Source organism: Pelodiscus sinensis, chromosome 26, assembly GCF_052426305.1.
Source record: "Pelodiscus sinensis isolate ZL-2025 chromosome 26, ASM5242630v1, whole genome shotgun sequence".
NCBI classification, from domain to species: domain Eukaryota; kingdom Metazoa; phylum Chordata; order Testudines; family Trionychidae; genus Pelodiscus; species Pelodiscus sinensis.
In genome coordinates, this window is record NC_143077.1 from 11,442,985 (window position 1) to 11,512,665 (window position 69,681).

General features: G+C 52.3%; 2 protein-coding genes and 2 long non-coding RNA genes across 9 annotated transcripts; 3 read left to right on the forward strand and 1 right to left on the reverse strand.

Annotated features, from left to right (window-relative positions):
• The first annotated feature begins 21,062 nt into the window (after positions 1–21,062).
• Positions 21,063–28,564, forward strand: MANEAL (mannosidase endo-alpha like). 3 transcript variants are annotated; one of them, XM_025190237.3, is made up of 5 exons: positions 21,063–22,356; positions 24,805–24,914; positions 25,716–25,792; positions 26,963–27,553; positions 28,369–28,564. In XM_025190237.3, the coding sequence occupies exons 1-5, from the start codon at positions 21,873–21,875 to the stop codon at positions 28,403–28,405; spliced, it is 1,299 nt and encodes a 432-aa protein (XP_025046022.3). In that variant the 5' UTR covers positions 21,063–21,872; the 3' UTR covers positions 28,406–28,564. The 3 variants fall into 3 exon arrangements, 2 of the variants coding, with proteins under 2 accessions (XP_025046022.3, XP_006134310.3); XR_012897559.2 differs by having other exon boundaries at positions 21,065–22,356; positions 26,963–27,869; XM_006134248.5 differs by having other exon boundaries at positions 21,065–22,356; positions 26,963–28,564.
• A 4,649-nt stretch (positions 28,565–33,213) lies between these two features.
• On the reverse strand, positions 33,214–39,844 carry YRDC (yrdC N6-threonylcarbamoyltransferase domain containing). 3 transcript variants are annotated; one of them, XM_089773425.1, is made up of 7 exons: positions 39,648–39,813; positions 39,005–39,043; positions 37,769–37,964; positions 36,944–37,058; positions 35,160–35,279; positions 34,538–34,680; positions 33,214–33,784 (listed from the first exon to the last, which is right to left on the reverse strand). In XM_089773425.1, exons 1-7 carry the CDS (start codon positions 39,811–39,813, stop codon positions 33,715–33,717), a joined length of 849 nt encoding a protein of 282 aa, XP_089629551.1. In that variant the 3' UTR covers positions 33,214–33,714. The 3 variants fall into 3 exon arrangements, with proteins under 3 accessions (XP_089629551.1, XP_089629552.1, XP_075764654.2); XM_089773426.1 differs by lacking the exon at positions 39,005–39,043 and having other exon boundaries at positions 39,807–39,844; XM_075908539.2 differs by lacking the exon at positions 39,005–39,043.
• A 3,905-nt stretch (positions 39,845–43,749) lies between these two features.
• Positions 43,750–48,432, forward strand: LOC142819926 (uncharacterized). 2 transcript variants are annotated; one of them, XR_012897609.2, is made up of 3 exons: positions 43,750–43,866; positions 43,992–44,086; positions 44,458–48,432. It is a non-coding gene; the product is annotated as an uncharacterized LOC142819926 (long non-coding RNA). The 2 variants fall into 2 exon arrangements; XR_012897610.2 differs by having other exon boundaries at positions 45,013–48,432.
• Positions 48,433–61,427: 12,995 nt separating this feature from the next.
• Positions 61,428–64,192, forward strand: LOC142819941 (uncharacterized). The gene is made up of 4 exons (XR_012897624.2): positions 61,428–61,619; positions 61,910–62,095; positions 62,846–62,965; positions 63,927–64,192. It is a non-coding gene; the product is annotated as an uncharacterized LOC142819941 (long non-coding RNA).
• Positions 64,193–69,681: the final 5,489 nt, after the last annotated feature.

Below are 69,681 nucleotides of genomic sequence, written 5' to 3' on the forward strand. Positions count from 1 at the left end.
AGTTTACCATGCATCTGCATGTAAGAAATTAAATAAACAGATTAATTAATTTTTCATAAAGAAAACTTTCTTCGGTACATTATAAAGTTGTTAAATGTTTATCAGAACACAGTCAAATTTATTAGTGAGACCCTTGATTCTGTTTCTTGTCAACCAGCAGTTTTATTCTCGGAATAGTTTTTGAAAGAGATACCTGCATTTCATGTTCAGCCTCCAGTTTGTTTCTTGCTTTGGATTTGATTGAGAACAGGACTGAGAATCCAATTCACAGAGATAAGTTGTTATACATGAATTAAAGCCTTGTGAGCACGTTTAGTAAGAATGGGATATGCTTCTCCCAGGGTACACCAAAAATTTTGTAACTTCACTGGCTGGAAATCAGTTCGGAGTTTCTGGTTATTGCAGAGATCAGTTAGCTCTCTCTCCAATCCGCAACTTTTTTCACTAACACTACTACTTTGGGAATATTTCAGTTAGGTAGTTATTTACCAAATATTCCCCGTACTCCCTTGACAAGCTTCTCATACCTCCTGGGGGCATGCGTACCCTAAGTTGGGAACCCCTGTTCTAGGGGATCCATCCCTCCGCCTAGCAGGGGCACTGACCAGTTCAAGCAGCCATGGCAGCATCTTGCTGGCCCCCGCAGTGCCCTCAGATCACCCATGCCATGAGCTCCTCCCATGGAGAGCCTCGTCCATTTGCAGAGATGATCCGCCAGGAGAACAACTAAATCAATCCCTGGCCCGTCTCACCCTGCAAGGAAAAGGCTATTTCTCTAGGGGTAGGTCCACACTACGCAGCTTTTAGCGACAGGGCCGTGCCGACAGGCACGTAAACGCTGTTTGTGGGCACTTCTGCAGACAAAACTTCCACCCCCTGCGAGCAGTGTTTGCTTTGTCAGCACGAGCGCTCTCCTGCCGACAAAGCACTATTTTTACGCTAGTACTTGCCCAGCGAAGCTTTTGTGATTTGGGAGCGGGGAGGGGATTAAGCACCTGTGAATGACAAAAGCTTTGTGGCTCAATAGCTAGTGTAGACAAAGCCTCTAACTCCCATGGATCTAATCCAACTCCCGCTGCAAAAATCCCTCTGGACTGGCTCCAGCTCTAGGTCTCAGTTCCATGTTAATTAACGGCGTGGTCAGCAGATTTCAGAGGCAAGGAGAGACAATGCCTCCCCTGGGCCTTAGTGCTCAACCTCTCCCCTCGTCCTGTCTTTAAACCACGGCTACTCAACTTTGGAAACCCTGGGAGCCACAATGATACTCACAGCACATGCCGAGGGCCACAACTTAAGTGTGGTTGCATGTATATGCAAATATATGCAAACAGCTTCTTTCACACGGATAGGCGTGAATACAAATTGTAAGGCAAGACTATACAACACACAGGTCCCATTTAAGTCAGTTCTGCTGATATTAATAAAATGCAATAGTTACCTGATTTCTACCCATATGACAAGCACTTTTAATGAGCAATGACAGTGCAGGAATGTCACTACTAAAACGCATCTCAACAGAAGACTATTCTATTGATGACTTTTTTGTTTTGGCTCCCACCTGCAGACCACATGTTGAGCCCCACATAAACCCAAACTGCACCACGGGCCACAAATAAACGGGCCACGTGTGGAGTAGCATTGCTCTAAACCGATCATTCCTGGTGGCTTGCACACACGTGACTCTTCCCCAGAAGTGGATCTGTTAACTTAAAAGTGAAAAGCCTTCCAGCTCACCAGACCTATTAGCATAACCCTGACCCTGCGAAGAGGCATTCAGGGGCATGTGCCACCCTATTTGCTGACAAAACCAGCTGTGCATTACTATGTCTACAGGGCCTTAGTTTAAATATTGCATTAGTTTGTTGCTGAAGATTATATAATCACATCTCTTAAAAAAAATCCATGCCTAGATATTTAGATGCACAATCTGAGTATTCAGCTTTAACCTTAAACACTTGGATCTTCAGACATAAGTTTTTAAAATAAATTCTTCAAAAAAATACCCTTATCTAAAATACACATTTTAATTGCTATAATACAAATACTTGCTTCCAAAATCTTCCTATCCTTTCTATCCGTTCCTACTCTCCTTTCACACACACACACACACACACACACACCCCTACTTTCTTTTCACACACACTGCCCCTGTTGAAACACACACACACACACACACACACACACACACCTACTTTCTTTTCACACACACTGCCCCTGTTGAAAAGAGTCCTTAAAGGACAAATGAATTTCCCTTTTACTTCTATTTGATTAACTAGTTTTGAGAGACCCTGTCCCAAAATCAGTACTTTCCTAAGATATTAAATCCTTTGATATGCCTAAATTTTTTAACCTATATTAAGATAAACAAATAACGAAATGTCACAAACATGTCTTGTTATGAAAATCACAGAAACTAAATTAGTGTTCCCTTTTTCTAAAAGCAATTAATTTCATTATGAATATGCTGAACTGCTCTGATTAATTTAAAATAATATCTTTGTTCCAGTGAGTTTAAATATCTAGTAATCTGGAATGATTGCTTTACAAAGGCTGAAAAATACATTTAAAATATAAAATCAGCTTGAAAATACTGGTGAAGAGCCCTGCTCACCAAAAAAAACCAGCCCCTTCTTAATTAGGCCTTAAAAATAAATATTTTAGATTAAAAAATGACACATTAACATGGTGCTTCTTTGTCTGATTGGTGGCAGCTTTCACTCTGCACATTTTTCATTCATTACTGACCTTTTATTATCGCTGTTGTTGTTGTTCAAAGACAATTGTTGCAATTATGAAAAGTTCCTCCTAGGATTAAAGGTTAACAGGAATAAAACACACCCGGTTTGAACTCTGCTGGATCAGAACCCTGGGGATTTCAGACAACAGCTCCTCCCTGGGCTTCAGACCATGAATTACCAGTCATGGCCTGAAGCAGGGTCGAAAAATGATCCCTGCCTTTTCCCCTGCTGTCACCCACTAGCATTGCCTGGCAGCAAGAACTAAGGGTTAGAGCAGCAGACTGCACCTCGGAGCACCTGGTTCTAGGCCCAGTTCTGCTTATCTGCACTGTGACTACGGGCAAGCTACTTTAAGTCCTGAGCTAATGTAGGCTCATGGTGCTGACATAGGGCTGGAGTTATCTGTCCCCTCCTGGGGGTGCGATGGCCAAAGCAACAATACTGGCCTGAGGCCTGTCTCTGCAGCCGTGCTGCACAGAGCCCCATGCACAGAGCTGGATGATAAAAGCAGCGGGAAACTGCCCGGCTAGGAGCCAGCAGCCGGGCAGAACAGCCAAGCAGCCATGTTGGAAGCTCTTTGGACTCTGAGCTGTGAGCTGGAGCCAGCTTCTACTGGGGATCGGGGGGATTGGGGTGCAAAGATCCCGCTGGCAGCTTGTCACAGAGTGTGTGAGAGTCGCCAGGCCCTGCACCCCCATCCGCAGCCAGCTGGTAGAACAGAAGGTTTATTGGTTCACAGGGACATGGCGTTGCCCAGATTTGTAGTTACAGGAACCAGGAGCATTCAGTACAATCCATCTTGGGGGAAGGGAGGCCCAGCTCTGAGCCCTTGCCCTGGCCCCCCAGGCCAGCGAGGCTCCCTTCTCCCCCAGCCAGCCAAAACTAACACACACCTAGCAACTGCTCACAGCCCCGCAGGCAGCCCTGCCTCCTGCTTTGTCCTGCTTCCAGGCCCAAGGTGTTATTTGCTGTCACCTGGTCCTCAGGACGTGAGAGACTGACATACCTCCACAGTGAGACATGCCCAGCCTCCCCCTCCTCATCCAGATAGTGCTGCAGTGCCCAGGGAAACTGAGGCACGCACACACACAGAGTTACTCCAGAACAGCACAGAACTGTGGAATCACATACAACTCCACATGGCAAACAGAGTGAATAGAGAGGCAAATAGAATTAATACACTCCCTGCTACGTCACACAGGTGCGTGCAAAATGTTACAAGAATCACGGTTGGATGGGGTTCGAGAAGTTGGCAAGACACTGCAGCTGATTGATAACTCTGCTTGCTAATGAGTCATGCTAGTTAAAACCTTTAATCATTCCCCTTCCTCCATGTTGCTGAGCAGGAGTTGCCTTGCCTGGTCTGAGTTTACACATTTTAGGGAGAGAGGTTTGTCATGGAGACGGCTCTTAACCGATCTGTCTTTACTGAGTCTGCACTAGACCTGACTTTGACCGAGTCTGCACTAGTCCTCTTAAGGTATGCAATTCCAGCTATGTAGAATACGTAGCCTGAGTCGGCTTACCTTAAGCCGAACTTGGCGGCATCCCCACAGAGGGATCTGCTTCCCTCACAACTGCAAGGAGAACAGGTGCTGGCCGGAGCTGCCCTCAGCATCCGATTTAGCGGGTCTACACTAGACCCGCTAAATCGACTGCCAGAACATCAATCTCCAGCACAGCAAGTGAAGCTGTGTCCTTAGTGTGTTACTTATTGTACATCTTTATGGCTCCAAAGTAACCAGGAAAAAAAATCCTCTTGGGAACAGGCCTGTGGAACCACGTTTAACGCTGACACAATTATTCAGCCGCTCACATCAGTAGGAAATCGCTGGAACGTTGGTCAGCGGGGAGAGCTCTTCCTTGCAGATATAATACCTGAGCCCTCAGGGGAGTGCCTCCTCGAGGCACTGACAGTGACTGACTCCCCAGCATGCGCTTGATTGAAACGTGAGCCCCAAGTGCATCATGGTGAAGGCTACAGCCGCCAGAAGACACCTGAAAGCTGAAGTACAGACGTAATTTAGAGTGACCACTTTTCCCTCAGGGGAGCAAGGTCACCAGCCGTCCTACCAGAGGCCTGACATGCAGCTTGTCCTCTTGACTCTGGTTTAACAAATAAAGCTGCCGCTGCGGGAGCACAAAGCACCAGCAGCTTAAAAGGCCTCGATGCTAAACAAGCCAGCTAACATGCCCCGGCCTCTTGCCCAGAAGGCCCCCGAAGGGCTGCTCAGAGACACGAGGCCTGGGCCAGAGACACAAGGGTCACTTGGGCTAGCAGAGACGTGTGCAGTGGGCAGAACCAGCATACATCCTTCAAAGACGGCCCCTCGATCGCATAACTTAACTGCTCTGTGGGGCTGGGACTGATGTCCCATCCAGCCAGCCTGGCTCGTCTCAGCCTAAGGACCCTGCTAGGAAGAGCGTGTGAGGGAAAGCAGGTGCAGGATTCAACAGTGCCCTCTTTGGCGGGGGTCGCTGGGTTTTGTCCCTGGTGAGGGGCTGCTGTTTTCTTCTAGTTAAACAGCAATCTGCAGGTCTCAGGACCTTGAGGTCTCTCTCCATTGTTCTCCTTGCAGCTGCCAAGCTGGGATCCTGTCCCCTCAGGTTCTCTGCAAGGAACTGGGAAGCGCCTTACTCCAGAGCTCTCCTGCCTCCCCTCCCGGACAGCTGCCAGTCTTGCAGCTCCTCAGTCAGACTGACCAAGCCTCAGGTTGCTGACTGTCAAAGCCGCCTTCAAGGACATGACCTCAGTGTAGCCCCCGAGGCTGGGGAGGGCTTTTCGGTCGGTCCTGTGCCAGGGGCCCAGCACTGGGCAGTCGTTCACAAAAGCTCTCAAAAATCCATGGAACAAATGGAACTCGGCCGCTGCCGAGGATGCTGCTCTGCCAGCCCTTGCGTTGCTTATTTCGAGTTGATTTCAAAATAGCTTATTTCAAAATAACCCGCTATTCCGAAACGTCCCTTCCTCCTCGCGGAATGAGGCTTTTAGGGATGCCGGACTAGCGAGCCCGTCATATTTTGAAATAAAGGGCGCGCTCAAAAGACACGGAATAGCTATTTCGGGATCCCAAAATAGCGCTGCAGTGTAGGTGTAGCCTCTGTGTCCCTGGATCTTAGTACAAAGGAGGTGGGGATGAGGCTGCCAGAAAACCAAGCATGTCCCCAAAGAATCAGTGACTGACAGCGATTCCCATGGACAGACTTTACGTGTCCTATACAGTGGGAGGAACTGCCATCAGCAGGTGCTTTACACATAGAGAGAGGAAGTCACTGTAGGGTCATCCTTGTGTATCTTACATAGTCCATTAGCAATGACCAAAACAGCTGCTGGCTGGTGATACAGAAACATAAAACTTCCCTGACACTCAGGAGCTGGGAACAGGCGCTAATTTCCCATCTTCGCTGTGGCGAGTGTTGCGCACAGTCAGAACCCAGACTCCTTCTCTCTCCTAGCACCTGGAAACCTCTCTACACCCCAGAAACAAGAGGCCCTGAGTCCAAGCTGCTCCTGACACCCCCTCTTCCCCAGCAGCTCCCCTCCCCCGGAGAAGACAAGACTGCAGCACCCTTAAAAAGCAAAGGTGCTTTTCTTGACTTGTACACACCTAATCCACAGCTGGATCCTGCACACTCTGCAGCACAGGTACTGCTGTCGCATGGTAACTCTTAAACGCAGTAGGGACATACCCTTTGTCCTACAGCCAGCCTCGTCAGGGACCCTCCCTACAGTCACCTAGTGCCATCTCGTGGTGGGAACCCACCCGCTACATTCCACATCCTAGTGACATAAAAACCCAAGCACTGGGGACTTGAGTACTTAGTACCCACCAGGGCCGGCTTTAGGCCAATTCGCCCAATTCCCCCGAATCGGGCCCGGCACCTAAGAGGGCCCTGTGCCCTAAAGCCAGAAGCATGCTGGCATGCCGGGCGTGCTGCGGGAGGGGGTGTCAGCCCTGGAGGAGGAGCACGGCGGCTTCCCTGCGCCGCAGGAGGGGTGAGTCGAGCACAGGAGTTTCCCTGCGCCGCGGGAGGGGGAGTTGGCCCCAGGGTTTGGCAGGAAGTCGGGACTCTGCCCTGTACCTGTAGCTGGCGACTTAAAGGGGCTGTGACTCTTTTTCTGTGTGCTGGGTTTTTTGGTTTTGGGGGGTTTTTTTGCTCTACAAAAAGACCTGGCTGCCAGGGTCCCATGGAAACTGTTCAAATTGGGCCCCGCACTTCCTAAAGCTGGCCCTGGTACCCACACTCTATCCGCTTCATTTAGCATGGACACTCTAATTGACAATGTTTTCCCCCTTTTTGCCTTCTTTTTCCTTCTCTTCCCTCTCCCCCCCAACCCTCTCTCTTTCTCTGCTATTGTTTTGGCACCTGGACTCCTTTAACTCCATTCATCTGAAGAACTGGGTTGTGCCCACAAAAGCTCAGTTGGAGTCTTGTGTCCAGTTCTGGGCACCACATTTCAAGAAAGAGGTGGAGAAATTGGAGAGGGTCCAGAGAAGAGCAACAAGAATGATTAAAGGTCTAGAGAACATGACCTATGAAGGAAGGCTGAAAGAACTGGGTTTGTTTAGTTTAGAAAAGAGGAGACTGAGGGGAGACATGGTAGCAGTTTTCAGGTATCTAAAAGGGTGTCATAAGGAGGAGGAAGAAAACTTGTTCATCTTGGCCTCTGAGGATAGAACAAGAAGCAATGGGCTTAAACTGCAGCAAGGGAGGTTTAGGTTGGACATTAGGAAAAAGTTCCTAACAGGGTGGTTAAACACTGGAATAAATTGCCCAGGGAGGTTGTGGAATCTCCATCTCTGGAGATATTATAGGGTGTGTCTAGACTACATGCCTCCTTCGACGGAGGCATGTAGATTAGCCAGATTGGAAGAGGGAAACCAGGTTTACCTGTGCCGATGAAGAAAGGCTTCTTTGTCGGCGCATCGCGTCCAGACTGCCCCGATCTGCCGACAAACAGCTGATCGGCAGATCGGGGCAGCCATTTAAATTTAAATGAAGCCGCGATTATTTTAATCGCGGCTTCATTTCCCTCTTCCGATCTGGCTAATCTACATGCCTCCGTCGAAGTAGGCATGTAGTCTAGACACACCCTAAGAGTAGGTTAGATAAATGTCTATCAGGAATGGTCTAGACAGTACTTGGTCCTGCCATGAGGGCAGGGGACTGGACTCGATGACCTCTCAAGGTCCCTTCCAGTCCTCATATTCTATGATTCTGTACAGATTTTGTTAGTCTCTAAGGTGCTGCAAAGCTATTTGTTGTTTTTTACGTTTTTTCATCCTCACCATGGCTTTGAAGGCCAGGAAGGGTTTAAGACTGGTGGGGAGTACAAACAAAACATGGTTCAGGGGTTTGCAGTGATCATGGGCCCATGTGGACTGATCTATCCAACAAACACGGCCTGGAAGATGATCTAGCTCTGAAGACATCTCAGGTGGCAGCCGGCTCTGCTGGTGACGGATGCCCCAATTTCAAATCAAGACAGGATCCCAATAATGAAACTGATTCATCACGCGAGGCCCCGGACATACGGAATTTGCACAGGAAACGATGCCGTGCTATCTGGCAACCCCACCACGTCTGCCCCATTAGAACGCATCATTCGACATCCATGATGCCTATCAGCATTTCACATTCCTGATGACTCTCCCATCTGATCATTACTCTCAGAATATTTTGCATGTAAATGGTTCCACTCTTTGCTTTCGCCTCCTGCACCAGCAATTTACGTTGCCAAGTCATCAGTTACATGTCACTGCTGGTATCCAAAGGAACTGAACTCACGCAGGCAGGGTAGGCTGACAGCAAATTCATTGGACTGTAGATTGCCCTCTTCTGCCCTTTTCCGGGGCACCAGCCGTAGACAACCAAAAGCTTTTCCCCACCTCCCCGGAGCCCTCTATCCTCTGCAGTTTGACCTCTCCGAGTGGCCTGCCGAGAGCTGTTTGAAAAGCAGTGGAAGAGCCTGCTCGTGGGATAGCAGTGCTGAACCATGCAATTTAACACTGTCCATCGAAAAGCAGGGATCTCTAGTCCCTCGGGCCGCAGCGCCCCATCTGGTGCTTGGTGGCTGCGATGTGCTGGAATGCAGGGAGCCGCCGATTGGAAAGCCGCTCTCCTCGCAGTACGCTCTGCACGCGGGAAGACACGAGATCTCCAAGAAACATCCAAACTCAGTCGCTGCACTGAGCCAATCGGCCCAGAGCGGGACACTCACTGCAGCAGGGTGGGACGGCAGGATGGAAATTAGATTAAAATTAGATTGCAAATCACTGCAAGCTGGGCAGGGAGGGGGAATCCACATAACACACAGAGGCCTTAACGGAGCCTGATGAATAAATGTAACCTTGGGTGGGCTAGACTTCACTTCATTACCCTTCTCCAGGGCTTTAAAAAAACCAACTCCCACAGAAAAGTAGCTGGGGACTAGGGATAAAAAAAGTTAACTGGTTAATCAGTAAGCATTGGTCTTACCAGCATGCTTACCAGGTAACTGGTTATGGAGGGCAGGGCTGCGGCCAGCCTGGCAGGACCTTGGCCGGCTGGAGCAGTCCCCCACTTGCAGTGTGGAGGTACCCCAGCCACATGGTTAGTCAGTTAACCAATTACATTATTTAACCAGTTAACTTTTTTACTGCCTGTTTACATCCCTGCTGGGGACCCAGAGTTGAGTCTCTAGGGATTTTCAGCAAGGATCGCATGAGGTCAGGCTCCCCACAGTCAAGTCCCAAGAGGAACAAAAGAAATGCATTTAAATAAGTAACTTTATGAAATCTTATGATGAAGAAACAAATAATGGACTGATTGGTACAACATAACATAGCTACTTTATAACATAACATAGCTAGGGTTGCCAGATGGTTGAAACAAATATACCGAATACCCCTACCCCCCCTCAAAAAAAAACACTGGGAAAAAATTCTGTTGAAGGGGGGACACCAAAGAAGGGGGGGGACACCAAAGTTGTTGAGCAAAAAAAAAAAAGGACTCCAAGGACTTATTAAGCCAAAAAAATTTTTTAAATAAAACAGCATTAAAACAGCATGTCCCCTTTAAGAGTGAGTGCAGGGCTAGAAACAGGGGAATGGTTGAGCACTAAGACCCAGGGGAAACATTGCTTCCCCTTGGTCTTTTTTGCCTGTAGCCATTTTATGCCGGCAGCCTTGGGGAACCAGGTAAGCATGGGAGCTGAGGTCGGGGGGCTGCAGGTGTTGGGGGCCAGTGAGGAGCTTGGGGAGGCCGGGCGCTGAGTGTTTATAGGGTTGCCAGGTGCCCGGCATTTTCGCCTCCTGGCCAGGGAAAATTCAGAAAATACCGGACAGCTCAGGTGTCCAGTATTCTCTGAATTGTTTTACCGGACAGGAAGTGAAAATACCAGACTGTCCGGGTGAATACTGGACACCTGGCAACCCTAAACATAGGTACCCCACAGACGTTATCTTCATGGTTACAATAAACATAAAGAGAAAATCAGAATTAAAATGAGAACAGTTCGGTCCGCCCAGATCACAGGAAGAAGAAACGCAGAGACCTCGAAAGCTTAGCTTCACCCAAGTCTCAGGCTAGGTCTACACTACAGAGTTTTTGTGGAAAAACAGATGTTTTTGCGCAAAAACTCATGGAGCGTCCACACCTCAAGTGTGTTTTTGCACAAGTAAAATGAAAGAACAGAGGGGGTTTTCCGGTGTAGGTATTCCTCCTCCTATGAAGAATAACTCCTTTTTGCGCAAGAGTTCTTGTGCAAAAAGGTGCGTGTGGACGGTGAGCAGGGGGGTTTTGTGCAAAAAGAGGCAATCGCAAAAAGCACAGGTGCCCTGTTGGCCATTCTGTAAATAGCAATCAGAGTTTCCTTTCCAGAGAGCGTCCATGCAGTCTGGACACTCTCTTGCGCAAAAGTGCATCGCTTTTTCGATGCGCTTTTGCAGTGTGGATGCGCTCTTGTGCAAGACATTTTTGTGGACAATCTCTTCCGCAAAAAGCTTCTTGAGCAAGAAGCCTGCAGAGCAGACCTAGCCTCAGTGTCTTTGATCACCAAGTCTGCACAATTTGCTGAGTCTGAACCATCTTCCCTCCACTTGCTTGTAGGAATCCTCCATTGGAATCCAGACAGACTCTTCCCCTGCAGTGGTTCACTGCTAGCGAGCCAGGTAATTGATTAACCAGTGACTCAGTTAAGTCACAAGGATACAGACTTAAGGAAAATCCTGCTGCAATGTGCTTTGCAGTGAGGGACACCAGCCTGCTTTCTGCTCCTGGTTCCGCCTCTCCCAGCTTGCACGGGGCTCATGGCCCTTAGAAAAGCAGCTGCCCTGCCTGCTTGCTCATGGAGTCTGATCCCAGCAACAGAGTAGAGCAGACCCAGAACTACCACACCCAACTCCAAAAGCTTCTGGCTGTGGGGTGCTAAATCTGCCTAGCAACATTGACCCAGACACAACTCACTCCTACCTCCTGCATGGGTCTCTTACGCTATGTCTACTCTGCAATGCTATTTCGGGATACCGGAGTATCCCAAAATAGCTATCCTGTGTCTTCACAGCAAGTCCGGTATTTTGGGCTCACTATTCCGACATCCCTGTAAACCTCATTCCACAAGGATTAAGGGACGTTTCGGAATAGCAGTTTATTTCGAAACTTGGTGCTGTGTAGAAAGTTCCAAATTACGAAATAAGCTGTTTCGAAATACACTCGAAAGAAGTGACGCAATTTGCATAGCTCAAATTGTGTCGCTTATTTCGAGCTAAGGGTGCAGTGTTGTTAGAACAATGGCGAGCCCAGAAGGAGGCCAAGGCAGAAGAGGTATGGAATTCAGCTTCTGGATAGCTTACAGTCCCACCCACCCACCCCCCCTCTTATTTCCTCACAGCTATATGATAAGATAAAAATGTGGTCTAGCTTGCACATTCCTGCCTGACGGGAAGCCATAAACCGTTATTGTCAGGAAGAGGGGGTGGGTTTTGCAAGACAAGCCACCTATTGCACTGTATATAGGACGCTTGCTATGTGCATTCGGTGTGCCTCTCCCTCTGGCATGAGTCAAGGGGAGCACCCGCTCAGCTGACCGACAAATAAAGGGCTTGGCATCTGTCCTCTTGTCTTCCGTGCCTCCTTGGGGTAATTGGGTAGCTCCAGGGGGAAACGAGCCCGTTTGGCTAACAGTGTAGATGAACCCTTAAAGATATTTCTCCCTATTAGGTACATGAATTACATAAACATGCAGCATTGCCAACCCCAATCATTCAAAAACGATGAGGCAGGTCCCCAAAATCATGAGCTTGACATCAAAATAAAGAGACCCGGGTGAAAGGTCTTTTGGTTTGCTTTCTGGTTTCCGAGGGCGAGGGTACCCTCGGGTCAGATTTTCAAGCTTTTCTTTCTCTGCAACCATGACAGCTAGGCACTTACTTTTTTAAAACATTAAAGCTAAGATTCTCTTCAACTCACATGACTTCAGAAGCTGGAGCTTTCAGAAAAGCCCCAGACGCTGAAGTGCTACCAGACCATTTGCTGTTTTTATTTTTTATAAAATCACTGACACCACTGAATACGGCTTGCTCTCCTTTATTTCTCTCCTTCCCGTGAAAGAGAAATGCTGCCTTTTGACGCTCACCAAACTCTTCTCTGGAACTTGCACTGAGATCCGTGGGTAAGGAGACCGGCTGGGCCCATATCTGCTCCCACTGCAGGCAGCACACACATGAATGTGCGCAAAGCGTGTAAGGACGTCCGGGGCACGAACAGAGCAGTTTGCTGACTAAAAGCTCTGGCGGACAAAGGCCTCACTGCTCGAAAGCACTGAGAGGCAAAGTCCAGTGGATATGCTCATGCCACTCTTGTTTCAATGAATGTGAATCTCTGCTTTAAAAATTGCTCTTTAGATGTTTCCCCTGCGGCTCTTCGGTTTGTGTGCAGGACATGGAATTCGCTCCTGTGCTGCAGGGCCAGTGATAGGCCGGGTAAGTCCCACGTCAGCCCTACATGGCCAGCGCATTACCCAAGTTCCATGTAATCATAAGAACATAAGAACGGCCGTACTGGGTCAGACCAAAGGTCCATCTAGCCCAGTATCCTGTCTGCCGACAGTGGCCAGCACCAGGTGCCCCAGAGAGGGTGGACCAAAGACAATGATCAAGCGATTTGTCTCCTGCCATCCCTCTCCAGCCTCTGACAAACAGAGGCCAAGGTCACCATTTTATCCCCTGGCTAATAGCCTTTTATGGACCTAACCTCCATGAAATTATCTAGCTTCTCTTTAAACTCTATTATAGTCCTAGCCTTCACAGCCTCCTCTGGCAAGGAGTTCCACAGGTTGACTACATGCTGTGTGAAGAAGAACTTTCTTTTATTAATCCCTTAGGGCCGAAGTGGATCTCAAGTGCCTCATAGGCTTTGGGCTGATCCCTGGTCTAGGTGAAGTTCACTTATTGCGCATTGCATTTGGCACACAGGCATGCTGCATTTAGCTCAGCAGCTGTCAATAGCTTGCAAGGACAAAATGCATCCTTCCGACAGAGAGAGAGAGAGAGAAATAAAAAAGATAGCAACTTCACAGTGCTGGGTACAACACCACTCAGCTCTAACATGGGAAACTGGGCAGGGCTGGAGTTTCTGCACCTGTCTGGCTTTCCCAGCCTGCCCCTTTCCAGCAGGCAATCAATGATTTTTTTCCTTCTTCTTATACACACAAGCCTGCCAGAGATTCCTCTTAGACCTGCCCCAACTCCCGTCTTTTCTTGTATAGTTTTGAGCGTCACTTGCTCTCGGATCCTACATTCACTCCAAGGGCACAGCAGCTAAAAGATCAGTCCCGTGTTCCACCTGTGTAACTGATTTAGTCAAGAAGGTGGGTTCATGCTCTGCCTCTGAAATCGACTCTCTGGGGCTCTTTTTAGCAATTGTTCGTCATGAGGCAGGAAGGTCAGCAGAGACTAGGGATCAGAATATGGATTTGGACCCTGGAGAGTCGAAACATCCAATTGGATGAGAGCAAGGGCCTCCCTTTGGCAGAGAAAAGACCTGGGTTTTGATGGGCTCCAACATCTTCATCTCTTGGGGCCAAATTCTGCACCACCGCCTTCAGGGGTGGCCAGGGATGTTAAATTGCGATTAATCAGCTAGTCGAGTAGTTGATGGAATTTTCATCGATTAATCAATAACGGGAGGGGGGAGCGCTTGCTACCCCCACTGCAGCTCTGCAGTTTAAATGTAGTAGGAGCCAGACGTGCAGCAGCCCGGCTCCTACTACATTTAAACTGCAGAGCCGCAGCAGGGTTAGTTCCCGGGGTGGCGTGAGCAGGGACTAAGCATTCCCCGCTTGCGCTGGCCGTGGGAGCTAACCCTGCTTGAGGTTTGAGTCGAACAACAGGGCCCCACGTTACCTGTACGGTGCAGAGGAGTGACGAGATGGCTCCCTACACTCCCTCGGGGGAAAAGGTGACAATAAGAACGTGGTTCTGGGCAAAAGTCCCTCTCACTAATAATCTGCTTCTTCAAGACAGACCCAGCAAGGAAAATAACAGAACGTCACTGGATATCAGCTACAGCCCCCAGCTCAAACCCCTCCATTGACAATCGACAACCTGTGCTAGAAAACAATCCCTCACTCTCACAGGCCTTGGGGGACAGGCCAATCCTCGCCTACAGACAACCCCCCAACCTAAAGCAAAATTCTTTCCAGCAGACACACAAAACACTTCAGACACACTCACCCAGGAACCTACCCCTGCAATAAACCCTGTTGTCCTCTCTGTCCACACATCTATACAAGCAACACCATCACATCAGCCACCACATCAGAGCTTATACAACCGCACATTCTCTGATGTGATCTAAGCCACCAAGTGCCAGCAACGCCCCTTGGCCATGGATATTGGCGAAACTGGACAGTTTATACAACGAAGAATTAATGGACGCAAGTCAGATATCAGAAATGGTAACACACAAACCTGAAGGGGAACATTTTAACCTGCCTGAGCACTCATTAATGGATTTAAAAGTAGCCATTCTTCTACAAAGGCATTTTGCCAGCCAATTACAGAGAAAGAGAGGGAGAAATTGACATGCATCTGCAAATTTGACACTCTTTATCTGGGCTTGAACAAAGACATTAATTGGGTGTTGCATTATAAAGCCAGTCTCCCCTGCATTTAACACCTCATTTACATCAAAAGCTAAGTAGGGGACACTTCCAGCCCACTCAATTAGCCTCATTAGCACTGATCCTACAATTGACAGGTCCCTTTTTTTCCTCTCCCCCTTCTTCTTCTGTTATAAATTCTGGATTCCTGTTATTTCCACTCCAGCTCATTTGATGAAGTGGGTTTTGCCCATGAAAGTGCATATTATATATATTTTTGGTAGTCTCGAAGGTGCCACAGGATTTCTCATTGTTTTTAAAGTTATAGACTAACATGGCTACCGCTCTAAGACTTTCTCGCTAATGAAGAAGATTTCAGAGAGGCAGCCATGCTAGTCTGTATCAGCAAAAATGGCTCTACAACTCTCTTCCTCAGATGTGGAAGGAAGGAAGGAAGGAAAGAGAGATACGGAGATTGGAGTGTTACAACAGTGCTAATTAATTATTAATTAACTGTTGTCACACTCCCATCTCTGTGTCCTTTTTTTCCTCTTTCTGTCTTTCTTTTCCTCTTCAGCATCTGAGGCAGAGAGCTGTAGCTCACAAAAGCTTATGCACTAATACCCTAATAAATATGTTAGTCTTTAAAGTACCACCAGACTCCTTGTTGTTTTTACCAATGTACAAAGTGCCGTGACAATGCAAAATATTACTACCGACTCGACAGTGTGCTATGGCTTGTTCCAGGCCCAGTGGGCCATGCAAAGCTGTGGGTGTAATTTTAGAGGCCGGACTGAGTCTCCTTTGAAATTTGGCTTTGAATGGTGAGGGCCAATGCAGGTAACAATTGCTGCCACATTCCGGCTGGAAGGGATGTTTAAATTACAACTGCCTATGAATGAAAAAGTGTCTGATACCAAAGAGTTGTCTGAGTACCCTTGGATGGGGCAAGGAAGGAGGGAGCGGTGCTCTGTGGGACCCACAGGCTATATCTGAGAGTGTGTCCATTTGGTGCCCAAGCTGCTTCTGATTATGATTATTTATGGAAAGGACTCTGTGCCAGCCTCTTGATAGCTTTGTAAAGACTTCTTGCCCTTGGCTTCTCTATACACTGCACCCCTCTAGCACTTTGGTGAAGAGCTTCTTCTGTGGGCATAGGTACTCCTCCCCCAGAGGCAGTAACTAGACTGAGCGGAGAAACCCTTCTGCCATCAAAGTGTTGTCTGCTGTGTCGCTCAGGGGTGTGGCTTTTCCATACGTTGCTAGTGTAGACCACACCTCAGGGGATGCCCAGCACTTGCTCATCATGGACGGCAAATGGTTTTATAATACAGAGGCCCAAAGCTCTGACTCAAGGTTGAAAGTTATATTCTAACCCGAGCAGAGAGGATGCTGATTAGATTCTAAACCAATCAGCTCTCTCAAAGGCAAGCTGACACACTCCTTGCTGGTACTCCAGCTTGCTCACACTTAGCCAAACTCTTAATAAAGAATGTCATTCTGCATGAACGGATTTTGTGAGCAAACCTCAGCCAGAAACGTCCATCACTGTGGAGAAAGTGTCAGCCTCAATTAAGCAAAGTAATGTCATTGGCAGCACCAAACCTACTGGGAACCTATGAAACACCAGCGCCTGATTTGCAAGCGATTTGTTCCCTTGACAGGTTTATCTCATTACCCAGTTTCCATTTAGCAGGAGTTTTATCGTCTGTAACATTTGTGCATAATGGAGTCACCCAATTAAAATGTTATTCCCACTAATGGCTCCGATAGTCACATTTCAATGTTTGCTAGAGCATGTTTTCCTTTCTTGAATAAGTTTCATCTTTTATCAGCTGTTTATTTAGAATTGTTTCACTTGAGACTTTAGTGCAAGCTTCATTCTCCACACCTGGACCTCCCTCTGTCCCCAATGCCATTCAAGGACACAAAGCCCTTAGTCAACAAGATGCTGATTATCATTCAAAGCTACAAGCTTCAAGCTTGCTCCAGCAAAGAGATAAGCATCTTCAGTGCCCAGTTAGCTCAGCACCCACAGAATCAGCTCTTTCATGCAAATACATTCCCCTAGGTAAGTATTAACAACAAGGAGCCTGATGGCAACTTAAAGACTAATAATTCATAGAATCATAGAACCATAGAGCTGGAAGAGACCTTAGAAGGTCATCAAGTCCAGCCCCCTGCTCTAGGCAGGACCAATCCCAACTAAATCAATCCAGCCAGGGCTTTGTCAAGCCAAGACTTAAACACCTCTAAGAATACACCCACAATTGTATTATGGCATCAGCTTTCATGAGTTGCAACTCACTTCATCAGATGCATGAAATGAAAGACAAAGGAAACTGAAAGGAAACAGAGACAGGAGTGTTATATCAGAGCTCATGCACTCAGGGTGGATGTGGATAAGGTGAGGATACCTAAAGGGGAAAATTACTTATTGTAAAGAGCGAGCCATTCCCGGGCCCCTATTCAGACAGTGTCAAATTTGCATAAGAATTCCAGCTCCACCGTTTCATGTGGTAGCATGTTTTTGAAAGGGGCTTGTTTTGTTTTGTTTTGAGGATGGCAACTTTTAAGTCTGTAGCTGTGTGTCAAAAACAGGCTGCAGGATGAAATTCATATGCAGATTGGACACCATCAGAATGGGTCTGAATAAGGATTGGGAATGGTTCTCTCATTACAAGAAGTAATTTTCCACTCCATTACAATAAGTAACTCCCCCTTCTTATCCACGTCCACCCTGGTTGAATTAGCTCTGATGTAACCTCCCTTCTCTATATGCCTACTGATTCCTTTCTCTTTCATTTCATTCATTTGATGCAGTGAGTTGCAGCTCATGAAAGTTTTTGCCATAATAAAATTGTTTGTCTTTTTCAGCAAAAATAACAAGAAATCGGGTGGCACCTTAAAGACTAACACAGCCACTTCTGAAACTTATATAGGTATTGTTAGGGAGCCAGTCACCAGGGTATATATCACCAAACAAACTTCGCTTTCCTCCTACTGAGAATTGTTCTGTACCTGGCACTGCCCATGAGGGTCCCAGTGCTCAGACAAAATAGGGGCAAGTATCCCCTTGAAATTAGACCTTGCTTGATTTTAAATTCCCCTCAATAGCTTCTCTTAACTGAATACCAGCAAATTACTTAGAATATATTCAAAGTTTATCAGATATTTAATTTCAGAATCATATTCTTTACACAATTGACACACACACTCTCTCCATATGCATGCATTGACCATAGGTACACACACACACATGCACACACACTTCACAATCAAACAACTCTCCCAGAATTACCTAGCATTGCTGGCAGCCATCCCTATTAGAATGCACACGTGAAGCAAAGACAGCTATGGTCTGTGTTTAGATCAGAGACCTCCAAGGAATGCTTCAGTGTTCCAGGAACTGGTCTTATGGGATCATTACATGGCCCTCTTCGCGTGGAGTCAGTACTCACCTAGTAGATCCACTTAGGGCCAGGCTATGGCTGTGTCTACACTGCAACGGTTTGGCAACAAAAGTGCTGTCGACATTCCAAAGTCGCCAAAAGTGAAAACCAGTCAAACTGGTTTTCCTGCCTCCCACTGTCACTGTTTCATGGCTACGTTGCTAGCGCCCTCTCGACAGATAGAGCAAAGCATTGTGGGTAAACATCTCACAGTGCAGAGTTGTGGGAAGGCCAAGCTGATCCCTGCACTTCTTGGGATTACCTCGTAGCTCTGTGAGCTCTCTGTGCTGAGGAATGTCAAAGCAGCACAGCAGTCTCTCCAGCCCTCCCCCTGCAGCTGCAGCCTGCCAGCCACTGTGCTCCTAGAGCAGGGTAGAACAGGAGCATCCCAATGATTTGTTCTCCAAATGGAACAGCTCACTCAGCTGTCAGATACTTCCTGGAGCTTTGAAAGGGGAGGGGCATATGTCTGCAGGGCCACAGAGATCACAAAACACTAAGGCTGTGTCTACACTGGCATGAATTTCCAGAACTGCTTAAAACGGAATACTATTCCGTTTTCAGTTTTTCCGGAAAAGGAGCGTCTATATTGGCAGGCTGCTTTTCCGGAAAAGCCCTTTTTCCGGAAAAGCGTCTGTGGCCAATGTAGACGCACTTTTCCGGAAAAGAGCCCCGATCGCCATTTTCGCGATCGGGGCTTTTTTCCGGAAAAGACTACTGGGCTGTTTGCACTGGCCCTTTTCCAGAACAGTGTTCCGGAATAAGGACTTATGCCCGAGCGGGAGCAGAATAGTTTTTCCAGAATAGCGGCTGATTTTGTACAGTAGAGCATCGTTGCTGGAAATTCAAGGGCCAGTGTAGACAGCTCGCAGCTTATTCGGAAAAGCAGCTGATTTTCCGGAATAAGTGGCCCAGTGTAGACACAGCCCATGTGCAGACTTCGTAGGATACATGCTAAAGTAAGTTCTCTTGACAAAACAAACAGCAGAGTTCACAGTGGCTCTTCGTTGAAACTAAAGGGAAGGGAAAAGACAAAAGTCTCTCAGAGGGGTGGACGTTTTTTGTTGCCAAAACTGGGCATTTCTTCCGACAAAAGTCGCATTACAGTGTAAATGCTCTCACTGTTTTGTCACCAAAAGGCAGTTTTTGGTGACAAAACATGCCATGTAGACAAGGCCTTAGTGTTGTGGGGCTCTGGGTAGGGATTAGGGATGTTAAATATTGGTTAATTGAACAGTTGATTAACCTCATGAATTCTTATCAGTTACTTGACTATTGTATAGTACCCAGGGGTGGGGCCAGCAGCCAGTGCCACTCCTGAGGAGCCTCCCGCCACTCTGCACTGCTGCTTCTGTATCAGAGGCAGCAGTGCGGGGTGCCAGGCAGGAGCTGGGACACAAGGGGAGCCAGTTTAAAAACCAGCTCCCCTCACAGACCAGCTGCCTGTCACCCTGCACTACTGCCTCTGATACAGAGGCAGCAGCACGGGGTGGCAGCATCCCCTGTCCAGCGGGGGCTGAACTCCCAGGCCCCATTTGACTCAGAACTGAGGTGGGCTGCCTGCCTGCCTGGCTCCTAATACACTTTAAATGCAGAACTGCAGCAGGGGTAGGTCCCGGATCCAGCATGAGCCAGGACTGAGCTGGGCTGCTGACCAGCCTGCTAAAAAAATATACTGGCAAGGGGGCGTGGAAATGCATATAGTCTATAGCATTAACCTATAATCTTTTGCTAATCGGTTATTTAACTACACTATTACTTCCCTCTTAGGGATGTCAGCAAGTAGACGACTACACGATTAACTGATACTCTTGTTGACTACACACATCCCCCCCTTGCTGCCTCTAATACAGAGGCAGCAAGATGAAGGAGCAGGAACCGGTGCACATGAAGAGCTGGTTTAAAAACTGGCTCCCCACAAGCACTAGATCTGCCTGCCGCACCCCCTCTCTGATAGAGAGGCAGCAGCATGAAGGGTGAGGAGGCAGGCTGGAGCCAATATGCAGGGGAGTTGTCCAGCTCCATGAGCCTGCCTCTCCCTCCCTTATTGTCTCCTACAGAGGTGGGGAGGAGCAAGAAGCCAGTGCTGAGGGAAGCTGACTTAAAAGCCAATTCCCCCCAGCACCAGCTCGCAGGTGCCACTTGCTCCCCCTCCCGTTGCCTCTATCAGAAGCAGCAGCCGGGAGGAGGGGTGCAGCAAAGCAGCCACTGCGGCAGCACTCCCTGTCCGTGGGGGGTCCGAACTCCCTGTGGACAGAGGCTGCGCCGCATCCCACAGAGCAGCCTGTATCTGCGGCCAGCCTGGGCACACAATTGCAGACAGGTGCAACCCATGTAACATCGTCGGGCCATACAGGTAGCACTGGATATGGCCCTCCCAACACATTGCGGGTTGCATACCAGCGCACAATGGCAAACCAGCTGAGAACCACTGCCCTGGCTATAACGGTTGCCAAGAAAGCCTCAGCCACAGGTCAGCTGTGTGACCCGCGTACGCCCAACCATGCCACTGCCTGGTGAAACTGGAACGTGAGCGCCTGGCGCTGCATGACTCCCTGCAAGCCACTGGCCACCCCGTAGCCAAAAGCCGAGCCCAGGGAGCAGCGCCATGGCCTGGGCCCTCCACCTGGGCCCCTGTGTGCTAGCAGGAGGCTGGCCCAGCTCATGACTGGGTCGGGTTTAAAGCCCAGGCCACGCCCCTGCGGGCTGGAATAATGCCCAGCCACGCCCCTCGGCAGCACAATCCCGCCGCGGAGCAATAATGGGAGGCTGCAGCGCGGAAGGAGTTAATTCAGAGCCGGGCCCCAGCTCGTCTATGCGCAGCTGGGACTGTACCATGCAACCGGGGTGGGGGAGAGACACGTCAACCAGTCCTTCTCAGTTCTCCAAAGAGGCCTCTCTAGTCTTCTTCCCCCCAACATGTATGTAGGCTGTTCCAGGGCTCCTCGCTCCCCCATGAATGGGCTGCCCTAGGAGAGTAGATTTTGCGTGAGCAGGGCCTGCCCGCACCGATTCCGGCCGAAGCGCTCTCTCCCTCCGTTGCCGCTGGGAGGACATTTCTGTGGGACACGCTCAAGCTGTGGCAGCGCGGCGCCGCGGGCGGGCGGAGGGCGGCGCCGCAGCTCCGGCGGAAGCCAGTCGGGGTCCCCGCCTCCCCCGCTGCCGGGCTGCAGCGCACAGCGGAGCCGCCGCCCCGCTGGCCGGAGCGTGCAGGGGCCTGGCCCCTCCCCCCACCAGGCCCCCGAGCGACCCCTCCCCCAACCGAGCCCCGGACCGGAGCCGACCCCTCCCCCAACCGGAACCGACCCCTCCCCCAACCGGACCTGACCCGTGATTGACCCTCCCCCCAACCGAACAGGCCCCGTGACCGTCCCCCCAATTAGACCCAACCTCCCCCCCCCGCTGAGCCCCTTCCCCCCCCTCCAATGACCAACTCCTCTTCCCCTGGCTGACCGCCCCCCCAAGTCTTCCTCTGTGCCCAGACCCCGTCCCCCAGCTCAGCTCTGGCCCATCCGCGAGCAGGGGCAGAGTCCGGACACGCTCCACGCTGGCTGCCAGCCCTGCCCTGCCCGCCCCCTCCCCGGCACAGCCCCCCGCGCCATGGCCCGGCTGAGACGCAGAGCCTGCATCGCCCTCTTCCTCTTCACCCTCTTCCTCTTCGGCACCATGATGGGCCTGCGGACGCTGAAACCCTCCGACGGCTTCTCAGACCTGGCCCCGGGGCTGGAGCTGGCGCCCTTCGTGGAGCGAGGGGAGAGGCGCGCTGTCTCCCATGAGGCTGTCTCCCGCCCCCAGGTGGCTACCAGCAGCGATGCCAAGGCACCGACGCCTCCCATGTACTACGACCTACACATCTTCTACTACATGTGGTACGGGAACCCCCACTCCGATGGAAAGTACCTTCACTGGGACCATGTCATGGTGCCGCACTGGGACCCCAAGATATCTGCCAGCTACCCCAAAGGGCGGCACAGCCCCCCAGAAGACATTGGCTCTAGTTTCTACCCTGAGCTGGGCCCTTACAGCTCCAGGGACCCGGAAGTGCTGGAGGAGCACATGAACCAACTGAAAGCCGCAGCAATTGGTAAGGATGCTCTGGCTTGTGTGTCGTCATTATTTCGTCAATACACCCTAACGCTTTCCTAGATGTTAGGTACCAGACGAGGCCCCAGTCCTTCAAGCTGATCTGTACAGCTGAGCTTCTGCACCCTAGTGAAGCCAGTGGTGTTCCAGGCACAGGCCTGCTTGCTGGAGGAGTTTCTGGGTGAACAAGATAAGAATTTTTAACATACTGGGGAAAGGCCAGTTGGTGCCAAGGGGGTTAAGTTAACTAAGATGTAAGCACCAAGAAAAGGAGACACTGAAGAACATAAGAATGGCCAGAGTGGGTCAGACCAAAGATCCATCTAGCCCAGTATCCTGTCTACCAACAGGGTCAATACCAGATGCCCCAGAGGGAGGGAATACAACAGGTAATCATCACGTGATCCCTCTCCTGTCATCCATTTCCACACAGAGCCGGGATGGGTCGGAATTTTGTCCTTAGCCTAATAGCCATTGATGGACCTAACCTCCATGAATCAATCTAGCTCCTTTTTGAATCCTGTTAAAATCCTAGTCTTCACAACACCCTCTGGCAAGGAGTTCTACAGGTTAGCAGTACAAAGCAGGTGCAGTAGCAGTAATAGGAATTAATTAAAGGAAATTGTAGACTGAACAGAAAAGAAAATGTACCGTATAGTGTTTCTCCAAATGTTTACCTGCGTGCTTAATTTTACTTAGGTGAGCACTCACACTGAAGTTAAGGGGGTACTTGCATGACTCAAGTTAAGCAGGATGGGAAACACAGTTATAAACCCCAGGGTGTTAAATGCACCTTTACCTGAGTGCAAGGATTTGAAAGACTGTCATGCTACAAACTGAAGTAAAATGTCTACATGAAGACTACTAGAAAACACTGATTACAACTGGTCGAAAAAGCAGCTTGTAGCAAAGCTACCAATTTTCAAAAGTTGTTTGAATAAACTGCATGCCTTTTGCCTTCACAAAAAGTAAAAAACTTATTTAAGACCCTCAGAAGGCATTGTTGGAATGAAAATAATACTGACAGGTTGGGTACATTCTGTGCTTGCCTTAAAGGCTGTTTGCTTTTCAACTTGCATATTTTGCTGTTGAGCTTGCACAGTGTAGTAGTATACATACAGCAGACCAATTATATACTGTATTAAACAGCCTCATTAGCACTGGTGCCAAAGTGTATTTTATTAAGCAATCGGCCCCTTCAGGTTTGTGTGCTATACATGTTCACATAGGACAAGTGAATTCCAAAATTAAACAAATGCTATAAATTGCCAAATCTGACTCTTGAAAGGGGCAGATGTCCCAGCTCTCACGATATGAAAGGTTTTAGGGAACCTTTGACTCCAAACATTAAGGATCTCTGAGATGTGGCAGCCTACTACCTCCCTAGCATTGGGCTGAATCAGTGGTACATTCACTGTCATCAGCACCTCTTTAGGTAGCATTGGGTGTGTTTGATCTTGGAGATTTCCCATCCAAGTACTGGCCTAACCCAGCCCAGTCTGCTTTCAAGGTCAGGTGGGATCACCTGAGGAAGGTAGCCTGAACCTGATCAAAACAATCAACATTGGCTCTGTTCCAGTGAAAATTGCATACATTTGAGTAAGTTAATGACATCATTATGTGATTGTTAATGAAATAGTGAGCAAGAGGAAGTCAGTTGCACCAGTTCATCCTAATTTGGCCTTGTACTAAAGTGGCTTTGTTTGCCCTGGATTCAGTATAGTTCTCCAGCCATCACCTAAGATGCAAGTAGCTTGCTAGTTTGGGACTGTTAAGTACAGATGAAATTTCAGCACCTCCCTACTATGGACAGCTCCATTATTAAATTACAGTGTTGGTGAACAAAAGCTTCTTTATAGACAGATACTTTTCATTTGAAAGAGGTCATGGTGTTTACCAGCTTTCTGTCAATTAACCCTTTCCTTTTCAAATGCAGTGTCTTTGTGCTATAACAGATTTAAAACAGCCATGCTGCAGATCTTCCACATAACTAAACAGGAACGTATTATTAATCCAGACTAGGGTCTTTCCACCATGCACTTGCTCAGGCACTTGGCACTCCCCCTCTTATAGAACTCTGCCAATGGTGATGCTATTGAGGAGTAGGAATTTTAACTTCATCCTGAGGAATTCTCAAGTTATTACCCTGCTACTAATTATACCTAACAGTGTGACCATCCTGCAAATGCTTGAAGATAATTATTCCCATCTCCCCACACCTGGGTGTCAAGACATAGGCTCTATCCAGCCTGGAGCCTATCACCCTCCTATTTTAAGGGGTTTCCTCAAATCTGAGCTGTAACTCCTTTGACAACTAAACTTAGAGCACACTGTGCAGTTAGACTGACTCGAAACAACGGGAGTTGTGGTGCTGTGGGGGAGAGGCAGAAGGCAGGCAGGGTTTAAATATCATTGCATTTGGTTGGTCCTGACCTGCAACTTGTCGCAGGGGTCCTGGTTTTGTCATGGTACCCTCCTGGCTTGGCAGATGATAACGGGGAGCCATCAGATAGTCTGGTGCCATTTATCTTGGATGCCGCACACAGATACGCCATAAAGGTAAGGTTGCTCTCTCTCTCTCATTGTTTGAAGCTATTAAACTAATTGCTCAAATTAAGCAGGAGTTGCCGCTGTGCTTCTCTGGCAGGAGCCTGCTCTTCTGTCTCAGTGGCTTTGTGTTATTTTTAACTGCTCATTATGGGAGGCAGTGGGGAGTCTTTATTTTGCCACAGCTGAGCACAAACAAGCATCACTTCATGACAGGGCTTAACAGCTTGTTTTCACAAACATTAAAACTAATCTGGACAAGGCTACTATAAAAAGCATTTTTGCACCAGCTTCCAGGACAGGTGACGTGCCCTATTATGATGGAACGAACCCTCAGCTAGTTTGCTGCAAGGGGGCAGGCAAGGTAGCGTCTGTCTAGGGATATAAAATTCCATGTAATTGGGGAACTGGTTAAACATGAAGCAAACTTCACATTTAACCAGTTATCCAATTGGAGTGCCCCTCCCGCCACAATCTGGCTGGAGTGGCCCCTGCTTGCAGCCCCCCAGGTCCTCCGCAGACGGGGCAGCTCCATGTGCCAGGAGCAGCTCCTGTTTGTGATGCACCCATGGAGCTTGAACAGGCTCCTGCCCACAGTGGGCGGAGAGCTGCTCCAGCCCCCACCAGTTAACCGGAACCGGTAAGCATCACCCATGAAAGGTGATGCTTACCAGTTAATCTATCACATTCCTACTATCAGCTTGGGATGGGCATTGTGACTTCTTCAGAGGGCTTGGGATCTGCTGACTTTGCCACCTGAAAAGCATGTGCTGTAAGATCACCGTCACCCCATCTCTGGGATTTATTTTGAAGGTTGCCTTCCACATCCAGCCGTACAAAGGGCGTGATGACCACACTGTGCATGAGAACATTAAATACATCATAGACAGGTAAGTGCTTGGCCTTCAGTAGCTGCCACGAGCGTGCATTTCAGGCCCAACAATGGGGTGGGATACAAAGCAGAGTTTCAGGCTAGCCATGTCTCACTTGCTCTGTGTGTGAACTCAGTGGCTACATCTACACTGGCATGATTTTGCCCAAGAACTCTTTTGCAGAAGAGTTCTTGTGCAAAAACTCTTCCAGAGGAGAACGTCTACACTGGCATGTGCCTTTGCGCAAGGGATGTGCTTTTGCGCAAGAGCATCCATGCCAGTGAAGACGCTCTCTTGCGCAAGAAAGCTCTGATGGCCATTTTAACCATAGGGCTTTCTTGCGCAAGAAATTCATGTTGCCGGTCTACATTGGCCTCTTGCGCAAGAACAGTTGCGCAAGAGGGCTTATTCCTGAGCAAGAGCATCATAGTTCTTGCGCAAGAAGCACTGATTTCATACATTAGAACGTCAGTGTTCTTGCGCAAGAACTCACGGCCAGTGTAGACAGGCAGCAAGTTTTTGTGCAAAATGTAGACACAGCCAGTAAGTTATGCTGCAGGGTGCAGTAGCAGAGAAACTCAACACAACATCATATAATTGTTTATAAATCACCTTTTACACATATGGCCTCCTCAGCAACCCTGAAGAGTATATTAGCCCCAGAGTCTGTAGAAGAAGCCATTGCCAGAAGTCTTAACAAGAAAATCAGATGTAAATGCTGGGGAAGCTTTTCCCCGAGGGTCACTAGCTGGAATGTAGGCGAGCCAGGCAGTACCCCAAAGCTGTTACCAGTTTGTAAATGGGCATGTGTCCGTGCAGCGTTTATTGGCACATCGAGGGCAGTCGTCCCTGCAAGTTGTCTCGAGTGTAAGCTAGTCTGACGGGAGCCTACCAGGAATGCAACAAAGCTTTCCTCTTCCTCCAGGCATTCCCTTGGGGTGATAGAGTGGGTCTGAAATGCTGGTCAGTCCAGTGCAAATCCTCACTTGTGTCTATCCGGGGGCAGTGCAGCCGAACCACTCTGGTAATGGCAACACAGGGTGCATGGGAAGGATGAAAGTGAAGCATGCAACTGAGGTGGGTGCCAGGCTGCACTTGCCTGGTAATGGGAATACCTGCCTGCTAGTCAACATGGGGCTTGCTCCCCGGCTCCCGATCTCTCACGGAAATGCTGTGTGCTCTCTCTAGGTATGGCTCACACGCAGCTTTTTATAAGTACAAGACCAGTACAGGACGGAGCCTCCCATTATTTTACATTTATGATTCTTATCTGACACCTCCCGAATCCTGGGCCAACCTCTTCACCCCGTCGGGCTCTCATTCCCTGCGCAATACCCCGTACGATGCAGTGTTCATAGCACTGCTGGTGGAAGAAGGACACAAGCATGACATCCTCTCCGCAGGATACGATGGCATGTACACGTATTTTGCATCCAATGGCTTCTCTTTCGGATCATCCCACCAGAACTGGAAAACTCTCAAAGCCTTCTGCGACTCAAACAACCTGATGTTCATTCCCAGCGTCGGCCCAGGCTACATTGACACTAGTATCCGCCCATGGAACAACCACAACACTCGTAACCGAGTCAATGGGAAATATTATGAAACAGCTCTGCAGGCGGCACTCATGGTGCGGCCGGAGATTGTCTCCATCACTTCCTTCAATGAGTGGCACGAAGGCACTCAGATTGAGAGAGCCATCCCTAAGAAGACACTGACACGCCTGTATCTGGACTACCTGCCGCATCAGCCGAACATGTATCTGGAGCTGACCCGCAGGTGGGCAGAACACTTCAGCAAGGAGAAGGAGCAATGGCTGATGTGATCATTCTGCATGGGAAGCCTCCATGCTCTACAGCCCGTCCTTGCTCTACGAAAAAGGTCACAGTCAAAAGAATCGGTTGTGAGATGGGTGCTTTAAGAAGCCGTTGGGAAAGCAGCTTATGAGTCACAGTGTCTGATCAGGGCTGGTAGGTTTATCCAGTGTTCTCCATGAACAGCCCGGAGGATGGTTTACAGCACCAACTCAACCACCACAGGTTGAAATGTTAGTGAGTGGAGGAGTCTCTACGCAGCTCTCAGATCTACTGCTGCTGTGAGTTTAGGACAAATGTCCCTTTTAAACTCTTCTAGATCTGAACTGGCCTGTAAGTGACCAGACCAGGGAGTGAATGAGCAAGAGATCAATTTTTCCTCCGGTGCAGATGTTTAGTGTGGTATTTTACGTATAAGCTGGGCTCCTAGCCCTAGCATGTATTTTATCCTTGGCCCCTTCACCAGTTGCCTGCTGATTATATACTCCTCACTCCACTAGCAGCTCTTAAGAGTGTGACTCCCCTTCTTAGTTGATTAAAGAGTTAATTGTTCCTCAAAATTGTTTATCATAGAAGAAACTAAACCATGCAGTTGACGACCCTTTGGTGCGGGGTGGCATCTGTGATCCATTCTACCCAAATAACTAAAAATAATTAGAGCTTGAATGCTGGTGATTTTAAACCTATTGTATGTATTGGCCACCAATGGACTGCAAATGCTCTTTTAGTGTTTCACATGTTCAAAACTTAGCCTTAACTTTGTTTTACTCTCCTCTCTAGAATCAAAAGACGTGCAACCAGTGGCAATAAACTGTAACAGAAAACACTAATGTGTTCTCCCAGAAGGAAGTTACATCACTATAGAATAAATATCCTTTTTAGTAACCATGGTACATGCAGGCCCTTCTAAATCGGTTGTTTTAAGAACTCGTTTGTACTTGTCTTTTTCTTAATAAAGTGAGAAGTGGCAGCTTTAGATCTGAGTGCATGAAACTACCTTTTTACATTAATTATGCTTAATTTATACAGATTTGGACTTGCTGCAGTTAAAGTGCTAGTGGTTTTGTTTTTCTCCATTGAAATTACTGTCATTTGCATTACATCTGGCATATCGCTCCAGGTCAGTAGTTCTCCACGTGTGGTCCACAGACCGTCTTGCAGCCCCCACCAGCTCAGGGCTCACCTCCTCTGCAGCAGGGAGCCTGCACTGGCACTCCAGCAATATCCCCCCTTCCCCCACAAGATTGGAGCACCCGCACTGGTTTCTCTTGGCAGGGGAGGCCTCACAGACCAGGTCCAGCTCACTGAGAAGGAAGTTCTGCCTGCTGCCACTGCCCCTCCCTCCGGCTGGGGGACCAGCAGCACAGAAAACCGCTTGCCTGGAGGCTTTCCCCGTTGCTTCCGTTAGCCAGAATAACGGCCAATGGGGACAGCGGGGAGCAGTGCCTGGGCGTGATGGGAGGCTCAAAGCCAGGTAAAGTGCCCCCCATCCCCATCATGCAACCAGCCTCCAGACCTGCTCACTTGCACCCTCCTTCTCCCCCCACTCTGCTCCTGTACCTCCCTCCCATCCAGACCCCCAACCCCACACTGCTCCTGCATCCTACCCCTCGTGCAAAAAACAGGCATTAAACACCTCATCTACCTTCATGGCAGCTATTAGCTTTCCTTCACGGCTCAGTAGCACTCCTAGAAGCGCTATCTTTCTTTTAAGAACATAAGAATGGCCATACGGGGCGAGCCTCGTGATCTAGTCCCGTATCTTTTCTTCTGACGGTGGCTGGTGCTTTAACAGGAATTAACAAGGCAGTTACTGAGGGATCCATCCTCTGGTCCAGTTCCCATGCCAGGCAATTAGAGCCTTAAGGACACCCACAGCATGGGGTGCATCCCTAATGATTTTGGCTAATCACCAGCAGTGGCCCCGTTCTCCAGGAACTTCTCTCATTCTTTTTTTTGAATCCTTCCAATTCTTTTTTGGCCTGCCTAATTCTACTTTACCACATCATTTGCCAGAGTTTGTGCTGCTTCGTAGTTTCAACAGTAGGATCTGATTTCCAATTTGTAAAAGGGGGGGGGGGGAGGAGGGTGTCTTTGTCTGTCCTCTTTTATTGTGGGGTTTAACCAAGGTGAATTTTTTTTGTCCTTTTTTAAAAATGTGTTGAGGAAATGCATTTGGTCTGAGCCTCTACTTCGGGGGTTCTATTTTCACACAGCTCGCAGGCATTTCACTCTTGTGACTATTCCTGTTTGACTCGCTTCTTCCTTTTGGGGTGGTTCCCCCTTCTGCTATTCTGGCGGGAGTCTGTGAAGTTCAATTTAATTACATTATAGTTGCTAGTAAGCCATTCAGCTATATTCATATCTTGCATCAGCTCTCGCCTCGGACTAAATCACTGTGGGTTCAAGAATCAGTCGTTAATGGTGTCTAGAAATTTTATTTCTGCAGCCCATCCAGAGGTGACATGTAGCCAGTCAAGAGGGGGAGCTGGAGCCCCCTTATTGGTTTTTATTTTTGTAGCCGCTAGTACCAGTCTGCTCAAAGGGCCACTCACGGGTTCGCACTGCTAGACGCCTATTACTCAAGCATGGACTCTCTTGGAATAGAGCTTCGATGGCAGAGTTGGATTAATTTACAATTTTCTGTTTGAATCTCTTTCTTCAACAACCTCCTGTTTGTGTGCACATTGTACCCTGTTCTTACCATGTCCCATGGATTACCATCCATCACATTTCTATACCTACTAGATCAGTCGTATCTACATTGTGACCCAATGTCCTGTTTTTAGAGGGACAGTCCCATATCTAAGCCTTCCTGCAGGTGTATCAACTTTTTCTTAAACTGGCAAATTGTCTCCATCCTGGCAAGCCCTGCTGGGAGCTGGAGCTTTCTTTGCACATCAGCCACTTGCCACCAGCAGTGAGCGCAGGCCCCAATGATTGACCATGGGGCTGGGTGTACAAGGCGGGTGGCTGCTCCCCTGCTGGTGTGTGCCAGCCAGGCCCTGCCCCAGTTCTGAGCTCAGAGCAGGCAGGGGCCAGGTTTGTGTTGGCCTTTTTCATGCTTGTCCTCTCCTTGCTTTGTGCCTTTTCTCCCTCCTCCCTATCCTCCCCACAGGGCATATCCTGCACCCAGCCCCTGGTGGAGAACCAGCCCCTAGTTGGAGTAGAGATGTTTAATCAACTAGTCGATTAGTTGATATGCAGGGATTCTCTCCTCCCCCCCCCCCCCCCCACACACACACACACACACACACATCAGCCTTTTAAATGCAGTAAGAGCCGCCTGGCTTTTAATACATTTAAAAAGCAGAGGCTCAGTATCCTGGGACTGGGTGCATGCCAAGAAACAGCTGGTTCCCGGCTCATGCCTGGTCCCCGCTACCCTCCTGCCTCCCATTGGAGATAGTGCTGGGGGGAAACCAGCTTTTAAGCTGGTTCCCCCCAGTACAGGCTCCTGCTCTCCGCCCTTGCTGCCTCTTGTTTTTCTCCATTGAAATCACTGACATTTGCATTACATCTGTCATATCTCTCCAGGTCAGTAGTTCTCCACGTGTGGTCCACAGACCGTCTTGCAGCCCCCACCAGCTCGGGGCTCGCCCCCTCTGCAGCAGGGAGACTGCACTGGCACTCCAGCCAAGGGGATAGAGGCAGCAAGGGGCAGGGAAGCAACTAGTCAGTCAACTAGTCGCTTACATCCCTAGGTTGGAGTGCTCAGCTCACCAACAGCCTGGTCCTCAGGCCCTTTCCTTCCCTCGCTGCCCCTGGCTAGGCCAGTGCCCTGAGAAAACCCAAGACGCTCCAGCCTGGGTTGCTGGCCAGGAGCGGAGCCCTCCATAGCGCTGGCCCAGGGAACCTTCTCTGCCCCTCAGCTAAGCTCTGGCATGATGGTGGAAAGTGATTTCCAGTCCATTCGTACCCATACCCTGCAGGCTCCACAACAGGCCTGAGTGTTGGCTTAGCATCCTCTTCACTTACTCCCCTCCAACACCCCCGCTCATCTCTGTGGGCAGCACATGAACCGCCTGTTCGGGGAGGCCAAGGTCTGGTCCCGGCTCCTCCCCCACCGCCCTTAGTCCCAGCCCACTGGCTGGCCTTGGCCAACATCTCCAGGAGCACCAGCTGCCTGAGCACTGGGCAGGAGGCCCCAGCTCCAGAGCACCCAGTGGCCCTAATTGCCCTAAGTCCCAGCCACCCACTGGCCTACCCTACCCTCAGCCCCAGCCCACTTTGAGGAAGCAGAGCAGCCTGGCTGTGGGCCGCAGCAGCAGAGTGAGCAGCAGGATGGGGGCCTCAGGGCAGAGCCTCCCCTGGCCTGCAAAATCTGCCACCCACCCTGGGTCCTGCCGCCATCGAGTGCAGAGCTGCTTCGTCTCCTAGGCACCCTCCCCTTCTGAGCCACCTCTCTGGCTGGGTTTGCTGAGGCCCCTGCAGTCAAGATTCCCTGGGCCCTGGTTAAGGCCAATGGGTTTAACCCCTTTGTGCCTGCACTGTAGCCAAGGAACAGGAGGCAGCTGGGTTGATAGCAGCCAGCAGCAGCCTGGAGGTGTTAGCTACCTTGTAACACGGGGAAAGTGTGGGGCATGAGTTCTGCAAAGACATGGTCCAGCTCCCCTCCCTTCTCTCCTGCACAGGGCTGAAAGGCTGCTCCCCGCCACATGCTGGCGTGGAGCCTGACAAAGCTGATGGGGGTATGTGACCCTGCATGCCCCAGAAGAGGCAAGTAGGCCCAGATAAGCATGGAGGGCCAGCTCAGTCAGTCTGCCCCTCCCCCATGAGAGAGATGGACATGTCTGTGTGACACCTCTCCTCTGAATCCTAAACTCTTAATTAAATAAAAAGAATCCAGCTAGAGGGTCTCTCTTTGTAACAGGGGCTCAGCGAACTCCATATTAATTTGAACCCGTTTTTACTGATTGCCACTGAACGCACTTGAGTATGAATCATCACGCCAACTATCCACTATTGGACATAGGGCAGTATGGGTCACCCTACTTTTTAATACCAAGTACTCACATTCATCTTTGTATTTCAACTCTTGGTGCTCATAGAACCTCTGCCTGTTACCTATTAAGTGCCTTACCTGGTGTGGCTTCTGTCCCTCATCCTTGCAGTTCTGTCCCTCCACACGTGCGCTATTCTTTTGTATTCCTCCTCAGCACTGTGTCCCTCTGTCCACTTTAAGGACCTGCCAATCAAAACATCTTAAAGGGCTCTAGGTGCAAAGTTCTACACATGGTACCAGAACATGCTCCAGTGAGTGGAAGAGTGGAACAAGCAAAACATTCGGCTCACTCACAAAAACACCTGGGTTATTAAGCCCTTCTTAATCTATTTTTCAAGATGTGATAAGAGTCCAGCTCCTCCATGCCTTGCTGTATGAAGTGGGCTGTGCTCCCAAAAGCTCATGATACCATCTACACTTTTTCTTAGTCTAAGGTGCTACAAGACTATTCGTTATTTTCTTGTTTAGCAGTGTCATCGTTGTAGAAATAAGGGTTTGACTAGCAAGTAATGGTAGGCTGTACCGTGATTAATCTTAGAAAGATGAAGCCATCACCTTCAAAAATAAACTGTATGTACAAAAGCCCCACTTACACAAAGCAGCACTGCAGAGATCCAAAACTCCTTAAACGTAAGCATTTATAACACAGAACTGTGTTAAAAACAGTTTGGTCACCAGTTTTTAAATACTACTAAATATTCCCCATGAACAAATTGATTTCATGTTCGTGTTCCCTGAATAAACAGGCTTTTAAACTGATCCTTGCCCGCAGGGCAGCTAAATAAGGAAAGCAAAGCATCACATTGCCAAGATATCACAAAGAGATGTTTGCTTATTTCAAAACCTAATAAACCCCATTGCTCAAGGCAAATGATCCCTTGTACAGTAATCAGGGATATTACACTTGCATCAGGAGGTCAGAAGTACTTGGTTCGTTTCTTACCCATGCATAGCAAACCAAGTACCCATTACACACAAATGATGAAAAGACTCCGGATGAGACGTGAGGACAGTTACAACCATTGACCTTATTAAACAAGGCCATCGCCACTGGCTTCCTGAAGAGACAGGCACACAGTGCCCAGTTTTACCGACTCTGCACAGCTTCCAGAGTTTGGGATTCATGAACAAGAAGGTTCTGGTGTCAAGCCATATTTCTTCCCCAGGATTTCAACTGTCGGTGTCAGTGCACTGTGGAAATAAAGGCAAACGGAGTAGTGACTAGACAGGAGTTTCCCTTTGCAGGGCTCAGTTAGCTCCATGGTTAGTTTTGTATTTTGCAGTTAAGGGAGGATTTGAGAACAAGCTGCACAAAGTCACCTTCAGCTGAGCAGTGTGAAAAAGGGGCATCTTATGAACTATAAATTATATCCTGCTGAACCCAGTAACTCAGTCGAATTTGAGCATCTTTGGGCAGGTGAGTTAGGAGTTAGAGAATGTTGCACATTGACATCATACAATAACCACTAGGGATGTTAAATTGTGATTAACTGAATAATCGATGGAAATCCCATCGACTAATCAATTAGTCGATAAGGACTAGTGTGGCGTTCTGTCTTTGAAATGTATAAGAGCCCCAGCAGGGGCTCCTGTGCATCTCAAAGACTGAAACACCCCATGGAGCCCCGCTGACATAATGCTCCGTGCGGATGCTTCCAACTTTGAAATGCACAGAGCTAGAACTCGGGGGGACGGCGGGAGGAGGAACCAGCTTTTAAGCTGGCTCCCCCCAGCATACCCTCCACCCCTTTGCTGCCTCTTTGTGATAGAGGGAGCAAGGGGGGGGAAGATTTTACTTACCGGATAGTCGACTAGTTAATTAGTCGCATACATCCCTAATAACCACTGCAGGGAAACAGGCAAAACAAGCCCTGTCTTTTTACTTTCACTTTAGGTAAAGCAACATGCAGCTGAAAGCTGCAACTATGGTCAAAGTGTGCTTACCAGCCAGGCCGGATAATGGTGTATTTCCCAGATACGGACAAGTCGACCACTGTCGACCCCAGACGGCACTCTGGACTCTGGATATCTCCAATTACACCTCCATCAATGACCAAGGATAACTGAGGCCAAAGGTCACGGAATTCCTGAGACAAGACGGGAAAATTGGGTTCAGTCAACCAGACTTGAAGGTTTTTGTTTTAGTTTTTAACTAAAGTGCCACAGGTGCCGCGCAGCAGGACTCTAAAGGGCGAGAAGACAACTGTCTCAGTGCGTCTGAGCTGAACACACCGCAGATGTCGTCATTTGAACACACAATTTCACTATTTTAGGAGCTGAAATTACCCTCTAAGGACTCTCAGGGTCAGGACCTTCTGCTGCACAATCACATGAGATACACAGGAAGCATTTAAGCAGTCTGCATTTTAAACTCCCCCCATCCTCAATCTTTAGAGAGTATCTCAGCCCAGCCGCAGGGATTGTAGGCTAGAGCCAAGGGGCCCTGCTACAGAAATAGCACAGCCACTGTGGAAAGGTCCTGGGGATTGCTGTACAAACAGCTTCTCCCTCCTCCTATCGGGAATCCTAGAACAGCAACTCTCCCCGGTGACCAAACCCGCCTTACCGTGACAGTCAGCGTGCTCGCCTGCGTACTGAAGTTAGCACTCGTTAAAGCCAGTGGTCCTGAGCAAGCCTGTGCCAACTCCCTAATGAAAGGGTGATTAGGAATACGAACGCCAACCAACTACAGGAGAAGAGAGGTACGTTTACACACAACAGCCAGAGAGGAGGCACTTACAGACAACACTTAGAGCTACAGATCAACCATGTATCCCATTACATTGTATGGGGCCCTGTTAACCAACTGGTGGCCTGATGGCCAGATCTTGCCCACGTGATTCCATCTCGCCACAATTTTCAGCTGTGGTTGGATATGCCCTGACACACGGCACAACCCAGACTTTTCAAGGGTAACAGGTATCATTCAGCCCCATAAGCCACCTGTGGAAAATACACACAGGCTCTAGCTTCCCCCTTCTTGCAGGAACCTCCAGTCTCCTGCCAGCCTGCAATGCCTGGTCTCTACCAGGGACTCTACCACTGGGAGGTAACCCAGCTTGTTACTTTTTGTGCGGCTGCTGAGTCCCTGGCCACTGTGCTGATGTCTCTGGCATGATTAGAAGGGGACACAGTGGCTTCTGGGTTTCTACAACCTAAGGGGGGACTGGGCCCGCTATCCTTGCCTCCCTGTGGTCAGTGCCGCACAGACCTTACTGTTGAGGTCTGAGCAGCACACACAGGCTATGTCTATACTCGCGGCTAATTGCGCAAGTATGGCCGTTCTTGCGCAAGAATCCACAGAGCGTCTACACTGCCTGCCTGCTCTTGTGCAAGGAAATTTACAGTACGGCGTGGTAAGAGAGGGCTCCTTGCACAAGAGCTGCGCTCTTTTTTAACAGGTGTAAGCCCTCTTGCACAGGCGCTCTTGCACAAGAGGGCAGTGTGGACACTCGGCAGGGATTTCTTGCACGAGAAAGCCCTATGGCTAAAATTGCCATCGGAGCTTTCTTGCGCAATAGAGCGTCCACACTGCCATGCGAGCTCTTGCGCAAAAGCACAGCGCGCACATGGCAATGTGGACGTTTTCTTGCACAAGAACCCTTGCGCAAGATGTTCTTGCGTAAGAAGCTGCGAGTGTAGACATTGCCACAGAGACTGCAGCAAACCCCCTGCCGGCCTCTTCCCTGAGACCTGGGTAAAGAAGAGGGACATACCACCTACCATTTCAAACCTTTCTGGGGCACATGTGCCTTGATATTGCTTTGAAGTTCAACTTCTGATTTTCAGACTATCAGAGAAGGAACTAAGGTCTGAACCTTGAACAGCCTGTGGCCCTACTCAGGGCATTTCTTAGCTGCTGCTTCCAATGTTTTATTACAAATATTGGTATTGACATTGAGACTCAAGTGCTAGAAATTTTTTTCACGGGGTTCTCACTAAGACATGAACTATTATCTTAGTTAAATTCTAAATCCTTTAAAAAAAAAAAAAAAAAAAAAGGAGATCTGACTCTAGAATCTAGAATTCTATTTCAGCATATGGCTCAGAGTATCCAGTTTGGACCACAGAACAGGAAGAATAGGTCTCTCTCCCAGCTTCATAAGCTGTCTGAGGCAAGCACCCAGCACATCAAAAACTACAACCTGTATCATATTCAGACAGGTGACAAGGACACCTACAGGTAACCCGATCCTGGTACATGTTCATTATTGACAGGGCAGGAACTAGCCTCAAGACAACATCAGTCAGCGCTGAATGCAGTGAACACAACGAATGCGAGCAGGAAGGACAGGAGAAGATTGTGACCTGACACACATCTCTGCAATCTGACATGTCCCAAAGACTTACCGATGTTAAAGGGTTCAGGTCTTTATTGAGTCCTTCAGAACGCTGCAATACTAGGGTCACAGGTCCTGGGAGTAGGTCCTGTAGCAGCTCCTCTGGTACACTGACATGACAATATCTATAAAACACATTGAGGCACTGAAAATTGCTATAAGATACAGTCACAAAAGACTAGCCATCACTGGCCAGGCTTCCACGCTCCGAGTACAGCAACTCCCTCCTCTGAGCTTTTACATTTTTGCTATTGCACAGTTAGGATAAGTAGCAAAATGCAACAAAGAGATGCTGGCTCTCCCATACCAAAGCATCACACAGTGAGAATTTGGGCAGCCCCGGCCCCCTTCCCTGGGCTCTCTATCCCCATTTCAAGGTACCTGCTCTACCATAAGCTGTGCTGGACACAGATTCTAGATGCTCAGAGAAGATACAACTTAAAATCTATATTGTGAATACATCTTCCCTTCCCCCCCCCCATGTTGCCACATTAGATATTAAACTGAATAATGAAGATTCAATTTACTTTTGTGATTTAAGCTACTCACATTTTGCTCAGTATGAACCATGACATCAAACTATTCCGATTTGCTTTTACTATATACCACTTTGAGTATTAAAAACTGAAAACAAAGGTGACTGTAGCTACCTGGAAAGTGCCCGAGTGCTACAAAGGAAGCCTTGCTTAAAAACAACTTTCCACTGAGATTTCATAAAGCATGTCTGATGGTTTTCCAAATGCTGTTTTTTAAAACATTGGGTCCTACTTGGGTCCCCACAGTGGCTCTAGCATTCACTGAGAGGTTAGTGTCTGGCGCCCCAGTACATGCCTACCTGTAAATATGCTCCACATCTCCAAGACAGATTGCCAGAGGTTTACCTCCATTTCGCCCTTTCAGATTATAGATATTTTTAATTGCTTGAGAGCTCTGGGCTAGACATGCTATTCCATAGACCGTGTCAGTTGGAACTGCTACCAGGCCGCCTTCCTGCAGAACGGTCACCGTGGCATTTAGGATCTCCTGCCAGCCTGTTGGACAGCAACAGTGCAGCATTTAAATCACAAAGTGAACACATGGCTCCTTCCCTGAGCTGTCACCTTGTGCCATCCCTAAGCCAGCCCCAGTGCTGCCCACATGGCGCTGGCTGTCTCAGGGTATGTCTACACTAAGAGGTTTTGTTGACAATGCTTATGTCAACACCCAAATGTCTACAAAACAAAAATCAACAGGTTTTCACACTTGCTCCTTCTGATGACAGATCATGTCCATTTTGGGGTGACCATCATCGATGGTGTGAGCAATGCACTCTGGGTTGTGTACCCCACAGTGCAGTATTGGGCGAAGGCAGAACTGATCACCGAGCATCTTGGGGATTTCCTCTGAACTCTCCCAGTCTCCTCAGCTGCTGGAAGCAGCATCATTAGTAGCTCTGTCAAAGCTGCAAGCAGCCTCTCTCTTCCCTCTGCAGCAGCGGTCTTGCTAGCACAAGGCAGAACAGGAGCAATCTAATGCAGCGTTTCTTAAACTACGTTCCGTGGAACACTGGCGTTCCATGAACAACTCACAGGTGTGCCACGACCTCTTCTTTGTTTTTGTCTTTTTTGGTCTGACAACAACTTTTTTTAAGAACATTTTCACAGGTGTTCTACATGACAAAATATCATTGTGTGCTCTTCCGTGGCCTCAAAAAGTTTAAGAAAGACTGATCTAATGATTTATTCTTTGGAGCCCCTCACACAGATAGGTGAGCTTTGAAAGGGGGAGGGGTGCAAGCCTGCAGAGATCAACACAGGGAGCAGAGCCAGCAAGGCAGGCATTGCGGGATACTGACAGACATCAATTCTATTAGGCAAAACTAACCACAGTGTCCGAATACGCTGGCTCTCTGCTGACAATAAACTGGGGGGGAGAGTAAATAAATTAATGGAGACTGACAGACATCAATTCTATTGGGCAAAACTAACCACAGTGTCCGAATACGCTGGCTCCTTGCTGACAATAAACTGGGGGGGAGAGTAAATAAATTAATGGAGATTGACAGACATCAATTCTATTAGGCAAAACTAACCACAGTGTCCGAATACGCTGGCTCTCTGCTGACAATAAACTGGGGGGGAGAGTAAATAAATTAATGGAGACTGACAGACATCAATTCTATTGGGCAAAACTAACCACAGTGTCCGAATACGCTGGCTCCTTGCTGACAACAAACAGGGGGGAGAGTAAATAAATTAATGGAGATGCCTATCTCCTAGAACTGGAAGGGACCTTGAAAGTCATCCAGTCCAGCCCCCTGCCTTCACAGCAGGACCAAGTACCATCCCTGACAAATTTTCGCCCCAAATCCCGACATGGCCTCCTCAAGGATTGAGCTCACACCCCTGGGTTTAGCAGGCCAATGCTCAAGCCACTGAGCCGCCCCTCCCCTCTCACGAAGGGCTGCACGTTGTTGGGTTTTTTGGTCGCTGAAACGGGGCATTTTCCGAACGCTCCCCGGGTTGAGGCCCAAAGGCGGTTTTGGGGGGGGGGGGGGCAGACAGAGCGTAGGCAGGAGCCGGGCTGCTCTGCCGCAGGGGGGTGAGCGCAGCTGGGAACTGGCTGCTGTAGCGCGGAGCCCCCGGGCCGCTCTCCGGGGGGGGCTCCGCTGACCGCTCCGCCAGCGCCCCCATCCCGCCGCGGCCCCCCCCAGCGCCCGGCCCGGCCCGGCTCACCCTGCGGGACGCGCTGCGCCGCGCTAGGCCCCGGCCCGGGGAGGGGGAGCGGGAGCGGCCGGCGAAGGCCCCGCGCCCCCCCGGCCCATCCCGGCCCCGCGCCCCCCAGGGTCCCCTCCGCGGCTCGGGCGCAGCCAGCCAGCGCGGATCCGAGCGCACCCAGCATGGAACGGCAACTTCCGCTTCCGCAAGGAAGAGCCGCGATGGCGTCATTCCGGTCACGCCCCTTCTTAAAGAGACAGGCGTCTCCCCCGCCTGGGTCCGTCCCTGGGTTTGGGAGGGGAGTGGGGACTAGTGGTTAGAGGGGGCTGGGAGCCAGGACACCGGGGTTCCATCCATGACTCTGGGAGGGGAGAGATGACTAGTGGCTAAAGGGGGCTGGAGATGGGAGCCAGGACACCGGGGTTCCATCCATGACTCTGGGAGGGGAGTGATGACTAGTGGTTAAAGGGGGCTGGAGATGGGAGCCAGGACACCGGGGTTCCATCCATGACTCTGGGAGGGGAGTGATGACTAGTGGTTAAAGGGGGCTGGAGATGGGAGCCAGGACACCGGGGTTCCATCCATGACTCTGGGAGGGGAGTGGGTACTGGTCATTAGAGGGGGTGGGAGTCAGGACACCGGGGGTCCATCCCTGGCTCTGGGAGGGGAGTGAGGACTAGTGGTTAGAGGGGGCTGGAGCTGGGAGCCAGGACACTGGGGTTCTATTTGTAGCTATATCACTGAGTTGGTGCGTGACCCCTTGGACAAGCCATATATCCCTGCCTCCAAGTAAGGAACAGGTGCCTCCTTCTGCTCGGTGCCATTTCCCTCATGTTACAGATTGGGAAACTGCAGCACAGAGAGGTACAGGTCACAGTGCAAGTCAATGGTAAGAGCTGAGAGCAGAGTCCAGCTCTTGTGATCCTCAGATCTATGTTCTTATTGTTAACGCCATTTCGTCCCCACACAGCAGGAAATAACACTCAGGAGTCCAGACACCAAGTATCCTCCTCTGTGCACTACAGACGACATAAACTGCCCTCTATATATGATTTTCTACTTCTTCTTCTCCCTCCCTCAACTCTAGGAACTTCACAAATAAAGCACTGACTGATGCTGAATTTACAATGACCCTGGTCCTTTATGGCAATAACATTCATGAAGAAGAAACTCATGAAGTTTACTTATTTCAGGTGTCCCTCAGCTTTTAAAAAGTTCCTCAGAGGAGTTCTTTCATTGCCCCAGGGGTCCTACTCGTCCGTCAGGGTAGGCAATGCAGTGCCACCACCTTAGAGTTTACCTGCCTGAACTTCTGAACTCCTGCTTCAAACCAAGAACTCTGCCCAGCACATCAACTGAAAGAGCGCCCTGGCCAGACACTTTACACTCTTGAGAGATCGATGCACCTATACGGAGCGGGTACTTGGTACTAGGGCTCTGAAGAGGCTCTCAAGAACTAAGGGTACAGCTAGGCTGTGGGGGTTTTTTGGGATACCAGAGGTATCCTGAAAAAAACCGTGTCTAGGGAACACGCTTTTTTTTTTTTTTTTTTTTTGGAAGAGCAAACGCGCTCTTTTGGAAGTCCCTGTATTCCTCATTCTATGAGGAAGTAGAGGGCTTTCAAAAGAGGGGTTTTTTTCCCAACATTTGGCCCAGTGTAGACGGGCAGCTCAAATGTCAGAAAAGCCTCTTCTGACAAAAGTATCGGAAAAAACTATGCAAAGGGCAGAGCACATTTTGCGTAGCTTTTTCCGACAATCAGATGTAGTCTAGCCATACCCAAATTATTTAAATAATTATCAGTGAACTGGAAGCCTTCTGGTAACATGTGTGGGTGTCACAAAAAAAAAAGAGCAGAGAGGTAAATAATGCTGAGGCCAGGGCAGTGACATCGAGGGTTCCCTTGGGAAGCTGGACCCATGCAAACAAAACAGGTTTCCCAGAGATAAATGCAACATCCTAGCCCTAGCCCCAAAGCATGTGTAATGCTGACAGACCTGGTGTTCTGTGCTCAGACAGGCCACACCCCCGGAATGGGGAACTGTACCCAGGCAAGCGGAGATTCCGAGAAGGATCCTGCCAGGCAAGCTGCTCAACAGAGCTCACAGGGCGATGCTGTGGTGAATACGGCTACAGCCATCATTAGACACATGAGCAGAGGAGTGAGCAGGGCCAGGAGGTGACACCGCATCCGTGACACTGAGATTGGAGACTGCAGCCTACTTCAGGGGGCACATTTTAAAAAGCTGTTGAAAAATTAGAGATGGAGCAGCAAAGCGCCAAATGTTTTGAGGGCTGAAGAAAAACACCTCGCCGTGATTAGCTTCTTCAAGGAAAGGCTGAGAGGTGACATCATTCAAGTGTCTAAGGGCCTTTCTGGAGAGACCATGTAGGTTGTGTCTAGACTGCACCCCTTTTGCGGAAAAGGGATGCAGATTAGACACAGCGCAATTGCAAATGAAGCGGGGATTTAAATCTTCCCCGCTTCATTTGCATGAACATGGCTGCTGCTTTTTTCCGGCTCGGGGCTTTGCCGGCAAAAAGCGCCAGTCTAGACGGGGATCTTTCGGAAAAGGCTTTATTTTCCAAAAGATCCCTTATTCCTGATTTTAAGAGGTATAAGGGATCTTTCGGAAAAGGCTTTATTTTCCAAAAGATCCCTTATTTCTGATTTTAAGAGGAATAAGGGATCTTTCGGAAAAGGCTTTATTTTCTGAAAGATCCCCGTCTAGACTGGTGCTTTTGCCGGCAAAGCCCCGAGCCGGAAAAAAGTGGCAGCCGTGTTAATGCAAATGAAGCAGGGGAGATTTAAATCCCCGCTTCATTTGCAATTGCGAGGTGTCTAATCTGCATCCCTTTTCCGCAAAAGGGGTGCAGTCTAGACACAGCCATTAGGTATTAAAGGGGTATTTAATGGCGCAGAGAAAGGCAGAGCAAAACCCCGTGTCTGAAAGGTGAAACTAGACAAATTCATCTTAGAAATAAGGCACAAATATTTCACAGTGAGGATGATTCACCATTGGAACAAACCACTAAAGCAAATGATTGATTCTTCATTTCTTGATGTCTTGTAGTGAAGACTAGATACCTTTCTAGTGGGTGCCTGAATCAAAACTTAGCTGCTGTTAGATACAGGATGGTTGGGATATGCAAGGGTCAGATTTGATGCTCTAATGGTCCTGGCTGGCCTTAAGGTCCACTAATTAATTACAAACTCAGTGCGGCCTAAGGAGCAGCCTTTGGGGTTTACTGTCCAGCCAGCTTGGTCCCCAGACTCAGCTGTCATTAAGTGAAATGATCCAGGGGAACCAACATAAACATCCAAAGAGGCTGACCAGGGTCAGGACATCAGCCTTGCAGGGGTGGGATGGGGGTGGCAGCAGGGGCAGATGACCATTTCGTGGGGCCTTTACCACAGCGCATGCGCGGGGCTTCTTGAAGCGCAGGGCCCGGGGCGGTCGCCCCGCTCACCCTGCCCTATATCCACCCTGGGTGGCAGTGACATCACAAAGGCCTGTTGCAGGACCTCAGCCTATTGGGGGAAAGTGGTGGGTCGGTGGTGACCTCACAGAGAGGCCCTGACATCAGCCAATCAGGACAGAGGCACAAGGCGGGGGCAACTTCAGAGATTCCTGTGGCTTTGCAGGAGCAAGGCTCCTTCTCAAGGTCTCTCCCTGAGGACTGATAAAGAATTAAGATTAATCTACACAAGCATAAAGAGGCACCTCACTGGAGTTTTCTCCTTCCCTACCACCCATTCCGTGTAACCTCTTCAGAAGGTAAGAGCTTCAGAGAGGTGTGGAGCCTGTTCTGTCTCATCCACCTGGTACCACCTGAATTCTACACATAGAAATCACTAAGTTAAGGTCAATTGGGACTCTATGGCTGGGGGTCACTCTTGCTCTCTTTAGCTGGGTCTCTCTTTACATCTCTGTCTGGGAGCACTGTATTCTTATCAGTCAATGTGTCCCGAGGGGCGGGCTGGGGGCAGGACCTCAGCCTTGCAGGAGTGGCAGTGACATCACAAAGGTCTGTTGCAAGATCTCAGCCTATAGGTGACAGGGAGGTGGTGACCTCACAAAGAGCCCCTGACATCAGCCAGGCAGGACAGAGGGGTAAGGTTGGGACAAACTAGAGACCCTTAACACTGTGGGAGGCCATCCAGAGAAGTGGGACTCTGATTGCTCTGAGACTGATCCCCTCTGGTGATGACCCCAGCTATCCTTTAGGACATCTGGTGAGACCTCTCAGCCTCCTACCTCCTAGTCTCGAGGCTGATTAGCCCCCTGTTCAGCCAATGACAGGGAGGAGACGTTTTCCCAATTTCCCAGCTGTGACCCATGGCTGTCCCTTCCTTTGCAGGCTCTGCACAAGGGCTTGTCTGACCTCAGGCAGGCCATGCTGGGGAACCTGCTTGCAGAGCCCCCAGACCTAGACAGCGCCAATACAACTTGGAGGTGAGCATGGTCAGGAGGGACAGGGGGCAGTTTTACCTTAGTGCTGGACTGGAAAGGAGAGGCTGGAAAACCATTTTCCAGTGTCCTCCTAGCCTGCACCCCAGTGGGCCATCCTGGGTCGGGGCAGAGCTATGTGGGTCCCTTCCTTCTTCAGGTACAGGGAAAGGAGATGGAACTTCAAGTCAGGGCCCTGGTTGGCTTTGGGAGTGAGAGCCTCAAACCCCCCACCCCTGCCACATCCAACCCCTGATGAGATCCAGGAATCAGATATTTCACCCTGAGCACCATGGCTCAGTCCCGGGGATGGAGAGGGCTTATTTGCATAGCAGTGCACAGGTCTACTGAGCCCGGCCTGTGTCCTTTCCCCACAGGGTGTCAACTTCTGCATCCAGTCCAGAGAGTCCCAGTGGAGAGCCAAGGCCATAAGGAGCAGCAGAGCCCTGTTTTGATTCACCTTCCCCCCGCCCCCCGCGGATTGGACATAAGTCTCCTCTAACCCCGGCTTCCTGACTCCAAGCATAGGCAGGCTGGAGGATCAGTAACCGCAGGGGCTGTGGGGTAGGAGTGCTCCCCTTGGGCAGCCAGAGTCAGAGCAGGGAACGAGAGAGACTTGAGTCGAGTTCATTTTCTCTTGGTTCAGTGGAGACCTTGGGCCTTTAAGGGGGACCATGTTTCAACCAGATTCCTCCTTGGCCTTGGGTCCCTTCTCATCCTCCTGGAGCAGCTGGAGGTGCAAGTCCTCATGAAAGGCCCTGCCCACATCCCTTTGCCCCAGGACCTCTTGAAGGAGAAAGACTCCTGGGCCCGGGGAGATTGGGAGCAGCCAGGAGAATACTGATGGAGCCCCCTCTCTTCCCTTCCCTAAGGTCTTAGCACCGTTCCCCATCTAGGGAACTTGGTGGCTTAGCTGCAATTGTCTTTTTCAGTGACCCAGTCCAGGATATGAGCCAGCTGGCCAGGGAGGGGATTTACCGGCTCTATGAACTGCTGCTACATCAGAGGGAAGGAAACCCAGCTGGGAAATGGGACCCAATAGAAAAGCGGCACTGACGGAAGCCGGACAATGGGACCCCTGGAGAAATGATGCCCCTCCCTCCTGAGGCTACCCTCCACTGGGTAATGGGAGCCCTGTGGAAACTCGCCAGATCCTCTGAGACTGACCCCAGCAGGAGGACGAGTCTGACCTCTCTTCTTCCCCCCGCTCAGCTCCCCTCCCAACCTCCTGTAGGCAGCTCTGCAAGTCTGTGGGGCCAAGGATGCTACCCTATGGGAAAGGAAGAACACAGCCACCAAAGCCAGACAGGTCTGCCAATGAGAAGCTGCTAAAGGACAGCTGTTGTAGGCAGACAGAGGGTATGGAGGCAGGAGCTCCCCCTCCAATGGGGTGGGGGGTGTCTGACACTGCAGGTCACTAGAGAGGAAGACGAGTCCATCCCAGAGTGCCTGTTACCATTAATCCTCCCTGATTCCTGGGAGGGGGAGAATCCAAGTCTCTGAAAGGTCCTCACGGAAGGCCCTGCCCACATCCCTTTGCCCCAGGACCTCTTGAAAGAGAAAGACTCCTGGGCCAGGGGAGATTGGGAGCAGACAGGAGACAGGAGGACATCACAGCCACGGTGATGCGCCAGCTCCACTCCATCCCACCCTCTCCCCAGGTTCCTGAGGCTCTGCAGGGATCAGGCCTTTTCAGGGCTATGGAATGCCCCCATTGAGCCAGAAGGGGTTAGAAAGGAGGCCTGGGTTACTGGGATCCCGCCCCAACGCCAGTGTTTCCTGTAGGCTATGCACTTGGGTGGCTGCTGAGGAGAGATTCTAATGCCACCCATCCAATTAGTGGAGTGCCCACAGCTGGGTTTTGGTTCGAGTGGTGGTGCACATACACACGTCTCTGTGCACATAACATTATTCCACACATGGATATACACACACTGCACCTGGATGGAAGAGATGAGGACACATTGCCCACTGCCCCTGCAGCACCTGCTCCAGCTGAAAGAGGCATTTCAAAGGGAGCCTGTCATGGGGGGTTATGTTCCCACTCGCTAGCTCAGAAACCAAAGGGTTAATCCAGGCACTGCCTGACACTGCTGACTAGCCAGATAACAGCAGCTGGGAGGATCAAAGGGCTGGGAAGCAGAGTGGAAGGATGGCTAAAGAGGGGTGAGCAGGCAGGAGATAGGAACTCAGGGAGGAGCCTTCCAGGGATAACTCCCCAGAAAGGGGCGAAGAGGCCAACAGACCGAACCCTGATGAGCTGAGCACAGAGTGGGGTTCCAGACCCCTGGGCATGAGGAGTGGGCTGGCAGCCTCAGTGAGCCGAGCGCGCGAGAGCCACTGCCTCCCCCCATTGGGCCAGGGGATGCACCTTTGCACTGACGCACCTCACCGAGCCAGACAGCTTGAAAGGGGACAGACAACAGAGAACCGGAGACTGAGCTGGGGAGATGCTGAAGATGGAGCCACAGGAGTCCTGGCTGCAGAAGAGATTCTGCCACCGGCAGCTGCCCCAGGCCTGAGAGCAGGGCCAGCCTTTGCTAAGACTATAGACCCCTTTGCTCGAACCTCTGGAGCTCCCACACTAGCCACCCATTTAATGGGGGATGGGGGTTGACCCTTTTCCCTCCATTAGGGAAGAGGAGGGGGCGGGATGTGATAAGCCCTGAGCCAACCAGAGGGGGCTGCAGCCCCTTTCTTTTGTGGGGACCTTGGACTGTACATCATGTTGCCCCCTGAATCTGGAATTCCACTGGTGGACCAGCCGGAGAGCCCATCACTCAGCCTGGTTTATTCCACGCTTCCTCTTATCTGCTGCTATATGGGAGGCAGCCCCGCAGGGTCCTAGATCTCCACCACCTGACATGGGAGGAGCCAGGCCCAGGAACAACCACCGTGGTGCAAGACGTGTTCGGTCAGAGGGGAATCTTGGAGCCCCAGCAGGCTTTGTTATGGGAGAACCTGGTGTTGTCTCAGAACCAGGAATGGATCGACAACATTCAATGTGAAAATTCAAACCCAGGGGGAGGTTTCATCTTTGCTGCCAACCTTGAAGTCAAATCTGGTGGCCAAGTGGCAAGGATCATTCAAGGTTACAAATAGGGCAAAGGCAGCTGCTGAGGAAATCTGCCGTGCATGGAAGAGAAATGAGACAGAGGCTTTACTACGTAAGCCTACTGAAGATTTGAAGGGTATGTCTGGACTACATGCTTTGTCGACAGATACTGTCAACAAAGCTTCTGTTGACAAAGAGCGTCTAGACTGCATCCAGTTCTGTCGACAAAGCAAGCCGCTTTGTCAACACAACAGTGTAGACGCAAAGGACAGTGTAGATGCAATAACACCTTCCTAACTTGAGGCCACAAGAGGGCTCAATGCACCCGGCGCAAGAACAGGTCCCATGACCTGGGACTTTCCAGGGTTAACTGGCTGGGGCGGGAGGAAGGGCAGGCTGCCCCAGAGGCAGGGGCTGGCAGGCAAACCTCCACTCGGAGAGGGGGGAAGGATGCTCAGTGCACCTCCCCTGGGAGGTCTGACACTTGGGAGACAGATTTATCCATGCACCGGGACTGCGAAGGGACTGCCTCATACCCCTGGAGGTGGATGGCAGGAAGGTGATGGATTTCTGGGACACGGGGGAAGAGGTGACACTGGCCCGACCCGACATAGTGGGCCCAGACCGTATGCTACCCGACACTCAGCTGACACTGAGGGGCATAGGCGGCACCCCCTTTAAGGTACCCGTAGCCAGGGTGCATCTGAAATGGGAGGCCAAGGAGGGCCCCAAGGAAGTAGGGGTGCACCCGCACTTGCCCACCGACGTGCTGATGGGGAGTGACCTAGAGGAGTGGCCAGATGGACCCCATAGGACGCTGGTCACCACCCGTAGCCAGAGCACACGAGGGGCTGGCGGCCCGGAACTCGAGGAGGTTCCCCAACAGGGGGCCCAGGGCCCCGTCCCAGCAGACCTAGAGTTGGACCTAGGCAGTGGGGGGAACCACGGCCCTGTCCCAGCCCCAGCTGGGAATTCCAGGCGGAGGTGCGGGCGGATCCCTCCCTGCAGGCCCTGAGGGACTGGGCTGACCTGGGTGCAGCTCAACCCCTAGGAGGAGATTGCCAGGAGAAGTTCCGGTGGGAGAGGGGATTTCTGTACCGGGAATGGCTTTCCCCCGGGACGGTAGGGAAGTGGGGGCTCCAGCGGCAGCTGGTGGTTCCCCAAAGGTATCGCCGCAAGCTGCTACACCTGGCCCATGACATCCCATTCTCGGGACACCAGGGGATCCGGCGCACGCGGCTGAGGCTGCTCCAAAACTTCTACTGGCCGGGGATGTTTGCAGCTGTCCAGCAGTACTGCTGGTCCTGCGACTCCTGCCAACGAGTGGGGAAGGCCCAAGACAGGAGGAAAGCTGCGTTGAGACCCCTGCCCATCATAGAGGAGCCTTTCCAGAAGGTGGCGATGGATATTGTGGGGCCCTTCAGCAGAGCGACCCGGACAGGGAAGAAATACATCCTGGTGGTGGTGGACTTTGCCACCCGCTACCCCGAGGCCGTGGCCCTGCCCTCTATCGAGGCAGACACGGTGGCAGATGCCCTGCTGACCATTTTCAGCAGGGTGGGGTTTCCCCAGGAGGTTCTCACGGACCAGGGATCCAACTTCATGTCGGCCCTGCTCCGGTGCTTGTGGGAGAAGAGTGGGGTGCAGCACACCTGGGCCTCGGCGTATCACCCCCAGACCAACGGGCTGGTGGAGAGGTTCAATGGGACTCTGAAGCAGATGCTACGGACCTTTATGCACAAACACCCGCAGGACTGGGACAAGTACCTACCCCACCTGCTGTTTGCATACAGGGAGGTGCCCCAGGAGTCCACGGGGTTCTCGCCGTTCGAGCTGTTATATGGGAGGTGAGTGAGGGGCCCCCTGGACTTACTGAAAGACGAGTGGGAGGGGAAGGTCTCCCCAGAGGGTGAACCGGTCGTGGAATACATCCTGACATTCCGGGAAAGACTTGCCGAGCTCATGGGCCTGGCCAGAGAGAACCTGAGCAGGGCCCAGAGGAAGCAGAAGGTCTGGTACGACCGCAATGCACGGGCCCGCGCCTATGCTACCGGGGACCAGGTGATGGTCCTGATCCCCGTGCGGAAGAACAAGCTGCAAGCCGCCTGGGACGGCCCCTTCAAGGTGGTTAAGCAGCTGAACGAGGTGAACTATGTGGTGGAGCTGACGGGCCGGACGCGCGGCCAGCGGGTGTATCATGTGAACATGATGAAGCCATACTGGGACAGGGAGAACTTGGTGCTGGCCGTGTGTAAGCCCTGGGAGGAGCAGGGGGAGGATCCCCTGGTAGGCCTGTTCCCTGGGACCGGAGAGGACTCTTCGCTGGAGTCAATTTCCCTCTCGGACCAGCTCACCCCGGGCCAGCAGGCCGAGATCCGAGAGGTGCTGCGCTCCCACCAGCAGCTGTTCTCCAACAAGCCTGGTCTCACCAACCTGGCTGTCCACCGGGTGCAGACGGGCACTCACCCCCCGGTGCGCTGCTCCCCATTCAGAGTCACGGGGAAGACAGCCCAGGACCTGGAGAGAGAGGTCCAGGACATGTTGGTCCTGGGGGTGATCCAGCCATCCTCCAGCCCCTGGGCCTCGCCCGTGGTGCTGGTCCCCAAGAAGGACAGGTCGATCCGGTTCTGCGTGGACTACCGGAAGCTCAACGCCATCACGGTGTCCAATGCCTACCCGATGCCAAGGCCCGACGAGCTCCTGGACAAGCTGGGGGGAGCTCGCTACCTCACCACCCTGGACCTCACCAAGGGCTACTGGCAGGTGCCGCTAGACCAGGAGGCCAGACTGAAATCGGCTTTCATCACACCGCTGGGGCTCTATGAGTTCCTGGTCCTGCCCTTTGGCCTCAAAGGGGCGCCGGCCACCTTCCAGCGCCTGGTGGACCAGCTGCTGCGGGGAATGGAGAACTGTGCCCTAGCGTACATCGATGACATCTGCATCTTCAGCCAGTCCTGGGAGGAACACGTGGCCCAGGTCAGCCAGGTACTGGATCGGCTGAGGGAGGCTGGGCTGACCGTAAAGGCTGGGAAGTGCAAGGTTGGAATGGCCGAAGTGTCCTACCTGGGCCATAAGGTGGGGAGTGGCTGCTTGAAGCCAGAGCCGGCCAAAGTGGGAGCCATCCGAGACTGGCCTGTGCCCCAGACCAAGAAGCAGGTCCAGGCTTTCATTGGGATGGTGAGGTACTACCGGAGGTTTGTGCCCAACTTCAGCTCCATCGCTGCCCCGATCACAGAGCTGTGCAGGAAGGGGGGGCCCGACAGGGTGGTCTGGACGGAGCAGTGCCAGAGGGCTCTCTGTGCACTGAAGGAAGCCCTGGCCAAGGCCCCAGTGTTGGTAAACCCGGACTTTGACAAGCCCTTTATCGTGTTTACGGACGCCTCGGACACCGGGCTGGGGGCGGTGCTGATGCAGGCGGACGAGAAAGGGGAACGTCACCCCATCGTGTACCTGAGCAGGAAACTGCTACCCCGGGAGCGGAGCTACGCGACCGTAGAGAGGGAATGCCTAGCCATGGTGTGGCCCTGCAAAAGCTGCAGCCGTACCTGTTTGGCCGGCGTTTCACGGTGTACACCGACCACTGCCCCCTGACCTGGCTGCACCAGATGAAGGGGACCAACGCCAAGCTGCTGCGGTGGAGCCTGCTCCTGCAGGACTATGACATGGAAGTGATCCACGTCAAGGGGAGCGCCAACATCATCGCCGACACGCTGTCCCGTGGCAAGGGGCCTGAACTTCCCTAGGTCACGAGCGGAGTGACCCTGCTCAGTTCGCTTTCGGAGGGGGGAGAACTGTGACGTAGTGGGGGTACTTGCTGGGCTGTGGTGACCTCTGCTGTCTGAACCAAGACCCAGCAGGGAAAACCTCAGTATGCAAAGGTGACGCCAAACCGGTTGAACCAGACACCCCCCATGGAGAGGGACAAAGGAAGGGGGAATGCTGCCCTGGCTGGGGGGCAGGGCTGGAGGAGAGTGAGTTGATGGCTGTCTGGGAGCATGGAGGAGACAGCCTAGGGAAAGGGGCTGGAGTTTAGGGGCCCAGTCTCCCCCATCTCAAGGGGGCCTGAGGCATCCTAGCCCAGCTCTGTGACCAGATTCCATCTGTGCTGTGCTGTATCCTGGAGGAGCAATAAACTTCCTCTATTCCACCGGCTGGTGCAGTCTGTTTGTGCCATCTCGGGGTGCAGGAGACGGGGGACCCCCAACGCGCCGTCACATCCTCCCCTTGCATAGCCACTCTAGGTGGGGAGATCAGAGCCACCTTGAGAGCCAGTGCAGAGCTGAAGGTGGTACCTACTGTCGCTCTGCCCTGAAGGCAGCCCAGAAGTGGAGGTGGCATTCTTGGGACCCCCTCCCCACAACAATTTTGCAAATCCCTCCCCCTCCCCTGTGCACAATCCCATTTTGGGTCAGAACCTGCACGGTTAGAACACTGTGAAATGTCCCATGTAAACATCTGAAATGGTAAAACATCTAATCATGAAATTGACCAGCATGCAGGGTGCGTATGGTAGGGCCCCATCTATGACCTATTCAGTGGAAGTTGTGGGAAATGATCAGCCAGAAACTTTTGGCCATATAGGACCTCAGGGTTATTAGGGAATCCCCAAGTGCAGCCTTTCTCCAATGGGGGCTACCAACCCAAAAGATTGCAAGACAAGTGCAGAGGGGTTGTGAGTAGCCGTCCAGGTTTTCCCTGACATGACCTCTTCTTTGGCCTTCAAATCTTCCTCCAGGCTGATTTTGGAAATATTAAAAAAGGCTCCGATTTTTCCTTGCCTTCCAGGCTCGGTGGCTGGAGAGCAGCGGACCCAGTCTGGGCACTCAGTTTGGATGGCAGCGCATGGAAGGGTGGCATGGAACGGTACTGTCACCATGCCCCCTGCCGGCAGGTTACCCAGTTCAGAAATCAGCACCCCCACTAACCATAGCACAGAAGGATGGTTGCGATGAGATGATCTTGCCTCCCTTCCTTCTGCACTGCTGCTGGTGGAGGGGCTGCCTTCCAAGCTGGGTGGCCACCGGCCAGGCACCCATATCCAATGGCAGCATCTCCGCCAGCAGCAGCACAGCAGGAAGGATGGCGTGTGATGCTATTGCCGCTCTTCCCTCTGAACCACTGCTGGCGGTGGCGCTGTCTTCTGAGCGGGATATCCCGCCAGTGGCCACTACTTTCTGGCCACTCTGTTCTGCACTGTGGCTGCTGGCAGCCCTGCCTCCCGAACGGGGTGACGAGAGAGTGGATGCCGCTGGCCAGGTGCCCACCTCAGAAGGGAGTGCCAGTGCCAGCAGCAGTGCAAAAGGAGGGGTGGCATGGAAGGGTATTTGCCATTCTTTTGTGCCATTGCTGGCACCAGCTCTACCTTTCAAGCTGGGCAGCCGGAAAGTCAGTGCTGCCACCGGGAGCAGCAGAGAAGGCAGGGTGGCCTCGTGTGGCACTGCCTCCCTTCCTTCTGTGCCACGGCCGCTGGCAATGCAGAACTCCAAACTGGGAGGCCAAAGAGCGGAAGCCCCTGGCCACCTGCAGCAGCGCATCACAAAGGGTGGCATTTGCTGGTGCTGCTCTCCTTCCTTCTGCCCCACTGCTGGGGGCAGCGCCTCTCCCAGCCGCAGTGGAGAAGGAAGGCTGGCATGGGAGGGTATTGTCTCCCTTCCTTCTGTGCCACACTGGCAGTGGCCCTGCCTTCTAAGGAGGTGGCCAAGAAGTGGTACCCAGCCTGAATGGCAACCCTGCTGCCAGCAGCAGCAGCACAAAAGAATGGATGGCAAGATCTGTTCCTGCCACCCTTCCGTCTGTGCCACCGCCGGGGGCAGCCCTGCTTTCCACGCTGCGGGGCCGGGGGGGGGGGGGGTTCTGGCAGGACTCCCAGCTCAGAACTCAATGCTGCTGCCAGCAGCAGCGCAGAAGGAATATGGCCACTTTTCCTTCTTCGCTGCTGCTAGTGGCGCTGTCTTCCGAGCTCGGCGGCCACAGAGGAATGATCTCTAGTCACACGCCCAGCGCGGATGACAGCGCCACAGCCAGCAGCAAACAGAAGGCAGGGGGCACGGTACAGTATTGGCACCCTTCCATCTGCGCGGCTGCTGGCGGTGGCTCTGCCTTTGGGTCTGGGCAGCAGCAGAACAGTGGCCACGGGCCAAGTGCCCAGCTCAGAAGTCAGCGCCACCACTAGCCACACCACCTAACACAGGGTGGCAGGTGATGCTGTTGCTGTCCTTCCTTCTGCGCCACCGCTCACAGCAGTCCTGTCTTCTAATCTGGGCAGCTCAGAAGGCCGGGCCACCACCAGCAGCAGTGGAGACGGAAGGCTGGCATGGTAGGGTATTGCTTCCCTTCCTTCTGTGCCACTGCTGGAAGCAGCACTGCTTTCTAAGAGGGTTGGCTGGGGGGGGGGGTGACAACTGGTCAGATGTCACCCCCCCCCCAGCCAACCCTCTTAGAAAGCAGTGCTGCTTCCAGCAGTGGCACAGAAGGAAGGGAAGCATGGTCTGGTATTGCCACCCAGCCTTCTGTGCCACTGCTGGCTCGAGCTTCTAAGCTGGGTAGCAAGGGAGTGCGGAATAAGTAGGAATAAGATCCTCCGGAAAAGGGCGCTTTTTCCGGAGGATCGGGGCCAGTGTAGACGCTCTTTTCCGGCTTTTCTAAAAGCCGGAAAAAAGCGGCGGACATTTTTATTTAAATGCCGCGGGGGATATTTAAATCCCCCGCGGATTTGCCTATTACGATCGCTGAAATTAACATGCCCCTTCCGGAAAAGGGGCCAGTGTAGACGTAGCCCCAGTGTGAGAAACACTGCACTAAGGGATTCCTCTACAACCTCGAGGTCCAACATGGCCAATAGTTCTTGGCAGACCCCTTCCCACAACTTCCTGGAAGTGGTTGTAGATTCTCAGGGAAATTTTCCGTATATGTTCCTGCATGGAGATTGGAGGATCAAATAATGTCATGTCCAGGAGGACCCAGATGCATGGTATGTCTGTCAAACATCAGCATCCATGGCATTAAGTGGCCAGATACTTGTTTGTACATACTTGTGTATAAAGAAATCTGCTACTTACCCCGGAATAAAAATATCGTGTCTGTTTACTGCTTGTGTCAGCCAGATTTTAATCCAACCTTCTACTAACTCTGTAGTCTCCTGTCGGCTGCTGCCTCCCCTTTAATTTCCTGGAATAGCAAAAATGAAACCACCTCAGATAGATGCTACATCAATACAAAATTCTGTGTCCTGGGAGCACAGTCAACCTCCGGTGGACCAACATCAGGAGCCAAATTAAAGAAGTCATGAGGCTGGCTTAAACTAATGAGATGAAAGAGAAATAAATAAGTAATTCAATTTAAGTCTTTTATGGGCTTTTGCTTTCTGAGCCGTGAGGACACACCCGGGTCATGTTTTCAGCCTTTTCTCTGTGGACTTGAAACACCATTTACACAAAAGCCGAGGGTGCGGCTATACTCCAGAGCCTATGTTGACATAGCTGTGCCAGCAGAGCCCCCTAGCTTAGAGGCAGCCCACTTGCACAGGAGTTTTTCCATTGGCATAACACCACCACCTCCCCAAACAAAGCCCTCTCAGACTCCTAGCTTGGGCAGTCATGCCTAGTAGTCAGAGCAGTGGCAGTCAGAGAGCCAAGGGGTAGAGCTGGGGGCAGGAGTCCAAGGCAGGGCTCATAGACTCAGACTTTAAAGGCAGATGGGACCATCGTGATCATCTGGTTTGACCTCCTGCACATTGCAGGCCACAGAACCTCACCCATCCACTCCTGTCATAGACCCACCAGAACTGGCAGGCTGACTTACTCTGATTCAAAGACACCAAGTTATAGAAAATCCACCATTTACCCTGGATGAACCCTGTCACTGTGTCCCATGCTGCAGATTCAACCTGTGGAACTCCCTGCCAGAGGATGGTGGAAAGCCATAACTACAACACGGTTCCAAAAAGAGCTAGATAAATTCATGGAGGTTAGGTCCATCAATGGCTATTAGACAGGACAGGTAGGAATGGTGTCCCTAGCCTCTGTTTGCCAGAAGATAGGAATGGGCTCATTTGATGTTACCGTTCTGGTGTTTCCCTCGGAAGACAGGGTACTGGGCTAGAGGGACCTTTGTTGTCCTGCCCCATCCTGGAACCCTCTCCTGAACCCTGAGGCCCTTATTTTTGGTTCCACCCAGAGCCCACACCACCAGCCCAGAGCCCATGTTCCCCCTGAACCCCAAGCCCCTCTCAGGCCCTGAGGCCCCATGGGTGTGAAGACAGGTTTCAGAGGGGGAGCCCTCCTAGTCTGTTTCAGCAAAAACGAGTCTGGTGGCACTTTACAGACTAATAAGTTGATTAGGGCAGATGCTTACGTGGGCTACAACTCACTTCCTCAGATGCTGAAGAGAAAAGAGAAGACAAAAGGCAGGGGTACAGAGATGGGAGTGTGACCTCAGTGCTAATGACATCAGAGTGGGTGCGGCTTATCTCCAACAGTGATGAGGAGGTGAGAGTATAAGAAGGGGAAATTATCTTGCTAACTTGCGCATCAAAGAGCCCCCATACAATAGTCTCTGCAATGAGAGGCTACATCTAGACTGCAGGCTTCTTTTGGAAGAAGCTTTTCCCGAAGAGATCTTCCAAAAAAAACCCGTCTTCCGAAAGAGCGCATCCACACTGCCAAAGCGTATCGAAAAAGCGAGCTGCTTTTTCAAAAGAGAGCGTCCACACCGAATGGACGCTATCTCACATGTAAGTTATAACTATGGACAGAGCGGCCACCAGGACACTTGTGCTTTTTCTTCTTCTTTCGAAAGAACTCCCTCGTCCCCGTCCACACACGCCTTTTACCAAAAGAGCTCTTTCGCAAAAAGGCTTCTGCCTCATCAAAAGAGGTTTGCCAATGTCGGAAAACCCCCCTCTGTTCTTTCGATTTTTCTTTCAAAAGAGCATGATTGCAGTGTGGACGTAAGTGAAGTTTTTTTGGGAAAACGGCCGTTTTTCCGAACAAACTCTGTCGTGTAGACATAGCCAGAACCAATCAAATATGTTTGTTATCTCTGCTGCCATCTACTGGTCATTGAGGGACAGGGAGGAAAGGGAGCACTGAACTCTGAGGACTCATTTGACAGGTCCCTTCTGCAGTCCCTAAAACCTGAGCGCACCGTGTGGTGTCCCAGAGTTCGGCTGAACCCACAAAAAGGCCGAGGAATGGGACTCGTGGCTGGAGACTGGACCCAGGCCCCTGGAAAGACTCTGCCCTCTCCCCGGGTTGCTTTGGGGAGCTCTAGTTAAGCGGCTGTATTTCTCCTTGTGCTCTTTAACAGCAGGAACCGCGCAATGCTGGGAATGGGAGCGTGTTGTGCAACCAGAGGCCCGGGCAGGAGAAACGTCCTGAACCATTCAGCCCCCCCCCCCCCCGCCCCCACAGGCCAGCCTGGACCTGGGAGCAAAACTCGGCCTTGGCCACTGCCAGGCTGCGCGTGGCGATGGGCTTGGCCTGCGAGAGCCTGGATGAGGCGGGGAGCTCCCTGACCAGGCTTCGCCCTGCAATGCCACACGGCCCGGCCAAGCTGAGGGGAAAGGTCCCACGGCAGCTGGGTTTGCAGGGAGGGGGAGGGGAACAACCCAGGTGGGGCCGGTGGCTGGCAGGGCTTGAGCAGAGATGAGGGAGGGCAGCCGGCGCCCATAACGCTCTCAGGGCCTGGCTCTCAGGAATGGCCGGCCCTGCGTGCTCAGGAGTCAGCCCCGCCGTCGGGGGGCGCTGGGACAGCAGCGTGTGAAAATCCCACAACTGAACGCAGCGTGCACCGCTGGGCTCTACTCTGCGCCCTGCAAGGCAGCCAAGCTGGGCTCCCTCGCCCCGGGGGGAACGCAGCCAGGACAGGAAAAGGCTGCACTGAGCCCTGGAGAGTTCACCCGAGTCGGCTCAGGGGACACACCCGTGGCCCTCCCGCGTGTGAACGGGCTCTGGCGCATTCTGGCAGAGGAGGAGCCGATAGCGGGGCCGGCTGATGCCATCTGAGTGCTGACAGACTGGCAGGGAAATGGCCAAACAGCAGCTTGAGGAGCCTGCCTGGGGCCTGGTGGCCCTGGCCTGTGACAGGGTGTATCCATGGCAGCCACAACCCCCCCCCCCCTCCACCAAGGCCTCCCCTGCACCTGTCCTGGTTCCTCATCCAGCCTGAGCTCTCAGCCCGGCGGTACCACTCCAGCCCGGCCCGCTGATCTCCCTAGGCTCTGTGGCGCTCCAGGGGCAAACCCACCAGCTGGGCCAGGGCTGCTTGGGAGAGGCACTGAACAGCCCAGCACCAGAGCGCAGGCTGGGCTTGGGGTACTGCCTCTCTCCAGCCTCTGATACCAGGGCAGATTGCTTTGTGCCTCAGTTTCCCCGCTGGCACAGAGCGAGGATGAGGCTGCTTTATTCGCTCACACCTGGCCGCACCTGGGAGGGGAGAGGTTAGACAAGGGCCTCAGCTCCTGCCAGCATCCTTAGTGCAGAGAACAGCTGCGTTTCTGCAGCACCTCCCAGCCCAGAGGGTCCCAACAACATGAACTGCTGGGTGCCTGTGGGAAAGTCCACAGCAGGGCCTGGGATGTGGCTGCCCATGGTCCTAGCCCAACCTTCACCCGGGAGCCATGCATGGGCTGCCCTGCCTGCCGGGGGTGGCTCCCTTGGACGCTCGCTCGCTCTCACACTCGCACAAGGACCCTCAGGTCCCTGCCTCCAGGGGTTTGTCGTTATCGCTAAGCAGCCTCGTCACCGCACCCTCCGCCTGGGCTCCCCCCTGCACTTGGCTGTTCTAGATCCCCCCAGGGATCACCTGTCCCTCCCCCGCGCCCCCAGCCGTGACACCCAACCCAGCTGACAGACGGGCTGCAGCTCCCAGGAGCCACCTGTTCTGACTGCCACAGTGGGTCAGCAGCTGAGCTCCGCACCGCCATGCAAGGGCCCAGAGCCTGGCCTTGGTGACAGCTCCCTTAGCCCGGCAGCAGCCTCTCAGCCCCTCTCCCACTTCCAGACAAAGCTGAGGGGACATCAGAGAGATGCAAGCAGTCCTGGGTCTCAGGCAGACCCCAAATGCCTTCCGCAGGGCTCCCAGGGGTAGGAGAAAGGCACTGGGACGTCCTCTCCGACATGTAGATCACAACTGGGCTTCACCTGTTCTCCCAGCCAAGCCGTTCTCCTGCCCTCTCCCGTATTCCAGTGCCTGTTCTCTGCCCCCAGCCCTTCCCCATTCCAGGAGGAGCCCAGAGGTGGGAGCACTTGGCGGGTCGTCAGCCCGCTTGTCTTGACAATGATCCCCAGAGCCAGGGACATGGCCAGCTTGCTGGGGGCTCTCTGGGGAAATGCGCTATGTGGGGCCTGAGGGCTCAGCAGCCAGCACCCGAGGTGGCTGGGGAATTCGACCTGGCTGGGGGAGCGGAGCCCTGCAGTTCTGTCCCAGAGAGCCCTCCAACGCACTTGGCTACCAGCAACTAGGCCAGTGCCCATGGCTGGTCTAACTGTGCCCATTGCACAGAGAGGGGAAGGGAGACCCAGGGTGGGTGAGTGCTGAGTAGCCTGAACCGGAACCAGTGGCAGAGATGGGAACAGGACCACCCAGAGCCAGACCCCAGCCTGGGCCCTGCTGCCCCAGATCCATGCCCTGGCCCTGGCAGCAGGCTGGGTTTGGGGACGGACAGCTGCCCACCCGCCATGCTGCCCTCAAGCCCTTCCCATAACTTGTGGATGCTGCCACATTCCCCTGAGTACAAGCTGGGATAGCAGGGGGTTGGGCGGAGCAGCTCTGGCACCCTACAGGCAGGAGAGCTGCTCATTTCACCTGCACTGCCGGTGCCCCTCACTCCGGACCTGCAGCCCCTGCCAGCCTAGCCCTGGGCTCCCCACACAGCTCTGCTGGTGCCCCTCACTCCGGACCTGCAGCCCCTGCCAGCCTAGCCCTGGGCACCCCACACAGCTCTGCTGGTGCCCCTCACTCCGGACCTGCAGCCCCTGCCAGCCTAGCCCTGGGCTCCCCACACAGCTCTGCTGGGGCCCCTCACTCCCCACCTGCAGCGCCTGCCAGCCTAGCCCTGGGCACCCCACACAGCTCTGCCGGTGCCCCTCACTCCCCACCTGCAGCCCTGCCAGCCTAGCCCTGGGCTCCCCACACAGCTCTGCTGGTGCCCCTCACTCCCCACCTGCAGCCCTGCCAGCCTAGCCCTGGGCACCCCACACAGCTCTGCTGGTGCCCCTCACTCCGGACCTGCAGCCCTGCCAGCCTAGCCCTGGGCTCCCCACACAGCTCTGCTGGTGCCCCTCACTCCCCACCTGCAGCCTCTGCCAGCCTAGCCCTGGGCACCCCACACAGCTCTGCTGGTGCCCCTCACTCCCCGCCTGCAGCCCTGCCAGCCTAGCCCTGGGCTCCCCACACAGCTCTGCCGGTGCCCCTCACTCCCCACCTGCAGCCCCTGCCAGCCTAGCCCTGGGCACCCCACACAGCTCTGCCGGTGCCCCTCACTCCCCACCTGCAGCCCGGCCAGCCTAGCCCTGGGCTCCCCACACAGCTCTGCCGGTGCCCCTCACTCCCCACCTGCAGCCCGGCCAGCCTAGCCCTGGGATCCCCACACAGCTCTGCTGGTGCCCCTCACTCCCCGCCTGCCAGCTCAGCCCTGGGCACCCCACACAGCTCTGCCGGTGCCCCTCACTCCCCACCTGCAGCACCTGCCAGCTCAGCCCTGGGCACCCCACACAGCTCTGCCGGTGCCCCTCACTCCCCACCTGCAGTGCCTGCCAGCCTATCCCTGGGCACCCCACACAGCTCTGCCGGTGCCCCTCACTCCCCACCTGCAGCACCTGCCAGCCTAGCCCTGGGCTCCCCACACAGCTCTGCCGGTGCCCCTCACTCCCCACCTGCAGTGCCTGCCAGCCTATCCCTGGGCACCCCACACAGCTCTGCCGGTGCCCCTCACTCCCCACCTGCAGCACCTGCCAGCCTAGCCCTGGGCTCCCCACACAGCTCTGCTGGTGCCCCTCACTCCCCACCTGCAGCCCCTGCCAGCCTAGCCCTGGGCACCCCACACAGCTCTGCCGGTGCCCCTCACTCCCCACCCGCAGCCCTGCCAGCCTAGCCCTGGGCACCCCACACAGCTCTGCCGGTGCCCCTCACTCCCCACCCGCAGCCCTGCCAGCCTAGCCCTGGGCACCCCACACAGCTCTGCCGGTGCCCCTCACTCCCCACCCGCAGCGCCTGCCAGCTCAGCCCTGGGCTCCCCACACAGCTCTGCTGGGGCCCCTCACTCCCCACCCGCAGCCCTGCCAGCCTAGCCCTGGGCACCCCACACAGCTCTGCTGGGGCCCCTCACTCCCCACCTGCAGCACCTGCCAGCCTAGCCCTGGGCACCCCACACAGCTCTGCTGGGGCCCCTCACTCCCCACCTGTAGCCCCTGCCAGCTCAGCCCTGGGCACCCCACACAGCTCTGCTGGTGCCCCTCACTCCCCACCTGCAGCCCCTGCCAGCTCAGCCCTGGGCACCCCACACAGCTCTGCCAGCACCCCAGGCAAAGAGCTCAGAGGGCAGAGCTGGGCAGACTGTAGGACGTCTCTGTGCTGCTGTGCCAAAGTATCTAGAAGCCAGGTCTAGCTGGGTACCCATCACTGAGGCGCCCCACAGTGCCGGTCCAGATGCAAGCCCAGCCTGGCAATGCCCGTTAGCACTCAGCGCCCCCCGGGGAAGGGGGGGGAGGGGAGATCAGTGCACAGCGCCCAATCCTGCCTCCTTCCTGCTGCTGCTTCTCGCTCCTGCTCTCCACCTCAAGGGCGAGCGCTGAGGAGCTGCAGTGGATGGAAGGGCGCTGGAGCCGGGGGCGCTGGAGCAGAAGTGCCCATTAGACAAAGCACAACATGCCCCAGGGTCATTCCGGTCCCAGGATCGTGGGGCAGCTCCATTCCATCGCCCAGTCCTTGCTCTGTCAAGAGACTGTTGTCCCGCTCTCTTTGGAGGTTGCCTCTCAAGATGGCTGCCACTCTCTCCTCTGGCACCCACCGCTGGGGCTTTTGATTTTACTACAGCTGGGCTGACAGCAAAGAACAAAGACTCACAGGGAATGCTTCAGCCAAGCCTGAAGGGAAAGAAAAAGCCAGCTCCTCACAGACACTACAGCTCTGCTTGAGGCCTGAAGAACTAGATATAATTAGAGGTGGGGCCCATTTAGAAATGGAACAAGGGAAGGTTTCAAGGACAAACAGGTGATACCAATTGATTTGCAGAAGGAAGTTATAAATAAGGCCTCAGCTAGCTGCTCTGGTGGACTAGAAGGTGATGTTAGTTGTCTTTCTTCAGCTAGCTGGGAACAAAGCACGTTCTAGTGAAATAGCCTCCTGGGGCACAGAATTTACCATTTAACAAGCAGTTTGAGGAAAACCTTCTGTCTTTACTCTTTACAGGGAATCCTTTCAGGCTTGGAATTTGTCTTATTTCACAAAACATCTTCTGAGCATGTGATCTACTCAATAGAGCAGGTCCCTCACTGTTTGCCTCAAGATCCTCTCTTGGCTTTTTCATTCATTTTTTCCTAGCGTGTATGGTGTTCATGCCAAACACTCCTGCGCCTTGGAAATTAATGCCGGGCTAGATAATTTATCAGTCTAGCTCAAATTGGGAAGAATGGCCAAGAGGCAAAAGAGACAAGCTCTTGTGTTCTAGTTAACAGGGCCTGCTCCAGCACCTCCCTCCCTCTCCCCCTGGGATTTCTAATTTGTGATTGGGAGCAGCAGAGAGAACCCCCTTGTAACGGTGACTTTTTTTTCAGTGTGATTGAGCCACTCGAAGAAGGCGGGAATTGGAGGCTGGCTCCGATGCCATCCGGGCTGGCCTGACCCTAAGATTAAAACAAACTTCTCTGGACTCTAGCTTGGCCATGGATGCAGAGGAACCTACACAACCAGATGCTGAGCAGCCCCCAGATGCTGAGCAGCCCCCAGACACTGCGTCGTTGGTTTGTATGGCTGTGGGAACGGGTCCGGCGTATGGTGCGGGATTGGGGGTAGGGATGAGGGTGGGTTAGATGTAAGAATAATTCCAGAAGACATGCTGTTTGTCTTCAGCCTTTATCGGTGCCATAAAGCAGCATTTTAACATGGACTCGACGATGTTGTGAAGGCCAGGACTTTAATAGGGTTAGAAAATAGCTGGCTCGGGCTGACCCCCATGCTCAAGTTACGGAGTTGTGTGAGAGGATGTGATTCGGGTCAGGGCAAAGCGTGAATGGACTCCGCAGTGAGAAGCCCTGGGCCTAACCCTGCTGCCTCCCTCTCCAGAGGGGTTATTGCTTCTGTTGAAACAGGCATGGGCAGCTGGTGAAGGTAGGGCAGGGGGGAGGTGAGCCCTTAGCCCCGCCCCTTCTACCCAGGTAACGCCCCCATCACAGAGAGGGCGGGCCATGCGCTGCCTGCCCTCCCCAGTCCCGGAACACGTAGGCATTCTGGGGACGGGGCCAGGCTGGCAGCTTGGGAAGGCGGCGCTTTCCCAGACTCGCATGCCAGCTGCCCATGGAAACAGGGATTCCATTTTCACGTTGCAGAGCGTGTGTCATGGCCAGGCTGTAATTAACGGGAATTCATCCACTGGTGCCGATGCTGCTTGCCAGGCCTGTTGCAGTTTGTGAGCCCCTCCCTGGCTCCATGGGGCTCCCTCATTAATCTCCCCCAGGCCCTGGAGAATGTCTTGGGCCTCCTCTCCTCCATAGGTGGAAGGCATGAGAACCCTGCTCCGATCCCTTGAAGTCCGGCAGCAAAACCTCCTGGCAAACATTGCCAGCTGCGACGAGCTGCTGGCAGAGATCACCCGTCTCCAAGCGGCGCTCAGGGTTGAGTATTGGGACCTTCCCCACTTTCCTGGTCGCAGCGGGGCCCTGACAAGGTCTCTGTGGTTCGGGGAGGGGGCAGCGAGGGTGTTTCCCTTTAACATTCCACAACTGGTCTGCTTGAGATGGAGCCACTCCTGTGGGAACCCGGGTTTCCAATACGGCCGCGTCTCCGCAGCAATGGCAAGGCCAGTGGGGAATCTGCTCCATTGTCCTCAACGACTAAATTCATTAGAAAATGAGGTGCACTCGGGAAACAGGATCTCGCCCCCCAGTGCCATGAGATCTGTGGTCTCCTTAACTTGGGTGCTTAACGTGGCTCCAGATCTGTGGTACCCTTAACTTGGCGGGGCTCCGGATCAGTGGTCTCCTTAACTTGGGTGCTTAACGTGGCTCCAGATCGGTGGTCTCCTTAACTTGGGTGCTTAACGTGGCTCCGGATCGGTGGTCTCCTTAACTTGGGTGCTTAACGTGGCTCCGGATCGGTGGTTTCCTTAACTTGGGTGCTTAATGTGGCTCCGGATCGGTGGTTTCCTTAACTTAGTGGGGCGCCGGATCGGTGGTATCCTTAACTTGGGTGCTTAATGTGGCTCCGGATCGGTGGTCTCCTTAACTTGGGTGCTTAACGTGGCTCCAGATCGGTGGTCTCCTTAACTTGGGTGCTTAACGTGGCTCCGGATCGGTGGTCTCCTTAACTTGGGTGCTTAGCGGGGCTCCGGATCGGTGGTCTCCTTAACTTGGGTGCTTAATGTGGCTCCGGATCGGTGGTCGTCTTAACTTGGGTGCTTAGCGGGGCTCCGGATCGGTGGTCTCCTTAACTTGGGTGCTTAATGTGGCTCCGGATCGGTGGTCTTCTTATCTTGGGTGCTTAGCGGGGCTCCAGATCTGTGGTCTCCTTAATTTGTGTGTTTAACATGGCTCTGAGGAGCTACTGGACTGATAGTCATGGGCTTTTATTTGCTAGGCGCCTGCCGGAACAGAGGACAGCTCCTTGCCTGAGCCAGAAGAGAACAAGAGTTCCCAAGATGCTTCGTGAGCTGCTCCCTTGAGGGCTACTGACGGAGGAAGCTGTCACAGGGCTCAGGGGTGGTTCCCTCCAGCACATCCTGAGCCGTGTGGTCCCTGACCTGTTGACGGGCTTTGGGCATTGTGTGTCAGCACACGGTGCTGTGACTTGCCGCTCTCCACCGCCTCGTCTAGAAATAAAACCCCTGCTTGCTCTAGCTCTGAGACAGCTGCACTTGTCACAAGTTAATGCCCTGGGGAAAAACAGCGGGACCAGCCCAGCTCTGATGGGTGCAAACCTCACCCGGGCTCTCAGCTGCCCCCTGGGGTCCCCTCCAGCCTTTGGATTGCTTCGTGCACAGGAGCAGTGGCCATGCAGGGGCTCCTGTTCACCCTTGGGCCTTACACTGAAGCCGGCCTCTAGGCTAGGGCGGCCCATGAGGTACCTCAAGAATAGGGGATAGTTGCATTTAGTGCATAGAGGATCCAGGGCTGCGAGATGTAGGGGGGCGGGAGTCAGAGTTAGGGCTGGGAGGGTTGTGGGGGGGAGGGGAGGGTGCTATTTTGATGGGGGGGGGGCCTGCAGCTGCACACACCAGGTCACTGCTTCTCTTCTTCCTCTGACTCTCAGGGAGCAAGGGGAAGTTCGCAGCCTGCTGCATCTTCCACAGCCGGGAGCAAGAGGAAGGCACAAGCTGAGCACTTTCCCCCTGCTCCCTGACAGTCAGGGGAGGAGGAGGAAGGCCCAGTATGCAGGGCTGCAGCTCCCCCTCCCCCCCCCCCCCCCCCCCCGAAAGGGCCCTGGGGGGAGGTTAAGGGCTGGGGCAGCCCAGGAAGGGGGAGGGAGGTCACACCTCCAGCCAGCCCTTTTCACCTGTCGGGTTACAGGAGCCTGCAGGAGAGTCCCCGGAGCCCAGCCTGGCTGGGAGCAGCTGCAGCAGTGTGTCCCCGCTGGCCGGCTCCTCCTTGCCCAGAGCACCGCAGTGGGGTGCACCAGCTTCCCTCACCTCTGGTCTCAGGAAAAAAGGCCACAAAGGCTTCCTGTTTGGTATCAACAGAGGCCAGAGTAGCAAAAAACAGAACCATCTTTTTTAAGAGGACAAACGGCCACCTTGCTCTAGGCCAGTGTTTCTTAAGCTGTGTTCCGGGACGCACAGGTGTGCCGCAGAGAACAACAGAATTCAAAATGGCCACCCTTACAGGAGCAGGAGACTCTTTCTTTTTTTCTCAACAAAAAATCCTTGGCGTTCCTCATTTAGAAAAAAATTGCTTGGTGTTCCTCGGTCTTAAAAAGTTTAGGAAACGCTGCTCTAGGCTGATCTGTCCCCTTCCTCCTCTGTCAGCCTCCTGCCTTCAGCAGAGGGGTGTCTCCCCTCCTTCCGAGCTATGGTCCTAGCTGCATTTTGAATGGGGGAGGAGAATTATTGCAGAGCCGTGAATCCTCTCTCTGGGAGAGTGAAGCCGTCAGCAGTTCAAACCATGGCAGCACGTTTGTTTTCTGAGCACTGTGGTTCAGGCTTCTGGGTGGGAGAGTGGAGTGTGAGTGTGAGAGATGAAGTGCGAGTTGGGGGTGGTGAGATGCAGCAGCCCATCTAGTCTCCTGGCTGCCTTGTTTGACACAGGACATTCAAGTTTCAGGGTTGGAAGGAGCTGCTGCCCAAGCCAAGATACTGTGATTGACTTCAGTCTGACACAGCTGGATAAAGTGTGTGTGGGCGGGGGGGGATTTATGCAGCCCCAGCAACTGCACCCAGCATCCCTTGCAGGAGAGATTAGAAAGACTAGGACAGCTTAGAAATGAGAAGACTTGGAGAGAGAGGACCAAGGTCTATAAAATCATGATGGATGTGGATAAAGTGAACAAGGAAAAGTGATTTATTTGTTCCCATAATATATGAAATTAAAGATCAGTAAATGAAATTAATAGGTAGCCAGTTTAAAACAAAAGAAAGTATTTCTTCACAGTGCACAGCCTACTTGTGGAACTCCTTGCCAGAGGATGCTGTGAAGGCCAGGACTTTAATAGGGTTAGAAAATAGCAAGATAAATTCATAGAAGATAGGGCCATCAATGGCTATTAGCCAGCATGGGTAGGAATCGTGTCCCTAGCCCAGAGGTGGAGAACTGAAGGCCCAGGGTCCGGATGTGGCCCCCAGCTTGCATGGATCTGGCCCTTGGTGTTCCAGTCTCCAACACACACCTCTGCAGGGCTGGAGCACACAATCTACTAGCCTGAGGCCCCCTAGGCTCTGGTGTGCGAGGCGAACGTGGGGAGTGTCTTTTCTCCTCCTCAGTTGGGGGCCACGTCAGTGAAGGGGTTTTTTTTTGTTTGTGTGCTGCTCCCAGCTGATTTTTCTCTGGGACATGAGCCCCTGACCCAAAAAAGGTTCCCCAGCTCTGCCCTACCCTCCGTTTGTCAGAGCCTGGGAACAGGTGACAGAGGTAGGATCCCTTGATAATTACCTGTCCTGTCTACTCCCTCTGGGGCACCTGGCATTAGGAATGAAATAGTGCAGCAGATTAACTGATAAGCAAGTGGTTAATGCTATAGACTACATATATTTCCCTCCCCCCAGTAAATATTTTTTAGCAGGCTGGCCAGCAGCACAGCTCAGTCCTGGCTCACGCCAGGTCCGGGAACTAACCCTGCTGTGACTCTGCATTTAAAGTGTATTAGGAGCCAAGCAAGCAGGCAGCCTGGTTCAGTTCTGGGGCTCAGACGCATCCCTGCAGACAGGGTGCAGCCACCCTGCGCTGCTGCCTCTTTATCAGAGGCAGCAGCACAGGGGGACGGACAGCCAGGCTGCAAGGGGAGCGGGTTTTTAAACCGGCTACCTTCACGGACCAGCTCCTGCCTGACACCCAGAGCTGCTGCCTCTGACACAGAGGCAGCAAGCAGTGTGGAGTGGCAGGGGGTAGTCGGGAGTGAAGCCGAAGAGCACTGGCTGCTTCCCCCGGGGACTATAGCATAGTCGACTAACCAATACAAATTCATGAGGTTAATCAACTATACAATTAACCCATACTTAATATCTCTACCCGGCATTGGCCACTGTTGACAGACAGGATACTGGGCTGGATGGACCTTTGTTCGACCCACTATGGCTGTTCTTATGCAGGATGACCCTGGAAGAACTGACCCACTTCGGGACTCACTGGGCAGTTCCAGCGGGACTGTGGTTATGCTCCTGGAAAGTCTGTGTCATGGCTCTGGCAAGACTGAGAAGAACCCTGAGCCTGGCATGCTGTGACCACTGCGTCATACCCAAAGTGCAGTCTTATTCCTGCCCTTGTCCTCATAAGAACAGTCATCCTGGGTTAGACCAAAGGTCCATCTAGCCCAGTGTCCTGTCTGCCAACAGTGGCCAATAGCAGATGCCCCAAAGAGAGGGGACAACAGATAATCATCATGTGGTCCTCTCCTGTCTCCCATCTCCAGACAAACAGAGGCTAGGGCCACCATTCCTACCCATCCTGGCTAACAGCCATTGATGGACCTAACCTCCATGAATTTACCTAGCTCTTTTTTGAACCCTGTTAAAGTCCTAGTCTTCGCAACATCCTCCAGCAAGGAGTTCCACAAGTTGACACTGCACTGCTCCCCTCAGCTGTTTGTTGTATACACCTGTTTTCTCATCATCATAGATTTGGTCCTTCTAAAAAGCTTAATCCTCTCTTCCTTGTGTGTGTCAAGCACCTCACCCTCTGGGGTGTGTCCTGGAACTGTATTTCTGTGCGCTACCATAATACAAACCCGAATCCACTGAGGCTATAGGAGGGCAGAGCAGAGTCAGCTCAGCTGCTTGGGAAAGCCTTGCGCACACATTTCAGCCCTAGATTATCTGGAGCCTTAAACTGGCTCACAAGGTACCTGGATATTCCTGATTCCCCTGGCTCTAAAGCTAATAGGCTGCACCCTCTTTCCGCAGCCCCTTCAAGAGAGGCCAGTCACTGTGAATGAGCCAGGCTCTCCCTGGCTGAGGCTTCTCATGGACGTGCACTGACGGCTCTTACGACCTCCCTCTGAGTTAGCAACTGCAGGTCTCCAGTCACTATTAGCTGGCGGTTTCAAAGGGTGGCAGGACAAGCAACACCATAGACGCAGGCCAGGGCATAAGCCTATGACTTAGGAGACCTGAGTTGCTGTCCCACTCCCTACCTGTAGCCAGACAGAACCCTCCCCCCTCTGACATCCTTGGGAGAGAGAGAGAAATCCTTGAGAGCGAAACTCTGTCTTCAAAGGCTCCAGGGCCTCCAGAGGTGCTGGAATAGCAATGGCCCTGGATGCTAGACAGGAACCAGATAACAGCGACAATTGGGCCAGCGGGTGGTTGGGGGCCTTGTGCTACCTTTGGCTGGTACCAGTATTGATACGCCTACACACACCGTCCCAGAAGAGGAATCTGCCGCCCCATCAGAAAAAGGACGTCCGGCCCTAATGATTTAGTTACCTCCACCTTACAGGTGCAAATTAAGCTTTGGACCCCCTGTGGGAATGGGCATCACAAAGACGTTCCAACTTAATTGACATTTTAATGACAAGAGAAGCGTCTACATGACCACAGGGGTAGAAAGCGGGGCCCTGTGCCCCACTCTAATTGGAGATCCACCCATATACCTGCTGGTCAGGCGGTCTTAGACCCCCCGAGACTTTAGGGACGCCTTAGTCTCGTCCTGACTGCTTCCCATTGGGATTGAGAGAAACGCTGGCTTCGCCGGAGTAAGGATTGCAGGGGTGAGAATATACCTGCGAGCTGTCTGGTTTTGCACATTTAATAGGAGCTCAGAGAACCAAAAGGGTTTCATGGTACCTGTGATTTTTTTTATTGTAATTTGTGTCTTGTCCTTTTGTCATGGCTGTGTCATCTGTAACACAGCAGTAACATTGGACAACTAAGCTTGCCTTGTAACAAGAAACTAGTAACTGTTTAAGCTTTAACCTGACTCCTCCTGTTGCTGTAACAGAACCAAACACAATCAAAAAGAACCATAGCCAATCAGGGGTAAACGCAGTAAGAGCTGAGCATTGAGTCGAGCCGCCTCCACAGGGCAGACTCTTTGGGGCACCCGTCAGCCTCCCTGGCTGCCTGCTGCGAAGGGACTCTGTCCTAGCAGTTGAAGACTCTGGTGTGTGATAGGGCTCACAGACCACTCTCTGCCCCGGCCCCTGGCTAACACTACCCCACCACAGACTTTCAGTCACAGCTGCTGGAGAGCTTTCCCTCCCCCTACCCCCACAGTTCTTGTCATGCAGCCAGAAAGTGGGCAATGCCATGTGTATTGGGGTTAAGTCCAAGCAAGCATTATCTGGCAGAGTGTTTCCCAGGCAGGGCCATCCCTAGAGGTTGTGGGGCCCAGGGCAACCCTCCCACCCCACTCCACATCCTGCACTCCTAGCCTGCCCCCACTCCACCCCTCCCCCCAAACCCCTCCTGATCCTGCTCTGTCCCCATTGTATTCCTTCCCCAAAGCCCCCTGCCCAGGACTGCCTGGGGGGAAGTGTTCCCTCTAAGACTATTGCTACACATCTGGTTTTTTGCAGGAGAGGATATGCAAATTGCACTCATTTGCATATCTTTAGATTCCTTTTGTGAAAGATTTTTGCCATAAAAACCCCTGTGTAGATGAGGCCATTTGTCGGAAAAAACCGTTTTTCGCAAGATCCTGTAAACCTCCATTTTTGAGGAATAAGGGATCTTGTGCAAAAGGGGGTT

Coding starts and splice junctions, on each gene's coding strand:
- MANEAL (XM_006134248.5), top strand. CDS start 21,873: ATGGCCCGGCTGAGACGCAGAGCCTGCATCGCCCTCTTCCTCTTCACC. Junction 24,915..25,715: donor CACACAGATACGCCATAAAG/GTAAGGTTGCTC, acceptor TTTATTTTGAAG/GTTGCCTTCCACATCCAGCC. Junction 25,793..26,962: donor ATTAAATACATCATAGACAG/GTAAGTGCTTGG, acceptor TGCTCTCTCTAG/GTATGGCTCACACGCAGCTT.
- YRDC (XM_089773425.1), bottom strand. CDS start 39,813: ATGCTGGGTGCGCTCGGATCCGCGCTGGCTGGCTGCGCCCGAGCCGCG. Junction 34,681..35,159: donor CGAGCACGCTGACTGTCACG/GTAAGGCGGGTT, acceptor GTCTTGTCTCAG/GAATTCCGTGACCTTTGGCC. Junction 33,785..34,537: donor ACCATTATCCGGCCTGGCTG/GTAAGCACACTT, acceptor TTATTTCCACAG/TGCACTGACACCGACAGTTG.